Genomic DNA, 72,089 nt, shown 5'->3' with positions numbered 1-72,089 from the left:
TACATCACCTGCATACCCAAGGGCGTGGTGGGTGTTGCCCTTTATTTAATATTGTGGAACTGTTTGAAAACATTCCTTGGAAAAAAAGACCAGGTGGCCACTTTCAGCAATATTACAATTTTGACGGGGAAATTAGTTAATTTCAACTAAAATGCTACTTTGTTTAAAATGTGCCACTTTAACTACACCTGCCGTCCTCGGTGGCAAAGGAGGCATGCCAAGCTTTAAACTCCCCTTCATCTTACCCACAATTGCGGGAACTTAATGTATTTTGTGCTCTCCAAAATGCTGGCAAAAATGATTTAAAAAAAGAAAAAAGTAATAGAAGGTTTTTTTCCGTTACCCCCAAACCTGGCACAATACTGAGAAGGACGATCATTTCTATGCCCCCAGAATGAGGGGGTATATTTTTAGCTGCCTCAACCCGTCAATGTCCACAAGATGCTATGATCCACAGAGATGCTAGAAACCAATATTTCCTAATGGAACATTATTTAATGGATGCAAACTATAATGCCTATTATGAGTTTCCCCATTACAACGGGTACAAGATACATATTCTGGTGCTTTCCACAACAAAACCTGCAAAGCCAGGTATTTACTGGGCAATTGCCATCCGGTAAGCAGGGGGGAAGCTTCAGTGGACATGTTTGGGGTTCAACAACCCCAAAATAAAGGCATTCATGGCTTGGCAGTTGGGTCTGGGGGTCCTGAGTCGGGCCTGCTGTGTATGTATAGGTTTTTCACATGGTTTTCATTTCACTAAGAGGTTTTAACTCCTGCATTTTTTGGATGAGGAACTTAAATATAGACAGTGACCACTTTATTAACAAAGTAGTTGAAATGCACTCCTATGAGTATTCTTTGAAATAATGCATACTACTTTATAGAGTTCACAAAAACTGGCAGTAGTAGGCTATCAAAGTTGTGTCAGTGTCAGGCTCCAGGCACACTACTGGCAATCAAACACCCAAAACATGATGGGACAAATGTTTATAAATAATATAACCATTGACAACATTTTTCACCCACTGTGCCATTCTAGACAGAGGGCCTGATTAAGGGTTTGGTCGACAGAGCAAAAGCAAACACAGTGATGGAGGAGTTTATGTCAGCCACCATGACTTTATTCCACCCGTAAAATTTAGTAATGGCCGCTGGCCAAATGGAGATCTCTAAACCGGCTTCATGTGGGTTCCTGTCAATGTAGAAAAGTTTGACAGACTGCTCCGTCAAACATGAAGGCCGGCAGTCAAACTTTTCCAAAGTGTTTTATTTTTTAAAAACAAACACCTAAAGTGGAAGTTTATTTTTGAAAGATGAATAACTAATGCCCCCACACCACGGGAGGACACTCCTCAGCACCAGGATATACTTGGCAGTAAAGGACAGGTAAAAAACAGCTATCCACTCTAAATAGTACAGGAAGTCGGGTGGCTTTCCTCCAGCGGCCCTTACTCCCTATTTAAAGCCCACTCTGAACGCTTGGTGCTCTCGGACACAAACCCAATGGAATAATGAGATCATTACAATAATGGTGAGTATAAATAATGAACTGGGTCAATCCAACCTAAATGAAGAACCTCCCTAACATTTTTATGATTCTCCTTCTAGCCACAAGAGTAGCAGGAGGATTTTCAATAGGGTAGACTCCTGCCCCTGCAGGATTCTGCCACCAAATCTTTTCACCTTGGGTGCTCAGGTGGTCAATAGTTTTGCAGTGGCTGATCTCAGGGGCCTTTGATGGTTGGTAGGGGAGGGAGAGTTTACTCAAACAGCCAGGACTGCTGGCATGAAGGGAATTACACATTCATGCAATTGTAGGGAGGCTGTTCCTGAAGTAGGACATGTAAGGGAAAGGAAGGTTGGAAAGTCAGTTGGTTCTAGGGTGTCTTCCTCTTCGGAAAAAAAAGTCCTCATACACCCAAATTGATGTCATGCTTCTTCATTGGGCTTTTGCTCCTCATGGGGCCGGCTAGAGGGCTCTTTTTCAGAGATCTTCCCTTTTTGCCGTTTTGATGAGTGCAGGAATGTGAAAGTAGGGTAGTGTGTGAGATAGTGGGTTAAAACTACATAAGGTGTACTCGTTGCTCTTTAATTGGTGGCACCCTTGGTAGGGATAAAAACAGTGATGTGAGTACTATAACAAGGTAACTTATGAACCATTATAGTCCCACATTGTTTGATACTGGGGTTTCTTTAAATTTAGGTCAACATGTTTCAAATATTTCTGGTCCCTACAGGATCCAATGGCGCTTCTTCAGGACCATATTATAAAACCTTTGCCCTACACTCCAGGGGGATATGCTTCAAAGGATTAGGAAAACTAGTTCTGGATTCACTATACCTATGTGTATGCTGAATCTGACTCTTTCAATTTAACCCATCTGATGTATTGTAATTGCCCCTGAGATCGAGGCAGAGGACCTTGTCCTAGCTGCGGTATTTCGTCCTACGCGGATACGCGTACAGGACCTACCTGCTCTGCCTGTCTATAGGTACTTACACATTGTCTTACAGTGAAATCATTCTTTAATCAGGAACCAATTAAGGTTTATTTACCAGAATATCGACAATTTAATATCAACCTGGCATAATTTCAAAAAGAAAACATTGACTACCACAATAATGTGAAGGTAAGTTTATATAGGTCTACAGGTTGGTATAATATAAGTTTGATTTTCTTAACTACACACATATGTACCTTTACCTTTGGCACTTTTTATATAGCACAACCTTGGCCTAAGTTCATTGAAATGAAATGATAATTGTTCTTATATAGCGCACTACTGCCCAAAGGCCTCTAGGCGCTTTTGTTGCAGAAGGAAAAGAGACGGATGAGCGAAAGATTGATGACAGGAGATCCTGACATGTGGAGAAGGAGGAAAAAACCTCTTGATTAAAAAGCCATGTTTTCACGGCTTTCCTGCAAGCACGACAATCTGTAAATTTCTTCAGATATAGAGGAAGTGAGTTCCATCTCTTGACTGTACTGTAGACAAAACTTCTACCACCCCAATGAGTTATCTTGGCAGTGGTGACAAGCACATTGAGGGCTAATGAGGAACGCATGTTTCCGGACGGGCGGTACCAACTGAATTTCTGTATCAGATATTCAGGGCCAAGGCCATTCAGTGCTTCTAAAGTGATGCAAAGTGCCTTGAAATCAACTTGCTTGTGAATAGGTAACCAGTGGAGCTGAGCCAAAGCTTGATGCCTACGGATCCTAAGTATCAAGCGTCCAGATGTATTCTGCGGACTTGTAATTTATTCTGGAGTCTCTTCTGTAGATTAACATCTAGTGCATCACAGTAATCAACTTTCGACAGCACAGGTGCGGTAACCATCAGTTAGTTTCTGCATATATTGTGGAGCTACGACGCTTGCCTCAACCTACATCTGCTGAAAGAAGGGTCAACAACTCGCCGCCCTTTTCACACACCGTAGCAACTCCCTCCTCTAGAACTAGCAAGAACAACAACAACAACGCCCACCTATCAACACCCAACTTCAGTTCCCCCGCCCTATCAAGATTCTCCCAAAACACAGCCTTTCGCCACAAAGTTATCCTAGAAATCAGAAACATCCTTCATCTCGCTGAAAACTCCATCTCTACACTTAAACATCTTAAAAAATCCCTAGCAACAGTTGAGAAGGGGATAAAAACTATCGCCCTACCCCTAACGGATGATGGTGCTTTCAATCTCCACTGGGATAACCCCCTGGACAAGCAGGTTAACGCCCTCAAAACCTTCCTAGCAGACCATTCCCTGTCCCAAGTTATTTCTATGCCGACTCACTCTAAGGGGGCCACTCTTGATTGGATCATATCTAAACAAAATACTATTGATTCACTCTCGGTTATTCCCTGTGACAGGTCAGACCATCAAATTATCACCTTCCAAATTCCATCCGCTTACAAGAAAACTTTCTCGCAATAAAGCAAGCAAAAACACTGGTTAAGAGTCACAAAAAACATGGATTGGAACAGCCTGGCCTCTCACTGTGAGAAGGCTCTCACTCCCCCCAATAACATGTCAGACGTCAACGACCTCACAGCTCACTACAACTCCTCAATGACCAAAGTCCCACAGTGTTTGATACTGGGGTTTCTTTAAATTTAGGTCAACATGTTTCAAATATTTCTGGTCCCTACGGGATCCAATGGCGCTTCTTCAGGACCATATTATAAAACCTTTGCCCTACACTCCAGGGGGATTTGCTTCTAAGGATTAGGAAAACTAGTTATGGATTCACTATACCTATGTGTATGCTGAATCTTACTCTTTTAATTTAACCCATCTGATGTATTGTAATTGCCCCTTAGATCGAGGCAGAGGACCATGTCCTAGCTGTGATATTTCGTCTTACGCAGATTCGCATACAGGACCTACCTGCTCTGCCTGTCTATAGGTACTTACACATTGTCTTACAGTGAAATCATCCTTTAATCAGGAGCAAATGAAGGTTCATTTACCAGAATATCAACAATTTAATATCAACCTGGCATAATTTCAAAGCTAAAATATTGACTACCACAATAATGTGAAGGTAAGTTTAAAAAGGTCTACAGGTTGGTATAATATAAGTTTGATATTCTTAACTACACATATATGTACCTTGGCTTTTAGCACTTTTTATATAGCACAATCTTGGCCTAAGTTCATTGAAATTAAATGAAAATTGTTCTTATGTAGCGCACTACTGCCTCTAGGCACTTTTGTTGCAGAAGGAAAAAAGATAGACGAGTGAAAGATTGATGACAGGGGGTCCTGACATGTGGAGAAGGAGGAAAAAACTATTGATTAAAAAGCCATGTTTTCAGGGTTTCCTGAAAGTACGACAATCTGATCATTTCTTCAGATATAGAGGAAGCGAGTTCCATCTCTTGACTGTACTGTAGACAAAACTTCTACCACCCCAATGAGTTATCTTGGAAGTGGTGACCAGCACATTGAGGGTTGAAGAGGAATGCATGATTCTGGACGGGCGGTACCAACTGAATTTCTGTGTCAGATATTCAGGGCCAAGGCCATTCAGTGCTTCTAAAGTGATGCAAAGTGCCTTGAAATCAACTCGCTTGTGACTAGGTAACCACTGGAGCTGAGCTAAGGCTTGAGAGATGGAATGATGCCTAGGGAGTCTAAGTATCAAGCGCCCTGCGGCATTCTGCGGACTTGTCAATTATTTTGGAGTCTCTTCTGTAGATTAACATGTAGTGCATCACAGAAATCAAGTTTCGACAGCAAAAGTGTGGTAACTATCAGTTTCTGGATATCCTGTGGAATGAATGGAAAAATCTTCCTCAAAATTTGGAGAACCAGAAAAGATTAGGAAGTCACTGCATTGATATTTTTATCAAATGACAGTTTGTCGTTGAAAATAATGCCCAGGACTTTGGCTTTGAAAACTGGTGTGGGTAGTGCTCCAAGTTCCTGTGGCCACCAAGTGAGGCACCAGAAAGGTGTGTTGTTTCCCAGCAGGAGCACCTCAGTTTTAAACAGTTGTTGAACTTTGGAGCACTTTACATGAGAACCAGATTATGTTACACAAGGTCAGCTTTTTTTTAATTTATTTTTTTACTTCTTTGGCATTGGAAGATTAAGCAGTCTGTCCAGAATCACAGGAAGCTGAGCTCGAAGCTGGTTCCCCAGCACCAAAGTCAGCAGCTCTGGCCATTAAGCTACATATTCTCCAATTGTCATAGCACATCTTTAGTTAAGGTTCAGTAACAGTTTTCTTTGAAATGGCAATATATGTTTTCTTATTAACTTCCATTCCGTTCCACACATTCTGTTACACAAAGGTTTACCAAAAACTACATTCAGTTTTAGCATTTGTTGGCAAGGTTTGAACAGATCTGTTAAGCGAGGGCCAAAAAAACGGGGAGTCTAAAAAGTTCTTATATGGTTCTTTGCCCCTCAATTCAGAGGGAAACTGCTGAATGGAAGGGAACGCAAAAAGGTAATTTGCTCTTTACAGTAAAGGTGAAGAGCCATTTGACATTGATGAAAAGACAATTAGAAACTACCAAAAGTACTTCTTTGATAGCATGCAACAAAAAAAATGCAACTAAGTGGCTTTGACATTGTTAATGTTCAAACAAAAGTTGGAAAAAACAAAAGACAACAAATGAAGTGCATATTTAGACTAACAAAAAAATACAAAAATGATCAATTAAAAAAACCTTTAAAAAACATTTTCCATTAAAAAATCTGAAAAAACACAAAACAAATTAAAAACGTACATGGCTCAAGACCATACTCAGCAAGGCCTCCTGAGAAGGTTGGGGTGCAAGGCCTGGCTTCTCCATTGGTGGCCAACTCCAGCTATGTACGGCCAAAGGTCATGCTCAGTAGGGCCTGCCCGTCCACTGAGGGTTAGGTACAAGTCTTTCTTTACTGGTGACAAGACCCTGCAACAACCCCTACTGCATAGAGCCACAGGTCATTCGCATCAGAGGCTGGCCACGTGTGGAGGGTTGGGTGCAGGGCCTAGCCAGAGGCTTATCCATGCTACCAACCCCCACTGCTCAAGACCAAAATCCATGTGCATCAGGAGTTGATCTTAACCATAACTTGCTATTGGACTGGTCAGTCTTGGCAAGGCAGGTCTGGCCAACACTGACCAACGAACAAAAATCAACAGGCTCTAGATACATTAACGTTCACTCACTGCAGTGGTTTTCAATTTTAATTCATAGCCATAGCTACATTTTGTAGAACTTTACCTCAAAAACCTGCTTTCTTTGGGTTGGTGCAAATCCGTACAATTTAAAAAGTTGCAGTGCTGGCTTTAACATGTATCGCTGCTGCATAATTTGAGCAAATGTGCAAGTCCTGGAATTAATTAAAAAAGACATCTCAGAGAACAAGGAAGCCTTTTCTTCCTTTTCCCTTTCACTACCGCTGTGCCAATCTGGGAACTACAGTATCAATGGATCTGATTGGCTGTTGCAAGAATAACCCAGCCTGATTTCTGCGACTGCCAACACCTAAAATGGCAAAACACACAAGATGATAGACGGAATGTTGCACAATGGCAAAACATTCACTGCCAGTCACAGATCTGAGTTTAATCCATCGTTATTTTGCTCACCAAGCCACCCCAGTTCAGACATGGCCATATGCAAATCAGTCTTGATCCTGTGCCTCATGGGAACAGTTCAGCCCGAACTGCCATGCCATGTTTATTTGGAACTTTGCTTTATTTTAAACCTGCACTTTACCTCACTCACTACACTCGCTGAAGAGCTGGTGTGTCTACCTCATTGCTGGCCCCCCCGCAGCCGATTTAGGTGCTGCCATGGGGCATTAACATCATAATAGCCGCCATCTTAGGGAATTCGACGGGTAGCGGTGCAGCAACCTGTTCCCTCCCGCCCTCAGACGCACATAAAAAGGGCATCATCCAACGCGCTGCATAATGCTTCATACTTCCTTCCTGAGGCGGAAAGCCGGGAATTGAAGAGAACGTTTTTAAAACTTTGTAATTGTGGCATTTTGATTTATTTGGAACTTTGCTTTATTTTAAACCTGCACTTTACCTCACTCACTGCACTCGCTGAAGAGATGGTGTGTCTACCTCATTGCTGGCCCCCCCGCAGCCGATACAGGTGCTGCCACGGGGTATTGACATCATAATAGCCGCCATCTTGGGGGAATTTGACGGGTAGCGGTGCAGCAACCTGTTCCCTCCCACCCTCATCCGCTTTAAATGGCCATGTCCATCCGGCCGCGCAGCGGACGAGCGCAGCGGGCGTGCCAAAGGCAAGCCCGTCCGCGACCTTTCCGCGGACAGGGCCAGAGATGCTGCAGGTTTTGGCCCCTTAGACACCATTTCGTATAACAAGCAGAAACTGCTTTCCCTCAGACCAAAGGAGTGTTCCTACCTTCTCTCTATTCCCCTTGATCTACCTGCCAAGTCTTACCCTTGCAAAGCATGTGGCCCTAGACAGAAGCGAAGCACCCCAGCGCATCAATGCCCACTTTTAAAGTCCCCTTCCTCGACACAGATTAACCAAAAGACCCTAACCCTTCAGGCAGGACTTATTAACTGTCGTTCCCTTGTGAAACACTCCCTGGACATTTTTCAGACCCTTAATGATAAAAAATGGGACCTACTCTTTTTAACGGAAACTTGGTTAGGAGACGAAACCAACCCTGCACTGTGTTTAGCCATTCCAACAGGCTATAATATCCTATGTGCCAACCGGCAAAGTGACAAACACGGTGGAGGAGTCGCCATCATTTATATATCTCATTGGACGATTTCGTCCTTCCCCTATGATCAAATTGAATGCATTGAAGCACTGCCCTTTTGTATAAAACTAACTCCCAATATCTCGTGCTCTGGCCTGCTGGTATACCGGCCACCAAAATCCAGCACGTCATACCCATCCCGCCTCCTAGATTTCGTGCTTCAAGCCAATGCCCGCTATGAAAATTTCACTCTGCTCGGAGATTTTAATCTCCACGTGGAGGATACATCTGATTTGTCTAGCAATAACTTTATATCGACCCTGACCGATTGTGGATTGAATCAGCTGATCACCCTCCCCACACATAAGGCTGGACACACGTTGGACTTTATTTGCTCAAACCTCTCGGATATTACAATCAGTGAGCCTAGCCCGGTGATCTGGTCTGATCACTATTTTATTCCTATTTCGGTCATCATGCATCAACTAGATGGACCAAGGATACTGGCCAAGGAGTTTGGTAGAAATTGGAGCAAGATCTCCCTGGATTGTGTAATTGATCACCTTCCCTCTGCTGCCCCCCCAGGAGCCTTAGATTTGGACACACGATTGGCCAATCCTAACTACTGGGTATCTTCTGCTATTGATTCCATCGCCCCTCTTCGGCCTATAAAGACTTATTGTTCAGCTCCCGCCGCGCGCCGGGGTATTCCGATGAACTGCGCAAATGTAAATCTGCCTGTAAGCTTCTTGAACGCTGTTGGAGACAGTCCTACTCCACTGACAGCAAATACAAATACAGAGCCGCTATTAAAGATTATCGGAAAATGATCATAAGTCACAAACGATGTTACGTTGCGGAGAAGATCAACAAGGCGCATGGCTCCGCAAGGGAGATCTTCAACACGGTCAAAACTTTTACAGACCCCCAGGCCCTTAATCGCCAATTCCCAGTGTCGCAGTCTCTCTGCACACGTCTTTCTGATTACTTTGAGGAGAAAATAGTAACTATCTATGATTCCTTCCCTACTTCCGAAAGTCATGATACTAGGGAAAACTCATCAGTCCATCATGTTCCATCGCCAGTCTTCTCAAAATTTGAGGAGATCACTGAAGACCGCTCTCTTCAAGAACTCCTCAAGTGCAAGTCAGGATCACCTAATGACCCCTGGCCGGCCAAGCAATATAAAGTTCTTGCACCATTCCTAAATATCCATCCTAATGGCACCTGGAATGACTCCCTATGTACCGGAGTATACCCAGAATCTTGGAAACACTCCTCATTGGTTCCCATCTTGAAAAAGGCCAATGCCGACCCCGAAAACCTGGCTAACTATAGGCCTATTTCCTTACTTTCTGCCCCGGCCAAGATTCTTGAAAAACTGGCGCACCAGCAACTCGCCGGATTTATAGAATCTAACGACCTATTCCACGATTCCCAACACGGGTTTCGATCCGGTCATAGTACTGAGTCGGCCCTGATAGAAATGGCCGACTCAGTACGTTGGACGCTGGACAGGGGTTCGAGAGCGGTGTTGGTGCTGCTGGATCTTTCCGCAGCATTCGACACCGTCTCTCACCCTGTCCTGCTCAATCGCCTCCGATCACTAGGCATCCAGGGTATGGCACTCAACTGGATTTCTTCTTTTCTGTCCAATCGCACACAACAAGTGTTTACTCCACCTTACACCTCCACTAGCCGCCCGCTCAAATGGGGGTGCCCCAGGGCTCCTCATTGAGTCCTCTTTTATTTAATGTTTATTTTTCTCCCCTTGCTGAGTTAATCTCCCAGACAGGAATTAAGATGACATCTTACGCAGACGACATTCAGCTTCTGTTCTCATACGACAATTCCACTCTGACCACATTTGATCCTTTGAAAAACTGTCTCCGAGACATAGCTCGGTGGATGGATAATAACTTCCTGAGATTGAATGCAGGAAAGACCGAGGTTCTTTTTTTTCATCAATCCTCCCCTCTGGACTCGAACCTCTGGTGGCCGGCGGATCTGAGCCTTGCCACCACTCCTAGGGAATCAGTAAGAAACCTTGGGGTCAGATGGGACACTAGTCTCTCTTTCCACAGCCAAGTTCACTCAGTCTCCGCCGCCTGTTTTTCTAAAATCAGGATGATCAAAAAATTCATTAACTATTTACCTAGCAATACTAGAAAAACAATAGTCCAGGCATTATTCACATCTCATCTGGACTATGCCAATGGTCTTTACCTTGGATTAACCACAAGCCTGTGCCAATAGTTCAAAATGCCTCTGTTCGGCTAGTTTGTGGCATCTCTCTCCGAGAACATATAACACATTATCGTCGTAAGTTACACTGGTTGCCTGTCCACAAAAGGGCCGAGTTCAAAGCTCTGACTTTGACCTATCGGGCCACAAAAGGACATGGATCTGTCTATCTATTATTATGTCTCTGTTCCTACAGCAACGTCAGAAATCTCCGTTCTAATTCCAAATTTTACTGGTCTCTCCCAGATTTAAAAAAGCTCGTTCTGGGGGCAGAACTTTACAAGTGTGTGCCTCCTCTCAGTGGAACAAACTTCCCATTTCCCTGCATAAGATCCAGGAAGAACTTCCGTTCCGCAAAGCGCTCAAAACGTTTCTCTTCTGCTAACTGCGTCCCCTGACAGGATTTAGTACTTTGAGCACAAGCGCCGGGACACCCCGTTGGGGTAGCTGCGCGCTATATAAAAGACACAAATAAATAAATAAATAAATGTCTTTCCTGGACCGGAATCAAGCATCCTAGGACCGGTTTCTGGCTATCAGCCGTCTTCAGAAAGGATAGCTTGACTCCAGTGGCTTAGTGAGCAAGGGACCCATGTCTGGGCATACCCTTCCCACATAGGGTGAACAGCAAAACACACAAGATGATGGACGGAATGTTGCACAATGGCAAAACATTCACCCCCAGTCACAGATCTGGGTTTAATCCATCGTTATTTTGCTCACCAAGCCACCCCAGTTCAGACATGGCCATATGCAAATCAGTCTTGACCCTGTGCCTCATGGGAACACTTCAGCCCAAACTGCCAAGCCATGCCTTTCCTGGACCGTAATCAAGCATCCTAGGACCGGTTTCTGTCTATCAGCCGTTTTCAGCCAGGATAGCTTGACTCCAGTGGCTTAGTGAGCAAGGGATCCACGGATGTATGACGTTACAACGCATACTTTTACCACGCATACCTTTACAACGCGGTTTTTACCACGCATACCATTACAACGCATAGCGCTTAGAGGTGCTGGATAGTGGTAAGTATAATTTTCTATTCCAACTCCAGTCCCCGTGGACACTAGGGAAGGTGTTGGATAGAAAATTAAACGTATTCCCTATCCTAGAGCGCCCCCCCAGCGCAATGCGTTGTAATGGTATGCGTGGTAATGCCTGCGTTGTAATGGTAGTGCGTTGTAAAAATTTCGTTGTAAACGTTACATACCGGGACCCACATCTGGGCACACCATTCCCACATAGGGTGAACAGCAAAACACACAAGATGATGGACGGAATGTTGCACAATGGCAAAACATTCACCCCCACTCACAGATCTGGGTTTAATCCATCGTTATTTTGCTCACCAAGCCACCCCAGTTCAGACATGGCCATATGCAAATCAGTCATGACCCTGTGCCTCATGGCAACAGTTCAGCCCGAACTGCCAAGCCATGTCTTTCCTGGACTGGAATCAAGCATCCTAGGACCGGTTTCTGGCTATCAGCCGTCTTCAGCCAGGATAGCTTGACTCCAGTGGCTTAGTGAGCAAGGGACCCACGTCTGGGCATACCCTTCCCACATAGGGTGAACAGCAAAACACACAAGATGATGGACGGAATGTTGCACAATGGCAAAACATACACCCGCAGTCACAGATCTGGGTTTAATCCATCGTTATTTTGCTCACCAAGCCGCCCCAGTTCAGACATGGCCATATGCATATCAGTCTTGACCCTGTGCCTCATGGGAACAGTTCAGCCCGAACTGCCAAGCCATGCCTTTCCTGGACCGTAATCAAGCATCCTAGGACCGGTTTCTGTCTATCAGCCGTCTTCAGCCAGGATAGCTTGACTCCAGTGGCTTAGTGAGCAAGGGACCCACATCTGGGCATACCCTTCCCACATAGGGTGAACAGCAAAACACACAAGATGATGGACGGAATGTTGCACAATGGCAAAACATTCACCCCCAGTCACAGATCTGGGTTTAATCCATCGTTATTTTGCTCACCAAGCCACCCCAGTTCAGACATGGCCATATGCAAATCAGTCATGACCCTGTGCCTCATGGCAACAGTTCAGCCCGAACTGCCAAGCCATGTCTTTCCTGGACTGGAATCAAGCATCCTAGGACCGGTTTCTGGCTATCAGCCGTCTTCAGCCAGGATAGCTTGACTCCAGTGGCTAAGTGAGCAAAGGACCCACGTCTGGGCATACCCTTCCCACATAGGGTGAACAGCAAAACACACAAGATGATGGACGGAATGTTGCACAATGGCAAAACATTCACCCGCAGTCTCAGATCTGGGTTTAATCCATCGTTATTTTGCTCACCAAGCCACCCCAGTTCAGACATGGCCATATGCAAATCAGTCTTGACCCTGTGCCTCATGGGAACAGTTCAGCCCGAATTGCCAAGCCATGTCTTTCCTGGACCGTAATCAAGCATCCTAGGACCGGTTTCTGGCTATCAGGCGTCTTCAGCCAGGATAGCTTGACTCCAGTGGCTTAGTGAGCAAGGGACCCACGTCTGGGCATACCCTTCCCACATAGGGTGAACAGCAAAACACACAAGATGATGGACGGAATGTTGCACAATGGCAAAACATTCACCCCCAGTCACAGATCTGGGTTTAATCTATTGTTATTTTGCTCACCAAGCCACCCCAGTTCAGACATGGCCATATGCAAATCCGTCTTGACCCTGTGCCTCATGGGAACAGTTCAGCCCGAACTGCCAAGCCATGTCTTTCCTGGACCGGAATCAAGCATCCTAGGACCGGTTTCTGGCTATCAGCCGTCTTCAGCCAGGATAGCTTGACTCCAGTGATTTAGTGAGCAAGGGACCCACGTCTGGGCATACCCTTCCCACATAGGGTAAACAGCAAAACACACAAGATGATGGACGGAATGTTGCACAATGGCAAAACATTCACCCCCAGTCACAGATCTGGGTTTAATCCATCGTTATTTTGCTCACCAAGCCACCCCAGTTCAGACATGGCCATATGGCGCCGGGACCACAGTACTCTGCCGCCTTTTTAGGTGTTGAGGTTCGCAAATTAGAAATCAGGCTTGTGATTTGAGATAAGCTTCATGCTATGAAGTTTGTTTTGGATTCATGTGCTAGGCGCAAGGCCTGACCACAGGTCATGTGCGAGGGGGACTGGCTGTTAATGGTGATTTGGGTGGAGGGCCTAGTAGCAAGTCTAGTTCTGTGGCCAGCCCTGCTATGCATAGCCAAAGACCTTGGTCAGCGAGGTTTAGACACCTGTCAGCAGACAGACACATGGCCTGCAGTAAACTCCAGCTGTACAAGTTCAATGGCCGTGCACAGCAGCGTTGGAAATATATACATCATAAAAAATGTATTAAAATTTTCTTAAAAGCAACAGTTAAAAAAACTAATTATGGTTCTGGCTTAAACTCATGAAACACTTTAGTTCACCATTTGATGTTTCCAATGCAAACAACACATGCCATTATCCGCACTACCCCTATGCTCAAAACACCAGTTTGGCAATGGCACAGAAACAAAAAATAGCCATCAAGAAAGCACCAGGGTGGGTGGCACAAATTATAACTTATCTCTGGGCTTGACCTCAGGCAATCTGGAAGATCCACAATGGAAGACTATGCTGAGAATTTAACCAGGGGAAGGCCCTGGAGGGCAGTATGCTATTTTTTCTTTACTTATTAAATAAATAACCCATTCACAAAAACAAATTATTCACTAACAAGAATATACGTACGGTATACAATTACATAAGGATGGGTGAAGTTTAAGAAACATTCTTAATACACACACTATAGACAGAGGGAAGTGTGTGAGAATGGGAAAGAACTACATGTAAACATGCATACAATAATTAAATAAAACTACTCCTATGGGTCTTCAAGACAATTCAACAAAGTTACAAACAGTACTATTTTCAAATGTAATTTTCCCCTCCACAGAACATCAGAAAATTACTGAGAACTTTACATGGTGAGGAATGTTTTCTTCATTGGAATACCCATGCAATAACCACCAGATACATACATACAAACATACTCTCATCGAATATTCATGTTTTTGTTGATGTATATGGACTGCACTTGGTCTTTAATGTTTTAAAATTTCGGAGTTTCCATGTCATTACAATGTATACGGTAAAGTGCCCCTTATTGTACACAGCTGGGACGTGACAGATCATTGGGAAGAAGAATGAACGCAGAGGCCATGAATTATTGTATGCTTGTTTATGGGCACACCCAGAATATAAAGCATGTTTGGTATACTGCAAATCCATTAAAACAACCCTACGTGTTTGTGGGTGGGTTATTTTTTTCCATTAAACTGCTTTATAATCAGCAGCATTCTGAATTGTGGGCTGTAGTATCCGCCCTGACATTTATATAGCTTTTGTAGTCATTTAAGTGCCTTGATGATAAGGGAAGAGGGCTGGTCCACATATGCTGCTTTACGACAATCATCACCAGGGCCTTTTCGCCATATGGCTAAGTGAGCCCTCGTATTTATGTTGATTTGAATTCTATCAATGAATTATATTCATCGTTATAGTAATGATCTCATCATTATTCCATTGGGCGCGATTCCAAGAGCGCCAAGACGTCATGGTGGGTTTTAAATGGGGAATCATAAAAATAGTGCATGTGGTTTTCAGTACTGCTCTCAGGACAGTTATTTGGTGAAGCGCCTAGAAGCGCCGAAATTGTGAACACGATCACAGTCTGGTCAATCTCTGGATGTGTCTTTTTTCAGCTTCTCCAGGCGACATACAAGCATTATAAGACAGAAGAGTTTAATATTTCTGTATGGCCTTTTATTGAGTCCATCAAACAGATTTTGCAAAGCTGCTTTTGACAACCCTCTTTCCCCCGCACGCAGACTCCCTTTCGCTCTTCAGTGACCCGTGAATGCAAAGGAGGCATTTAGACCTAATGAGCACTTAAGTGATTGTCTCTCTGGCTGCAGGGAGCGCACCCACCACCTGCTTTTACTTGTCTTGTTTTGTTTTCAGACCATTAATTACTGAGCAGAGTCGAGTCCTAATGAGGCAATTTCGAGTTCCTGCTTTTCATGCTTCTTAAAATAATTAAAGAGCCAGTATAACAAACTCAAAAAAATAATCCGAATTAATTTTAAAGACCTTAGCAAGCATGTGCTTTATGTTTTTGGCTTTTAGATTTTCGCTTTGAGTTAAATCTTCTGACAGACGACATAGAATATTTGGTGCAGCAAACAGTAGTCAGAGAAGCTTGGGGTCCAGTATTTTATTGGCACTCACTTGGACTATATCCTGCACTTAAAACAGATTTTAATAAGAAACGTGTTGAATAAACTTTTTTAAGGCACTGAATCATTTCTATCAGATACTCTCAATTTTGGGCAGGCAAGGTAACCTACGGAATGATGTGAGTTAAAGTTACTTGTCGAGGATCATCAGACATTTTCGTCAAGTGGGGAAGTCAGCATTGGCAGTCATGTTTTCTGGTTCACAAGTCTGTTACTAAGCTACAAGCCCTCCCCTAACTCGTTGCTCCCTGTCAGGCCTTCGGCAGGTCCTGGGACATCCAGTGGCTATGTGGCACATTTTTAGTGAGTGACCTTTCTTCACCACTGATGTTCCTGGCCTTGAGTGATAATGCAGTGCTCACTGCATGTGAAGTATTCCTATTTCATTCTTAGCTGCCCAAGTGTGCAAATGATTAAGTGGTCGGAAACTCACAGCTTATTTAGGAGGCGATAGCAGTTTAACACTGAGATACAGAATGACACCAATTAATAATAGGGAACTCTCCCGCCAGAGCTATAGCTTAAAAAACCTCAGGCATTTTTATAGCACAGTAGACTCCATGAAAGCAAACATGAGAAAACACAAAAGATTAAAAGGTCCTAGCACTTTTTCTGGTGAAGAAATGAGATGAGCCGTGAGATGCGGACCCACATGTATAAACATCTAAGTGCTATACATCGGTTAACACTAGAGTCTATGCAAAATTCTATCCTATGTAGAGGGATCCTAAAGACTTCTGCAGCCCTGGAATCCGTTTGGTTATGTCCATGTTTTTACAGATTGCACAGTTCCCACACTTTAGTGGATGGAGTTTAGTGCCATGCAGGGACTAAAAGGGATCACCCAATGCTATGGATAGGCTTGCCGTATGTCCTAGCGTCCCCTTTCTTGGGGCCTTCAAACGGAGAGGTCACAAGATCTCAGACAATACTGTGATTACTGTACCAAAACCAGCCAGTCCCCTTACCAAAGTGAACCGAGGACACCAGACTACTGGAGAGAGGTTATCAATTGCGACAGAGAAAGCTCGACATCATCACCAGTCCATGCAAAGTCCAGTCCATAGAGGCCTCCAGACAAAGGGGGTTGTAACCGTGGGATATCCAATACAGTTCATGGAACCAGATGCAGCTAATTAAATACATCAGCTTCAGAGATCAAAATGTATGGAAAACTATTTGGGAATGTTTATAATTTAAGTCAGCTTCAGGCAGCAAAATCAGAGTTCCTTCCTCAACAAGGCCATGGGGCAGCAGCAATGCTCCCTCTATTTTCAACTCTGTGTACAAAAATGAAGGGTCTCTGTGTACAGCAGCCAAGGCTATATCCACCAACTCACCATGCAATTGAGTACTTTTCTCAGATGCATAACAATTAAAAGGGATTTTTGGTAACAATGCCATGTTTCCATCCTGGGTGTTGCGTGGAACGCCCACCACATCACCCACCCTTTTCACGCTAAGTTATGGTGAAAGGGTGCCTTATGTACAAGGCAGCATTAAGCCACATTAAGTGGCTTAACGCTGCCTTGTACGTAAAGCAAGGCCTCTATCGCCACGGGAACGTCACAAAAAGTGACGTTCCCGTGGCGATAGGGGCTTGTACATGTGCCCCAAAGTTTCACTAAAATAAAGAAATAGAAACATTTTTCAAAGAGCATTTATTTTTAATCATCTGAAATAATTCATTATTGATTTAGGATGTGATGATTTTATAATCCTATTTTTGTGTTGTGCTTTAAAATCTGTGCTTCCAGGTAAAGGATAAAAGTGGCATTGGTGAATACGGTCATAACAGCCACAACAAACGGGTGGATTTATTAATGTCTTCTGCACTGTTACCTTCCATTAGGTAAGAGATCAGTGATATTTAATAGTAAACTCAGGTGCTTTGAATGACATTGCTTAGAGTTGCACACAAAGATTAGGACTGTAAGATTGCAGTAAGATATCTTTAGCTCAGAGACAGACAGGCAGGCAACAGAACCACCAGTGCTTTAAGCGGGTTGAAAACAAGGGGCCTCATTTATGAAAAGTGATGCATTGCTGCGTGAAAACAGCGATGCGTCACTTTTCACTGCGCCCTTCTTGCATCACCAATGATGCGTCATATTTACAGTATGACGCATCATGGCGCAAGGAGTTACAGATACGTCAGTATTTCTGACGTATCTGTATGGCGCAAAAGTGGCGCATTGCTGGAGTGTGTCACAAAAGTGACGCAACTCCAGCAATGTGTCCTTTCACATTGGGCAAACCCCAGGTGAAAGGGCCTGCGTCAGTCTTACGTCTGCTGTGAGGCAGGCGTAAGAAATTGACGCATTTGTGTCCTAGAATTGGCGCAGTGAAATCACATAGATTTCACTGCGTCACTTCTACGACCCTTTCTTGCGTCAATACGCCCCCTTGCATACATTCTACCTGGTGCAGGTATAATGTGGCGCAGGGGTTTAGAAAGTGACGCATCTACCTAGACGCATCACTTTGTAAATATGGCGCAACAAGGCGCATTTTTTACGCCACTGGTGCGTCACAAAAAGTGACGCACCAGCGGCGTAAAATGGACGCATAGCCTCATAAATGAGGCCCAGGGTGTGTGGGAGGGGAAGGTCTGTAAAAGGCGTGTTACCAAAGAGGCATAGCTAGGAATCCTGTCCAAGACGAATGGCCTCTGTAATTAAGAGTGTGGGTTAAACCATGTAAGGTAAAACCTTGTGCTTCAAACAGTGTGCCACCTGACCAATATTTGGGTGCCACTCTGATTTTTCTGTCATTGTATCCAGACATATCACCCAACAACTTTTACCTAGAGCAAGTCAGAACTATTGTCAATTTTTACTAGCCTCCTATGATAAATAAGTAACAACAATGATTTTGGTTTTTATAATTACAAATGAAAGTATTTTAATTTAGAATATAGTACACTGAACGAAACATAACTAAAGTCTGGGGGAGAGGTAGTGGTCTTCCAAGTGTCTTTTTCATTTCTGTTCTCCCCTTCATGTCGCTTTCCTCTGTAGTCTCCCAGTCTGATAGCCTTTCACATAAAAAAGGAAATTACAACAGGCACTTATGCAATCATTGCCATGTGCACCCTGCAGAGGGGCCAAGAATGGGATGATCATGTAATGTGAACACCATGACCCACTGAGAACTCACACTGCATTAAGCCTTAACTCCAAACCTCTCAATCATGCCCAGTCATGAACATCCATCCACCCACAATTTGAGTACACCCAGACTCGTAGAAGGGACTCAGTGCACAGTGTACACTATACAAGAGCTGTATGTTGCATTAAAAAAGTACACAAAAACATCTAGAAATGCAGGTAGTCTAGGGATAGCAAGATGAAGTAAACAATGTGAAATGTAAACATTAAATCGTCGCTGATGCCCTGTGAACCACCCATGTCTTACAGTGTTATAAAACGTTTTGGAGGGAAATCACAGACACAGTACTACTTGTCTCTGTGTCAATTATTCGAATCAGCATCATGCATTATGCAAGTTGGACTCTTGCTCCCCCACTGGCTATTTTATCAGAAGAGGAAATCAAAGTTATATTTAAAAAACAGTCCATTCTTTTCACGCTCATGGACTTTGCACACTGTCTGTCTTGTTTCAAGAAGTGTTTTGTGAAAGAGCATTGCTTTAATAATAATCACACTCATTTCTCTTTCTGAGGAAAGCTCTTTTTCAGCAAAGGGCCGCAACACATTTGTCTCATGAAATACACATGCATTTATGAGGTTGAGCTGTTTTGCGGCTACCTGGGGACTCTTTCCAGTAGAACCAGTCACAGGACGGTAGAATCATGGGGTCAAAAGGTGCAGCAGCACGCCACAATTTATACTGCACTAAACAAAGAGAAAGGATTTCTTAAAGTGTGGTCCTGGTCACTGCACATGAAATAAAAAGGAAATCTGTTTGCTGCCCTTAGCCCGAGCTCCGGACACTCTGCTGAGTAGCCGTGCAGGGTTGCCATGGTGGTCGTATGGTGGGGGCATCAGGAGGCATGGCAGGCTCCCCTTTTGTGCTGGGGCCAGGTGGGGCTGGGATGTGATTCAGCCCCTGCTCTGTGCATCCTCCTTTTTAGGTCTCGGCTAAGCACGCGGAAGCGCGTTCTCACCGAGAACCTTTTGTTGCCGTGCGCCTCTGCACTCACTACTCTGCACTCACTACTCTGCACTCACTACTCACTACTATGCACTCAATACTCAGCACTCACTACTCACTACTCTGCACACTCACTCTGCACTCACTACTCACTACTCTGCACTCACTACTCTGCACTCACTACTCACTACTCTGCACTCACTACTCACTACTCTGCACTCACTACTCACTACTCTGCACACTCACTCTGCACTCACTACTCACTACTCTGCACACTCACTCTGCACTCACTACTCTGCACACTCACTCTGCACTCACTACTCTGCACTCTGAACACTCACTCTGCACTCACTACTCTGCACTCACTACTCACTACTTTGCACTCACTGCACACTCACAGCAGCATTGAAAAACAAGGGTTTGCCATTATTGAAATAGTTCACTGCAATAACCTACTTTTCTTAGCCTTTGACATGTACTTTACTAAGAACCGGCACGTTAATAAATATATAAATACGTGCGACGGCAATAAGGCAGCATTGAAAAACAAATAACTCTTACTGCCCCCGGAATTCCGCCGCGGCCGCAACGGAAGTCAGGCAAGGTCGCCTGTGACGGGGGCGGGGCAGCGTCCGGACCGGAAGAGGAAGCAGGTTGGAGGAAATGCGTCGAGCGGCCCGGGGCTCCTGTGAGCGGTGGAGAGCCCCGGGGCCGACAACAGGATGTTGCGCACGTGTTGCGGGGCTCCCTTGACCAAGAGGGAGCCCCGAGAAAGGAGCCGCAGCGTCAACTCTGCGGAGGGGGCACGAGGCACATGCCCGCTGCCTGCCCGGCCGTGCTGAGAGCGGAGTCCCCCAGATTGCCACAGTAAGTTGAAAAGGAGGGGTGGGGGGGCGGTGCACTCGTGTGTGTGTGCGCGCATGTGTGTATGCGTGGGGGGGTTCTGTATGGAGGTGCGTGCGTGTGCGCTTGTGTGTGTGTTTCTGTGTATGCGCATGCGTGTGTTGTGTGGGAGCTTCGCGCAGCGCTCGTACTTGTGCGCGTGCCAGTTTCGAATCATTACAACGACTTGCGCTGGGGGGCGCTCTAGGCTAGGGAATAGTTAATTTACTATCCAAAACCTTTCCTACTATCCACGGGGACTAGAGTTGGAATAGTAAATTAAACTATTCACTATCCAGCACCCCCCAACGCAAGTCGTTGTAACGACTTGCGTTGTGAAAGTTGCGTGGTAAAGGCATGCGTTGTAAAAGCATGCATGGTAATGACATACATCCGTCATGTGTGCATGATTTCAACTGTTGTACGCCCAGTACAACCATGTACAACCCCTGAAAGGCATTCCGGGGGACTGAGGTACAAGGGGAAAGCACTAGTGTTTCTCTAATGCCTACATAAAAATTCCCCAAGAAGTCAAAAAGGGCTGTTGCTTCCTCTTAGAGTCTCCTATAGTCCTAGGTTTTCAGTACCAAGACACATATACTTTGGGTGTGTTCGAAGGGTTGCAATCCTTTCATTGGCTCAGGTCATTCTTTTTTGGTTCTTAGGCTGGGGCAGCACTAAATGATTTGCACAACTATGCAATTTCTGGTCAGGCTCCTTTCTTCAAATCATGCAGATCTCAACCATCAGTGCCTAATCCTTGTGCATAAGTTTATGACAGCTCATCTCCTCTCTGATAGCTCTCTTTCTTTTTATCATCCTGTAGGTGAAAGCAGCAGTGCTTCTATGGGTCCTAAACTTCCTCCCAGCTTTATGAGGACCACCAACACACAGGTAATCTGGTATGTTGTCCTCCTTTCAGCCGGTGATGCCAATCTTCAGTATGAAGTCAGTACACGGTACTGATTCTAGAAGGCCGTCACTTCGGAGCCCATAAGACGGTACACTACTGTCAAATCCAAAGTCCTCAGTTAATAAGACATCCCACGCTGGAGGAGGGGAAAAGCAACAATAGGTCACTGGTGTGGATTTGGAAATCCCAATCCAGGTATCCCTAGTGGGATTAGCATTTGCTACACAAAACAAGGCGTTGTTGTGCCTAGGCTGCCCAATCAGTCGCAGATGGATGATTATGGCTGGGCCATACTCTGCACAAAGTGTGGATTGAAGCCTAGAAGCTAATGTTAGGCTTCAGGGACCATTGCCCCAGAGCTTGCTCCCGCAGAATGGTCTAAATTGTAACCTTCTTGTACGTTGTGTCTTCACAAGACATGGTTCCCATACATACCCATGTAAGACAGCCACACAATACACATTCAAGGGGAAGCAAAGTATCCTAATTACAGGAGATACTTTTTCCAGGGGCAGGTCATTCTTTACATGTGTGCTATATACTGATGTTGTCGTCCGTCTCATTTAGAATGCTGCTGTTCGAATTCTTCTCAGGACAGCTCCTGGTGAGTTTTGCAAATTCTAGCCTGTACTGGTTGGACCTTAAGCAGTCACCAAGGATAACTGTGTGCTGCTCTTGTTTTCCATTATTTGGATACATGTTGAAGAATTCAATTAGAATTGACTCCATTATTCACTTCTGCGCAACATGACAACAAGGATCGTTCGATAGGCTGCTCATGAGTACCGCAACTTTCTAGTACTATTTCTGGTCGTCTCTCACAGCTTCAACAGCCTATGTGAGCATTTGCTATTCTGAATACACCACTTTGTCTTCCACTTTCCATCCGGATTGGCAAGTCAGGGATATACAGTTAGGGAATCACAGGGATTCTCTTCAGTTTCTGTTAATCCTCTGCACTCCTGCACCACCGCTTACTTTGCAGGTGACCCTGTACAAGCGTGAATGCCTCACAAGTGCTCTGGAGCTGAGCTGCAGAGCACCAATTAACACAGCTGCTGACAAATCTCTTGGCGTGTAAAGTATACCTCTGCCCTTAATTGAGTTCCAGAAGTAGCCTCGGGAAAAGTTGGGGACGGATTTCATTGGGTCTGTGTATAGTTTGCGTAAAAATTTAAGATACATTCTATTGATTTTTGATTATCACTCTAAGTAGGTAGAAATGTAAGGAGCCCTCGACTGGTGTTGTTAATGAATACATCAGAATTGTATTTTAGAGAGAGGGGATACCTACATTTTCAGAAACGGATCATGGCCTTCAATTCAAGTCTCAGGCCATGGAGTCCTTCCTGGTTTTGTATGGTATCAAACATTTGTCTGTGCCTTTGGGTGAATCCCACATGTGATGGCATGGTGGAAAGAGTGGACCAGACGTTGAAAGACTTTATTCAGTTAGCTGTAGCTTCAGGTTCAAACATTATTAAGAACGTGTCTAAAAGATTGTAGGGTTGTCATAATAGTCCCCATTCCACTATGGGGGTCTCCCATTTATTTTGTTGCCAAGTGGCATTGTTGTCCACTATCTGAATAAATGTTGAAGAATTCAACTTGATTGACTCCATTATCCACTGTGTCACAGCAATGTGCACACTAACAAATCTGTCAGTCTTCCTGTAACTTGCAAGGGTGTAGTAGACACCCTTCACTAAGAAAATGAGTATACAGGTTTCATTTTTATGAACATTTGTTATCGACTCCTGGAGTTTTCTTTATTGTGCTAATTTAATTACAGAAAAGGTGGCCAGTCTGGAGTAATTTGACTAGGATGTGCCACTTAGATGCACACCAAAGGTTCAGTAAAGGCATATTTGATGTTTTGGCATAGATGGGTAAGTGTGATGTCTGTAATAAGGGAGAAAGTGACTAACTTGCCAAGGGGGGAGTGCTATATACTAATTAATCATCATTCCCATCCAAGAAGACGCCGCTGAACTGTGATCAAGAAAGAATGAGCTGATAGGAAAACATAGAACTTACAAGTGGGCAGAAAGTTAGGCCTTATTCAAGCAATTCTTTTGACTGGACTACAGAAGGAACATGGCAAGCAGGTGGCTATTGTCTGTGTGCTCTGTTACCTAACCCTCTATTGGTAGCCTGGTGGAGGATAGGACAGTCAAATAAAACTGGTCATATACTGCCAAAAAACGAACATGATAAAGACAATGACCTCAAAAAGTTTGGTTAGCTATTACAAACAAAACGCTTCTCACCTGAGTCCATAACACATTTTCATTGTCTGACAATGGGAATGCTGTTTGCCAGCCACTCAATGGCTCCCCCCTCCCGCTGCAGCGCCGCCAGCGCTTGAGTGCCCCTGTTGCCTGCTGCTCCTTGGTGCTCTTTTCCCTTCGGTTCCCCGCTCCCCGCTGCAGTTCCCGCCGCTGCCGCCCCTGCGGCCCCGCCCCCCGCGCCCATTCACACGCCCCCGCCACCCGCCTCCCGCCTCCCAGCTGCTCCTCCCTCCCACCTCCCCATAAAATGGCGGACGCTGCACGGATGCGCAGCTGAAGGTGCGCCTAAGGAAAGCTCGTCTGTGCCTGTCCACGCCTGGACCGCGCCCGGTGCCAGAACCCCTGGCCACCGCACCAGCCGTGATGACCGCCTCCGATACGACGACAGCACCCTCATCGCTCTCAACCCAAGACGAACCGCCACCTGCTGCCGGGCCACCCTAAAATGCACCCACGGTCCATTCGCCTGCCAGAACTGCAGCTTCTCCTGCATCGAAGACGCAGTGAAACTCGCCACAACAAAAAACAACCAGCTCCGCTGCATCCTGATTAACACCCGCTCTGCACACAAACACGCCGTCGAGCTCTGGGACCTACTCGACACCGCATCTCCAGACGTCGCCTTCCTGACCGAGAGCCTAGATGAACGAAGCCTCCTCCCCAGACATCACAACAGCCATCCCCGACGGATACAAGATCGCCCGCAGAGAACGCACCAACGGAGTCGGAGGAGGAATCGCCATCGTCCACAAGCCCCCCCCCCTCAGGGTCTCAACTAACCCCGACGACACTCTCAGCACTGCCGAACACATGCACTTCCAGATCCACATGGACCCCAAGACCACCCTAAGAGGCACCCTCATCTACAGACCACCCGGACCCGACCACAATTCTGCGACACCATCGCCGACTTCATCAGCACGCGCGCACTGACCTCCACCAACTACATCCTCCTCGGAGACCTGAACTTCCATCTCGAGAACAACAATGACAGCAACTCCTCCACCTTGATAGACAACCTCGCCAACCTCGGACTGGAACAGCTCGTCACGTCGCCGACCCACATTGCCGACATACGCTCTACGCCATCTTCTCCTCAACCCCACACGTCTCCTTCAGCCACGTCTCCGAACCCACCTGGACCAACCACCACTGCATCCACTTCACCTTCCGCAAACCAGTCGCACATCACCGCACCCTACAGATCCCCCGTCGCTGTTGAGGCAGAATCACCGGAGTAGAACTACAGACAAACCTCGCACTCAACCCACCGACCAACCCCTCCAACCCAGACGATGGCACGAGCACCCTCAGACGATGGATGGACGACTGCGCCAACACCCTCAAAGACACCAGCAAGAGAGCCAAGTGGTTCACCCCGGAACTCCTAGCGTCCAAGCGCACCTGCCGGAAGTTGGAGAACATATGGCATAGAGAGCAGTCGCTCGGCAGCCGCGCAGCCCTCAAAGACGCCATCCGCAACCACCACCACCTTATCAGGACCGCCAAGAGGACCTCCTTCAATGACCGCCTCAGCAACAATGCACACAACAGCAAGGAGCTCTTCAACGTCGTGAAGGAACTCTCCAACCACAGCTCCAAAGGCAACGACATCCCGCTGTAGCAAGCCCTGTGCGACTCCCTCGCCACCTTCTTCCACCGCAAGATCGTTGACATCCACAACAGCTTCACCCCCCGGATGACTCCTACAGGCCCCAACACGCAGGAACCACCCCAGCCCACCGTCTATGACCCCCTGACTACCTGGGCCAACGTGAGCATTGAAGACACAATCAAGACCATGGGCACAATCCACTCCGGCTTACCGTCCGACCCTTTTCCACACCACATCGTCAACAAAGCGGCAGCTCCATCGCACCCCACCTACGCAACATCATCAATCTCTCCTTCGAGACCGCGACCTTCCCTGAGAGCTGGAAACACGCCGAGATCAACGTCCTACTGAAGAAACCCAAGGCGGACCCAAGCGAACTGAAAAACTTCCGGCCCATCTCCCTGCTCACCCGCTACCTCGAAGACAACAGCATTCTGGACCCCTCCCAGTCAGGTTTCTGCAGCAACCACAGCACAGAGACCGCCCTCATCGCCGCCACAGACGACATCAGGGCCCTGTTGGACAACGGCGAGATGGTGGCCCTCATCCTTCTGGACCTCTCTACCGCCTTCGACACCGTCTGCCACAGCACACTACGCACACGACTCCACGATGCAGGGATCTGAGACAAGGCCCTGGACTGGACCTCCTCCTTCCTCTCCGGCAGAACCCAGAGAGTCCGCCTCCCCCAGTTCCGATCCGAAGCCTCCAAGATCATCTGCGGAGTCCCGCTGGGATCCTCCCTCAGCCCGACGCTGTTCAACATCTACATGGCGCCTCTCGCATGCATCACCCGACAGCACGACCTCAACATTATCTCCTACGCCAACGACATGCAACTGATCCTCTCCCTCATCAAGGACCCCCTCACCGCCCAATCCAACCTCCCCCAGGGACTGAAGGCCGTCGCCGAATGTATGGAGCATAGCCGCCTCAAACTGAACGCAGACAAAACGGAGATTCTCATCCTCGGGCCCAACCCCTCAGCATGGGACGACTCCTGGTGGCCCGCATCACTAGGGACACCCCCCGCACCCACCACCCACGCACGCAATCTGGGAGTCATCCTCGACTCGAAACTCACCATGACCAAACAAGTCAACGCTGTCTCCTCGACTTGTTTCAACACCCTCCGCATGCTCCACAAGATCTACAGATGGATCCCGACAGACACAAGGAAAACAGTCACCCAGGCCCTAGTCAGCAGCAGACTCGACTACGGAAACGCCCTCTACGCTGGAGCCCCGACCAAGCTCATCAACAGGCTGCAAAGAATCCAGAATGCCTCTGCACGCCTGATCCTCGATGTCCCGCGCCGTGACCACATCACCCCCCACCTGAGGAACCTGCACTGGTTCCCTGTCGACAAAAGAATCTCATTCAAGCTCCTGTTCCACGCACACAAGGCACTCCACAAGACCAGACCAGCCTATCTCAACAGCCGACTCTCCTGCTGCGTACCCAACAGGAAACTCTGCTCCGCAGACCTCTCCCTGGCTACCATCCCACGCATCCGTAAAACCACAGCCGGAGGCAAATCCTTCTCCCACCGCGCCGCCAAGACCTGGAACACCCTCCCCCTCATCCTACGACAAACCGAAGACCTTCTATCCTTCAGAGATAACTCAAGACCTGGCTGTTCGACCAGGAGCAACAGCACCCCCTTCCTCCCCTCCCTTCAGCGCCTTCAAACCCTCGCGGGTATGTAGTGCGCTCTACAAATTTTTTGATTGATTGATTGTTGGTAACATCAGTTTTGGAATAAATGGGTATGGCTTAACAAGGCATTCATTTTCACCAATGCCATGGCTGAGCCTCAATCACTTTAGCCAAACCAGTAGCAACCTGCGTTGTAGTCACAGAACTGATGTAATCAGACCCAGATTATGTCCAGTCGTGTTTCACCAACATTAGCATTGCAAAATATTGCTACACTAAGCAAATTATCTTCTGCACTCAGGAGCACCAGAAAATACCTCGACTTGTCAAAGTTTTATAAGCACTCACATGAATGTATCTTAATAACACCTCAGAAAAGCAAGAAATACAATCACTGCGGTAGCTAAATCACTCTCCGGCCATATGCCTACTTCTAATTACCATACTGTCAGTTGTCACCACAGCTGGGGATCACACTAGAAAGGGAATGATTAATAAAATGACATAATGTTGGCTGTAGTGATTTCATAGAAATCAGTTGCATTGTTAGTATTATTGAGTTAGGTTCAACTTCATCTGTCATGATGGCTCAGTGCAGCTACTAATACAATTTTGAGGACAATTTACCTCATAGCATTAACTATTTCAAGCATTGACAGTGTCTCGATCTAATGTGACCATCTTCGAAGTAGTTTGCTTTAGAGAACAATATACTGTGTGTCTGATATTGCCTTATATCAGCAAAATCTGATTTCAGACCTCTGTACCAAACTCAACCTTCAAGATGCTTGGAGATGGCAGAATCCAGACTCTAAAACTATACATTTTACTCTCCCCCATAATTACTACTCAATAATTAATTACATCCTTGTATTAGGTGACTATGTCCATACAATAAACCAAACATCAATAGAGCTAAGGCTAATTTCTGATCACTCCAGTATTAATGTATCACTAATTGGATTCTACCCCAAAACAGAGGACAAGCTATCCTGCCCTGACAACAGTGAGTCACTAAGTCTAGCCATTTTAAACTAACAGAGATCTATGACTATTTCCTGCTACCAGATGGAGAGCTAAAAAAGTAACTATCAGAAGAGAGCTAATAAGTATCAGAACTAAAACAAAAAAATCTTCTTAAAATTAGAGAGAGTAATCACAAATCTAGAAACTCAACATGTAGAACTAAAGATGCCTTTATTCCAAGCTTACTCATGAATAAAAAAATAAGAGTACAACAAAATACTCAACTCTAGGGCAGGTATTTGGATCAACACACAAAAAAAGCATTAAACTATGCTAAGTCAACAGAGTGGGCAAGATGTTAACATCATACTTGAAATTTAAACAAACTAAACAAAACTATTCTCTAAACATTACAAAGAAATCTTGCACACAAACCTAAAACAATTGCTGATATCTTTAAGGAATTCTGTGAGGAGATTTACTCTAACACTAGGAGTATCACTCCAAAAGATTGCAAACAACACTTGAGCAATCTATAACTCGCCAATATATCAAACAATGACAAACTTGCACTAAATTCCCCATCAAAAAAGTGGTCAGCAATCGAGGCAAAAGTCTTAAGAAGGGCTGATCTTCCTAAATTGACCATTGAATTCCTTGACTTTAAGCCTCGAATTAATTATGAGCCATACTGGGAATAAGGAACCGTATTTAGAGATAGGAAGTTGTATTTTCAATTTAGAGTGTGTACCCTCCCGCTGAGAGCTTTTACAACGAGTTGGTCTGATGGGGCTATTGATACATGTCCTTAATGTTCTTTCGCAGTTGAGAATGTTGTGCACCTCTTTTTGCGCTGCTTATATTTGACCGTCAAGTTTTGGTTAGCTCCCACCTTCAGGCATTTTCACCAGCGCAGCCACTTAGCTGCACTTCGTATTTTGAGGTCGGACTGTAGCTTACCCCTTGCTAGACCTGTTGCCAAGTTCATTGGGGCCATGTGAACGCTGCGCAGAAAGCTTTTACCTCCTGCCTAACTTTCTGAAGACACTCATTCTACTGTGTTTGCATTTAGATCTATTGTATTAGTTCTTGACATCTACTTTTACATGTTGATTATTTCTCGTTATATTTTACACTTTTATTATCTACTGGAGTTATTATATGGCAAACTGCATTGTGTTTTAATGCTGTTTATCTTTTTGTATACTGATTATGAATTCCTGTGTTTTGCACGCATACTTTTATGGCCCTGGTAGCTGCAATAAAGTTATTTGATTTGAATTTAAATAAATGTAGCACAAAGTTGAAAATATTAAGTTTCCCTTTGTTTGTTTTGCACCATCCACAAACTCGAGGCGCTTCAGCTCAGAATAAAAAACCTGAGAATGCCCGTGCATGATGTAACTCTTTACTAAAGTGAATCACTAAAAGACAATGCTGGGGCAGCAAGAAGGATTTCCAAGTATTGTACAGGAGCAGTCTTGTGCTCTGAGTGCTCCTGCATGGGAATGACTGAAGGCCAGACCCTCCGGAATTCCAAGGCAGGCTAATCATCATTGGCTCCCTGATACAATAATCAAGGGCTTTCCTCTAAAGAATGAGGCAAGCTTTTAACTGTGGGAAAAAGCAATGACTGCCTATTTCAGGAGCACATTAAACACAATAGTTAGGAATCCATTGGCCCTGTCCTCAATATTACTCACCAATTACAGATGTATACGAATGCCCATTTTTCAACCAATGCACACTGTACAGCACCTTGAGATGATTTACTTTATATACAGCACATTTAATTAATTTTAATTTCATTTCAGATATGTTTCCTAAGAATCAGCAGAATCTATGTTTCAGTCTCCCTTCCATCAGGCCATTGAGGATGTGAACCTGTGAGAATTGGTGGATATGGACAAGTCTTTTGATTCCAACCAATTCTATTGAGTTTTAGAACATAACAAAGGCATGCACAATACACTTCCGACATGGAGTACATCACCAGGGTGGGGAACAGTGGAACAACAATAGCCTTGCGGCATGAAATCCTCATGCATATGTAAAAAAAGTTGTGGACTAGGGATGCAGGAATGCAAGAGTATTGTAAAGCAAAACATCAGCATCAACATCACAAGGTGAACAGGAAGATCTCCCCTAACGGGGCAATTGGTCTGGTATCCCCACCAAAAATGTACAATGTCAAAGTAAAAAAAAAAAAAAAAAAAATTAAGAAAGCACTGATAAAACCAACATGTAAAAGCAACTAGGAGAAAAGAAAAGACAACAGAGTAAGGAAAGCAATGGGTCGAGGAGGGAAAAGGGGGAGATAAAAGGGGAATATATTGTATAATGTTGGGGGGAATATATTGTATAATGTTGGCAGCCCCGTCAGAACCACTAGCTAGACAGTACCGGCGAATAGGTAATGTTACAACGCATGCGATACATCGCATGCCATTATAACGTGGTCATTACAACGACCACTTTGTTACATTGCATACTATTGCAACGCAAGTCATTACAATGACTTGCTGTAGGAGGAGTGCTGGATTTTGGACTAGTATAATTTACTATTCCTTCTCCAGTCTGTGCAACAGTAGGGAAGGTGTTGGATTTTAAATCCAACACCTTCTGACCCCTACAGCAAGTCGATATAATGACTTGCGTTGTAATAGTATGCCATGTTACAATGAGGTCGCTGTAATGACCCCGTTGTAATGGCATGAGATGTTTTGCATGCGTTGTAAACGATGTTTCCCCCCTACCGGCAGTATCGGGTATCCATCATAAGATTTATGAGTGCCCTGTATGACCCGCACGGCAACACAACCTCTACTGGGGTTTGGCTTTCTGTATGACCATATCAAAAGAGTCCCATTAGTGTCTTTCACTTGATGCATTGTGTAATCTCTTGTGCCTTATGTTGTGCAATTCTAATGGAGCATAACATGTTTCACCACTTTTTAAAGGAGATCGCACACGTTGATTTCCCCTCCAGTAAGGGTTTCTTGCTCAGGGAGAAACAAGGGGGATGGTTTAGCTGGGACTACTAAGACTACTGTAAAGAAGTAGGTCATGAACGTTTTTAAAATATCTTGAATCATAAGTTGTATTCTGCTGTAAAAAACGGATGAGTCATTTACAGGTAAAACATGTGTGCCATGGAGCCCACAATCTCCCCACACCACCAGCAGGTGTACGGTTTAGCAAGGCCTAATTTGTAGAGCCTGGTCAGTGACCAGTTGCTTTTATGTATGGACCAAAACCTGGATTGAGCTATGGCCAGGGTAATTTTTGCGACAAAAGGAAAGCGCCATCTTTTTTCTTCATTTTGCATCTGTAAAGGAGGTTAACCTTTTTTTTTTTTTGACCATTCAGTAGGAAATACTTGGAGGGCCTGAGCAATTTGTAAAGACGTAATGCTGAGTGTCCCAACTTTCTAAACTGACAAAGCAACCAAGGAAGATCAGGAGTATGGGGCTGCCATAGTTCCTGATTATTCTCTTTAGTTTCAGGAAGTTCTAGAATTCAGTGTCAGAGACATCATATTTTGTGTGAAGAACAGAGAAAGGTATGGGGTTATGAAGTGTTCCAAGATCCCCTACAGTGGCGTAACGAAACTTGAGGGGCACCCCCTGCAACCGACATGGAGGGGGCCCCCGCCCATCCTCCGTGCCAGTCTAGAGCGCTCAGGCCAGCGACCTGCCATACTGCAGGGGATGCGGGTCGATTGTTACGCCACTGTCACCAATCCAGCCGTTGTAAGTAACACTGGATGGTGGAGTTAAAGGTTGGGCTTAGTCTGCCAGCAGGCTATCATAGGTTGTGGTTCATTCATTACAGGGTCCCTGCCATCAGTACGCCAGGGAAGTTTGCCCAATTTTAGGTGGGTTTCCTGATGCAGACTCCTGTCATGATATACAACATCGGGCCCACTCATTGTTCAGTTTTGACAAAAGTTCATCCACTGCTCCTTCTGGTTTCCGTTTTAAAACATTAGACAAAGCGACAATGGAGTATTTCAAAAGCAGATGTAACTACAAAGGGCACATTTTGATAACACATTTTTATTAGTAGACAATAGCAATCTTAAGAGGCATTGCATAGCTTCATACACACTGTGACCCCAATTCCATCACAGTCTCTCTCTCTCTCTCTCTCTCTCTCTCTCTCTCTCTCTCTCTCAATGAGTCAGTCTCTCTTGCTCAGCCAGTCAGTCTCTCTCTCTCTCTGTCATTCAGTCTCTCTCAGTCAGTCAGTCTGTCAGTCTCTCTCTCTCTCACTGTCAGTCTGTCAGTCATTCGGTCTCTCTCTCTCTGTCAGTCTCTCTATCTCTCTCTCTCTGTCAGTTTCTCAGCCACTCAGTCTCTCCGTCAGTCAGTATTCAGACTCTGAGTCAGTCAGTCTCTACTCTCTCTCCACTCTATCTCTCTCTCTCCATTCTCTCTCTCTCAACTCTGTCCACTCTATCTCCACTGTCTCTCCCTCCACTGTCTCTCTCTCCACTGTCTCTCTCTCCACTGTCTCTCCACTCTCTCACTCTCTCTACTCTCTCTCCAGTCTCTCTCCAGTCTCTCTCCACTCTCTCTCACTCTCTCTCCAGTCTCTCTCCACTCGCTCTCTCCACTCTCTCTCCACTGTCTCTCTCTCCCCTGTCTCTCTCTCTACTGTCTCTCTCTCCACTGCCTCTCACTCTCTCTACTCTCCCTCCACTCTACCTCCACTGTCTCTCTCCCTTCTCTCTCTCTAATCTCCCTTCTCTCTCTCTACTCTCTCTCTACTCTCTCTACTCTCTCTCCACTCTCTCTACTCTCTCTCCACTCTCTCTCCTCTCTTTCCTCTCTCTCCACTCTCTCTCCACTCTCTCTCCACTCTCTCTCTCCACTCTCTCTCCACTCTCTCTGCTCTCTCTACTCTCTCGACTTTCTCACTCTCTCTCCACTCTCTCTCCACTCTCTCTCTCTCTCTCCACTGTCTCTCTCTCCACTATCTCCCTCTCTCCACTCTCTCTCCACTCTCTCTCTCTCCACTGGCTCTACCTCCACTGTCTCCCTCTCCACTGTCTCTCCACTGTCTCTCACTCTCTCTACTCTCCCTCCTCTCCCTCCACTCTCTCTCCACTCTCTCTCTCCTTTCTCTCTCTCTACTCTCCCTTCTCTCTCTTTATTCTCTCTCCACTCTCTGTACTCTCTCCCCACTCTCTCTACTCTCTCTCCACTCTCTCTACTCTCTTTCTCTCCACTCTCTCTACTCTCTCTCTCCCCACTCTCTCTCTCCACTTTCTATCTCTCCACTCTCTCTCCACTCTCTCCCTCCACTCTCTATCTCTCCACTCTCTTTCTCCACTCTCTCTCTCCACTCTCTCTCTCTATCCTCCCTCTCTCCACTATCTCTCTCTCCACCCTCTCCACTCTCTCTCTCTTCTCTCTCTCCACTCTCTCCATTCTCCCTCTCCTCTCTCTCTCTCTCTCTCTCTCTCTCTCTCTCTCTCTCTCCACCCTCTCTCTCTATCCACTCTCTCTCTCCTATCTCTCCACTCTCTCTCTCTCCACTCTCTCTCTCTCTCTCCACTCTCCACTCACTCTCTCCACTCACTCTCTCCACCCTCTCACCACTCTCTCTCTCTCCACTCTCTCTCTACTCTCTCTCCACTCTTTCTCTCCACTCTCTCTCTCCACTCTCTCTCTCCACTCTCTCTCCCCACTCTCTCTCCACTGTCTCTCTCTCCACTGTCTCTCACTCTCTCTACTCTCTCTCTACTCTCTCTCCACTCTCTCCCCACTGTCTTCCTCCACTCTCCACTCTCCCCACTCCCTCTCCACTCTCTCTCTCCCTTCTCTCTCTCTACTCTCCTTTCTCTCTCTGTACACTCACTCCCCTCTCACTACTCTCTCCACTCTCTCTCCACTCTCTCTACTCTCTCTCTCTACTCTCTATGTCCACTCTCTACTCTCTCTCTCTTCACTCGCTCTCTCTCCACTCTCTCTCTCTCCACTTTCTCTCTCTCTCTCTCTCTCTTCACTGTCTCTCTCCACTGTCTCTCTCTACTCTCTCAAAAACACAGCAGAGGGTCCCTGGAGGACTGACTCATCGGGAGAGGAGGCAGGGAAAACACTGAAACTGAAGACAAAAACCTCTCCTCGGTGTTCACTTATAATTTGGGTAATAAATCCACAATAATATAAATCAACATTGTCCCAAACAGGAGAATTATTTTAGCAAAAACATATGCTTATTTATTCATTATATTCTCATGAGATTTATCATATACAAAAGTATCAAGCATCTACACAATTCATATATACAATATATTGAATTCTATACAACACTATGTACAACAAGCCCCATGCACACAATGGAAAAACCAATTGTCATCAAACATTCTCCAAAAGACAAACTCAGGCATCTAAATCATCCATACAGACCAATCAAGCAATCTCAGGCACCATACATAATGGAAAACAATACCAAAAACAATCAAATATATAACCACACAACAAAACAAGAGACAAGGCGCCGACGCGCGTTTCGGAAAGGACCATGCGTCCACAGTTCCTTCGCCAGGGCGCAAAATGATCTATTTCACTTTTTCTTGGCAGAATCCAATTTGTATAATAGGCGTAGTGGTGCTTCTTCTTTCCAAAATTAATTCAATTAGTCCATCAATACATCATATACAATGGGGCTTTATTATGAAATGTCATAAAGATCATAGAAGTTCTTAATATTTCCAGGATAAATAGCACGATAGTATCAAATTCCAGGCTATATACAAAGGCCTGGACAGCATGATATTCCACACGCAGATCTTGTAAGCAAAACGATGTCCAGACAAGGAGCAAACGTTGCTCTGTGGATGCTCTTAATTAGATTTGACTCGTGGCGCAGATACCGAAGATGCAACCTAATGCGGCTACCGGCTCTTAAGCTTATTCCTGCATATACAAATGGCGGAGACAATACTCCAAATAGAAGGTTTCTGAAATAATTTCGAAGAATCTTCAAACGAACGTGGCAAACACTCGCGTGGTAGACAAACGTCTATTCTCTCTCCACTCTCTCTCTCTCTCCACTCTCTCTCCACTCTCTCTCTCCACTATCTCTCTCTCTCCACTGTCTCTCTCCACTGTCTCTCTCCACTCTCTATCTCCACTCTCTCTCTACTCTCTCTCCACTCTCTCTCTCCACTCTCGCTCTCCACTCTCGCTCTCCACTCTCGCTCTCCACTCTCTCTCCACTGTCTCTCTCTCCTATCTCTCTCTCCACCCTCTTTCTCTACTCTCTCTCTCTAATCTCTCTCTCTCTCTCTCCACTCTCTCTCCTCTCTCTCTCTCTCCACTCTCTCTCTCTCTCTCTCCACTCACTCTCTTGCGCCACTCTCTCTCTTGCTCCACTCTCTCTCACTCCACTCTCTCTCACTCCACTCTCTCTCTCACTCCACTCTCTATCACTCCACTCTCTCTCTCTCTCTCTCTCACTCCACTCTCTCTCACAAAATAGTGTGCCTTGCCATGGGCGTCCGCAGAAATGTTTCAGGGGGGCACATTTTCTACTTCATCACCATCCCCCTTGCACTATCCTCCCCTCTGCCTTGCACCCTTTTCGCTCTCTCCCTTGCAACCTTCTCCCACTCCCCCTTGCACCCTTCTCCCCCTCCGCCTTGCATCCTTTTCTACCTTGCACCCTTCTCCCCTCTACCTTGCAGACTTCTACCCTCTGCCTTGCACCCTTCTCCCCTCTGCCTTGCTCCCTTCTCCCCTCTGCCTTGCACCCTTCACCTCTCTGCCTTGCACCCTTCTCCTCTCTACCTTGCACCCTTCTCCCCTCTGCCTTGCATCCTTCTCCCCACTGCCTTGCACCCTTCTCCTCTCTACCTTGCACCCTTCTCCCCTCCGCCTTGCACCCATCTCCTCTCCGCCTTCCACCCATCTCCTCTCCGTCTTGCACCCTTCTCCTCTCTACCTTGCAGCCTTCTCTCTACCTTGCACCCTTCTCCCCTCTACCTTGCACCCTTCTCCCCTCTGCCTTGCACCCTTCTCCTCTCTGCCTTGCACCCTTCTCCTCTCTTACTTGCACCCTTCTCCCCTCTGCCTTGCACCCTTCTCCTCTCCGCCTTGCACCCATCTCCTCTGTGCCTTGCACCCTTCTCCTCTCTACCTTGCACCCTTCTCCTCTCTACCTTGCACCCTTCTCCCCTCTGCCTTGCACCCTTCTAGACCCCCCCTTGCCCCCCTGCGGATGCCCACATGGTGCTTCTAACAAGAGTGCTTACCTGAGGGCACCATTTTGCTGCCTCATCCATTCTCATATGAGCTTTGCCCTGGAGAATGCTCTCTCTGGGGGCTCCCACTCCCACCCTTGTCAGGGTCCCGAGCAGTGCTCTGTGCTGCCTCCTGCTCTCTCTGGGGCCCCCACCCCCGTCCTTGTCAGGGTCTCGAGCAGTGCTCTGTGCTGCCTCCTCTCTCTCTCTGGAGCCCCCAGGCCCTCCGTCCTTGTCAGGGTCCTGAGCAGTGCTCTGTGCTGCCTCCTCTCTTTTTGGGGCCCCCTGCCCCCGTCCTTGTCAGGGTCCCGAGCCGTGCTCTGTGCTGCCTCCTCTCTCTCTGGGGCCCCCAGCCCCCGTCCGAGTAAGAGTCCTGAGCAGTACTCTCTGCTGCCTCCTGCTCTCTCTCTGCCCTACCCCTTCTTGTCAGGGTCCCGAGCAGTGCTCTGTGCTGCCTCCTGCTCTCTGGGACCCCCAGCCCCCCCTCTCCTTGTCAGGGTCCCTGCTTTGTGCTGTCTCCTGCTCTCTGGGGCCCCCAGCCCCCCTCTCCTTGTCAGGGCCCCTGCTCTGTGCTGCCTCCTGCTCTCTAGGGCCCCCAGCCCCCCTCCTCTCTCCTTGTCAGGGTCCCTGCTCTGTGCTGCCTCCTGCTCTCTGGGGCACCCAGCCCCCCCCTCTCCTTATCAGGGTCCCTACTCTGTGCTGTCTCCTGCTCTCTGGGGTCCCCAGCCCCCCTCTCCTTGTCAGGGTCCCTGCTCTGTGCTGCCTCCTGCTCTCTGGGGCCCCCAGCCCCCCCCTCTCCTTGTCAGGGTCCCTGCTGTGTGCTGCCTCCTGCTCTCTGGGGCCCCCAGCACCCCCCTCTCCTTGTCAGGGTCCCTGCTCTGTGCTGCCTCCTGCTCTCTGGGGCCCACACCCCTGTCCTCTTTCCGGGCCTGGCACCTCTGACTGAAGAGAAACAATGTATGTTGATACTTTGTTTCTCTTCAGTCAGAGGGAGGGGCAAGGGGCTCCGAGCAGGCTGCAGACAGACTGCACCTGCTTCAGATGCAGAGGAGAGAGGCTTGCTTCTGCTCAAGCCTCTCTCACAGCTCTCAGAAGAGCTGAGGGGGGGCGGGCCCCCTTAATTAACTGAGGAGAGTGGGGCCCCCCTGCACCGCGGGGCCTGCGGGGGCGTTTGTTACGCCCCTGATCCCCTACAGTGTTTATGACCTTGTCTGCCCATAGTTCCCAGAATATCATTTTCCCATCTATCTTAATCTTATGGTTGTGCCATAAGGAGGCCTGCACTGAGTCAGTCATTAGCTTACCCATTAGTTTAGCTATCCACAATAATGCAGAAATTGTACCTATGATTATGGGCTTCATTTTCAAAATACTCCCAGAAATCTTGGCCCTCTTGCCTTTCCATAGGAACTCAGAGACGCATTTGTCCACAGTTTTAAAAAAGGATAGTGAGAGTGATGTAGTGAGCATACCCGAGAGAAAGTTAACCAATGGGGCTATCATTATTTTGACCATTTCCGTCTAACCACACCAAGTAATGTGTTTGGGAGACTATGTATTCAATAAGTTTTTAACTATGGTCAACATTTTGCTTTCACTGATGGCCACATAGATATTCAGATGTTTACCAAACCAAATAAATACAACATATTTGAGGGCGTCTCGCTGACACTTTAGACCCAAATTGACAATTACCGATGTAGTACAGTGGATTTTTGTGGAAAAACCTTGGCCTTGTTTCTGCTAAGGGAGTACCTTGAGACTGAAGAGAATCTCTCTATCTCATGCATAATGTGAGGAATGGCCAGATCGGCATCTTCAGTGAAAAATAGAACATTATCGGCATAGGCAGCTATACCAACTGCCTACCAGAACTGTAGGGGAAACCCTTGATGTTACAATTGCATCTGAAAGACGATAGCAGTGGCTCAATAAGTAGCAAGAATAGAAGTGTAGATAGAGGACAACCCTTCTCAATCAATCAAGAAATTTGTATAGCGCGCTACTCACCCGGAGGGTCTCAAGGCGCTTTGGGGGGGGGTCCGCTACTGCTCGAACAGCCAGGTCTTGAGTTGCTTCCTGAAGGAGAGGTGGTCTTGGGTAAGACGGAGGTGGATGGGGAGGGAATTCCAGGTCTTGGCTGCCAGGTAGGAGAAGGATCTTCCTCCCATGGTGGCTTAACGAATGCGTGGAATGGCGGCGAGGGCGTGGCTGGTCGATCGTAGTTGGCGGGTGGGAGTGTAGAAGGTCAGGCGGCTGTTGATGTACCACGGGCCTAGGTCGTGGAGGGCTTTGTGTGCGTGGGTGAGGAGGAGGAACGTGATTCTTTTGCCGACGGGGAGCCAGTGCAGGTCTTTCAGGTGTCCGGAGATGTGGTTGTGACGGGGGATGTCCAGGATGAGTCGTGCGAAGGCGTTCTGGATGCGTTGGAGTCTTTTCTGCAGTTTGGCCGTGGTTCCGGTGTAGAGGGTGTTTCCGTAATCCAGTCTGCTGGTGACAAGTGCCTGGGTGACCGTCTTCCTGGTATTGGTGTGGATCAATCGGAAGATCTTACGGAGCATGCGTAGGATGTTGAAACACGATGACGAGATGGCGTTGACTTGTCTGGTCATCGATAGGGAGGAGTCCAGGATGAAGCCCAGGTTGCGAGCGTGGTCCGTTGGTTTGGGTGCGCTGCATAGGGCCGGGGGTCACCAGGAGTCGTCCCAGGCGGACGGTGATGATCCAAGGATGAGGACTTCCGTCTTGTCTGAGTTCAGTTTCAAGCGGCTGTTCTTCATCCACTCGGCTACTTCTTTCATCCCTTCGTGTAGGTTGGTTCTGGCGGTGTCGGGGTCGTTGGTGAGGGAGAGGATCAGCTGGGTGTCATCGGCATAGGAGATGATGTTGAGGCTGTGATGGCGTGCGATGGCTGCGAGGGGTCTCATGTACACGTTGAAGAGGGTGGGGCTGAGTGATGATCCTTGCGGTACGCCGCAGATGACTTCGGTAGCCTCGGATCTGAACGGGGGGAGGCGGACTCTCTGGGTTCTTCCGGCGAGGAACGAGATGATCCACTCCAGTGCCTTCTCTTGGATTATGACGTTGCTGAGGTGTTGTATTAGGGTGCGGTGGCTGACAGTATCGAACGCTGCGGAGAGGTCCAGGAGGATGAGGGCCGCTGTTTCCCCGTTGTCGAGCAGGGTTTGGATGTCGTCAGTGGCTGCGATGAGGGCGGTTTCGGTGCTGTGGTTGGCTCGGAAGCCGGACTGCGAGTGGTCAAGGGATCCATTCGTCTCGAGGAAGGCGGCAAGCTGTCTGTTGACGGTCTTCTCGATGACTTTGGCTGGAAAGGGGAGGAGGGAGATGGGGCGGTAATTCTTGAGGTCCGTGGTGTCTGCCGATGGTTTCTTCAGGAGGGCGCTGAGCTCGGCATGCTTCCAGCTCTCCGGGAAGGTGGCGGTGTTGAAGGAGCAGTTGATGATGTCCCGGAGTTGGGGGGCGATGATGGAGTCGGCCTTGTTGAAGACGTGGTGGGGGCATGGGTCGGTTGGCGATCCGGAGTGGATGGTGTTCATCGTGTGGATGGTGTCTTCTGTGCTGACTGGGGTCCAGGCGCGGAGGGTGGTGGTGGGGGGCGTTGGTGGTATGGTTGGGTCCGTGGGCTGTTCGCCGAAGCTGTTGTGTATGTCTGCGATCTTGCTGTGGAAGAACGAGGCGAGTGAGTCGCAGAGGTCTTGTGAGGGAGTGATGTCGTTGTTTACGGCGCTGGGGTTGGAGAGCTCTTTGACGATGCTGAAGAGCTCCTTGCTGTTGTATGCGTTGTTGTCTAGTCGTTCCTTGAATGCTGACTTCTTGGTGGTGTGGATCAGCTGGTGGTGTTTGCGGGTGGCGTGCTTGAGGGCGGTCATGTTGTCTGCGGTTGGGTTCTTTCGCCAGGCTTTCTCGAGGGTGCGGCAGTTCTTCTTGGAGTTCTTGAGTTCGTTGTTGAACCATGGGGCTTTCTTGCTTCCGGTCCTGCTGGGATGGGTTTTCAGGGGTGCGAGGTCGTCGGCGCAGTTGGTGATCCACTGTGCGAGGTTGAGGGCTGCTTGGTTGGGGTCCGTTGATCTGGTGGGAGGGTTCTGGTTTAGTGATGTGGTAAGCTGGTCGGTGGTGATCTTGTTCCAGTTCCTGCGGGGAACCTGTTGTGGGAGGTGGTGAGTCGTGGTCTTTCTGAAGCTGAAGTGGACGCAGCTGTGGTCTGTCCAGTGGAGTCCGGTGGAGTGGCTGAAGGAGATGTGCTTGCTGGAGGAGAAGATTGGGTCAAGCGTGTGTCCGGCGTAGTGGGTGGGGGTGTTCACCAGTTGCTTGAGTCCGAGGTTGGCGAGGTTGTCCAGCAGGTTGGTGGTGTTGTTGTCGTTGTTGTTCTCAAGGTGGAAGTTGAGGTTCCCTAGGAGGATGTAGTCAGCGGAGGGGAGGGCGTGTGGGCTGATGAAGTCTGCGATGTCTTCGCTGAATTGTGTGCGGGGTCCTGGGTGTCTGTAGAGGAGGGTGCCTCTGAGTGTGGTTTTGGGGTCGGTGTGTATCTGGAAGTGAAGGTGTTCAGCTGTTGTGAGGGTGTCGTCGGAGTTGGTCTTGATGCGGATGGTTTTCTTGTGGAAGATGGCGATGCCTCCTCCAGTCTGGTTGACGCGGTCCCTCCGGATGATCTTGTAGCCGTCCGGGATGGCTATGGCGATGTCGGGTGCTGAGGAGGCGTTCATCCAGGTCTCCGTGAGGAAGGCAATGTCCGGAGAAGTGGTGTCAAGCAGGTTTCATAGTTCCACGGCGTGCCTGTGGACGGAGCGGGTGTTGAGCAGGATGCACTTCAGGTGGTTGCTGTTGGCGCTCGGCTTGGCGGGTGCGAGTGAGTTGCAGGTCCGGATGCAGGAGAACTTCCAGGATTGGCAGGTGAAGGGTCCGTGGGTGCGTCCTGGAGTGGCTCGGTGGCAGCCGGGGTGGCGGCCGGTGTTGAGTGCGCTGAGGGTGGCTGCGTCGTACGTCCGGTGGGTGGGATGGCATCAGCGGGGGCCAGGGGGTCTGGCGCTGGGCGCGGTCCAGGCACGGAAGGGCGTAGACGGGCATGCCTTTGGCACACCCGTTGCGCATACGCGTGGACTCCGCCATAAATGGTGGCGTGGGAGGGGCGGAGCGAGGGAGGAGCAGCTGGGAGGCAGAGCGGGGAGGCGAGTGGGGAGGGGAGCGGAGCGTTGATGCTGGAGGGAACGGGGGTGGGGCCGCGGGGGAGCAGCGGCAGGGAGCGGGGTGGAGGGCAACAAGATGGTGAGGACACAAAAACAATTACTGGCACAGAAACAGAAACGGGCAAAACGAGATCAGGGCACAACCGGGCGGACACAATGCGGGGAGAAAAACAGATTACTGGCACAAAACGGGATCAGGGCACAACAGGGCCGACACAATGCGGGGAGAAAAAACAGATTACTGGCACAAAACGAAAAATGACAACAGGGCAGGTACTATACTGTAGGCAGGCGAGATCAGGGCACAGCAGAGGCACAATGGGCAGCGGCGTAGACCGGGCACGCCAGGGATGGGCCACGCGGCGGGTGGAGCGACCGGCTCTGACCAGGTCAGGTCAGGTCACAGCTCCCCGCCTCGCAGACCCAGCCCTATGAGTCCAGTGGGAGGGAGGAGCAGCTGGGAGGCGGGAGCGGGGTGGCGAGTGGGGAGGGGAGCGGAGCGCTGATGCTGGAGGGAACGGGGTGGGGCCGCCGGGGACCAGCGGCAGGGAGCGGTGTGGAGGGCAACAAGATGGCGAGGACACAAAAATAATTACTGGCACAGAAACGGGCAAAACGAGATCAGGGCACAACCGGGCGGACACAATGCGGGGAGAAAAACAGATTACTTGCACAAAACGGGATCAGGGCACAACAGGGCAGACACAATGCGGGGAGAAAAAACAGATTACTGGCACAAAACAAAAAACGACAACAGGGCAGGTACTATACTGTAGGCAGGCGAGATCAGGGCACAGCAGAGGCACAACGAGCAGCGGCGGAGACCGGGCACGCCAGGGATGGGCCACGCGGCGGGTGGAGAGACCGGCTCTGACCAGGTCAGGTCAGGTCACAGCTCCCCGCCTCGCGGACCCAGCCCTATGAGTCCAGTGGGAGGGAGGAGCAGCTGGGAGGCGGGAGCGGGGTGACGATTGGGGAGGGGAGCGGAGCGCTGATGCTGGAGAGAACGGGGGTGGGGCCGCGGGGGAGCAGCGGCAGGGAGCGGGGTGGAGGGCAACAAGATGGCGAGGACACAGAAACAATTACTAGCACAGAAACAGAAACGGGCAAAACGAGATCAGGGCACAACCGGGCGGACACAATGCGGGGAGAAAAAACAGATTACTGGCACAAAACGAAAAACGACAACAGGGCAGGAACTATACTGTAGGCAGGCGAGATCAGGGCACAGCAGAGGCACAACGGGCAGCGGCGGAGACCGGGCACGCCAGGGATGGGCCACGCGGCGGGTGGAGCGACCGGCTCTGACCAGGTCAGGTCAGGTCTGGGTTCCCTGGGCAAATGAGAAGGGTTTGGAAAGGTGGCCATTAAACCTGACTCGAAATCCGCTTCTAGTAGTGTGTAGAAATGTCCAAGAGACCTTATCAAAGGCCTTTTCTGTCTCAAGGGCCAAAGCAGCCATTGGAGACTCAATGCTGTTAGCCTTATCAAGTGCGTAGCAGAATAGTCTCATGTCAGCTGCCGGTATACCCTTTAGGAAACCAGTCTGAGAGAGTGTGATAAGTTTTAGTATAACTTTCTCTAGTATGCGCGTGAGGATTTTGCCATACATTTTACAATTAAAGTTAATTAATGATATGGGCCTAAAGTTCCTAACATCTAAGTCGTCCTTCCCCTTCTTCAGAATTCCCACTATTGTAGCCTCCGCTGCGGAGCCTGAAATACATCCAGAGTCAGGGTATTGTCAGAAGATGGGCTCTAAGGTTTCATAAAATTTGGACGAATATCATTTGGGTCCTAAGGCCTGACTGGCTCTTATGCTGTGAATGGCTTTCAAAACTTCAAAACATCTTCTTTCTCTTTGGGTGCATTTAGAGAAAGCTTGTCCTGTTGGGACACGTGCGGAAGAGCACATGAGTTTAAATATTCATTGCACTTATTTGAGAACAAGGCTTTGGCTTTAAGTTTATGACCAAATATATCTGGCTTGAAGATCAACAAATTGAAAGTATCTGGATCCGTTAATGATCAAAATGTAATGTCCAGTCTGCCGGGGTGATCGTCAGAGACACGGGCAATGTCTCCTCATTGAGTTCCACAGGCAAGGGGGTCAACTCCACTCTAAAAAAGACATATTCCGATCTGTGCTTTGCATTAAAAACTGCTGTATATGCATCCTTCAACTCATAATTCCTCACAAGAGGTTTTGGGGCAGTGGGACCAGTAATAGTGAATGCTGTAACTTTACTGTGTACTTGGATGTCATGAAGAAGTAATTAGCATTTCTACTGGATCTTCAACGTGATTACAGCTGCAGCATTAGTCATATGGGTATCTGAAGCTGGTATTTATTGCATATTGAGATCATGACAAAGGTATGTGAGGTATTGGCCATTCAAAATAAAACCCACCTTTGTGTTATACCCTCCTTCTGCTATACTGGCATTGGTAAATCAAATACCAGACTCTATGGACTTTTCGGAGCTGTGCCGGACTAGTACTGGAAGCAGTAGGCCCTAATTCAGCACAGCAGATGGGATGTTTAAGATCAGTACCTCCCAGTGGAGGGTGGTATAGGCATTTCCCAGATCTGGTATGAATATTTTTTGCAGAAAGTGCTAAATTTAGTCCTAACAGATATAGCAAATGTTCACGAGTCTACACAGGCTCACCTGGAAGCGGGCAAGTTAACTCAATCTTTGGCTCAGGAACGAATTAAAAAGAACACTTCCCCAGACGAAAAATGACAAACCTAGGAATCTCATGGAAGAACGGGGAAAAGCAGCAGGACGAGGTAGGAAAGTGCAGAATCCTACGAGATTCGACACATCCACCCAGATAACAATTTAATTTTCAAGATGGAGAGATTAAAGAGAATACTTCCAGCATTCGACGCAGGGGTTTTCTATGCAGACTGGACATGCACGATGCCTACCCGAAGTACCTGCATACCCATCCCACAAGAGGTTCTTGTATTTTACCATGCAGAGAACACACTAGTCTGCAGCACTACCGTCTGTTATATTTGTAGAGATCTTGATGCGACTGATGAGCTTGTCTTATGACAGAGAAGTCTTTCTCTCCTCTTATGTTATTAAGTAGGCACTTCAGATATGCTTATGTGACTAAACATCCACAGATATGGCAGTAAGTGCATAGTCCTCCAAAAGCATGGCATGAGCATGATCCTCAACTTGGGCAAATGTCACCTGCATCCCCAGTCCAGGACTCTATATTCACTCATGACATGTCTAGGGTGGATGCCAGACTAGTGCATTTTAGGAAGGTGAAAGCCTCCAGACACATGAATGAGGTGGTGCTCCAGGACTCTGCCAAATCTTTACTAGTGGTTAATATCTCAACGCGACATGGCAGACTGCTTAACAGTGGTCAGTGGGCAATGCTTCATTTCAGGCTAGCAGTGTCTCTTATTTTACGGTACTGGGATTGCAGTTCAGGAACCCACAAAAAATGTATTTGTGTTTCACACTTCTTGAGGAAAGGGACCAAGGTTTTCAAAACCATCTCCTATTTCTATATTTTATTCCGATTTTAATCATTTTTCACATGCAGAACTGAATTGCTGCTTCTGTGAACTCCAACAAGCAGTAAAAATCAGTAGCAGTGAAATTCTCTATTTGAGCGAAAGGACAATAAACCTGCAGTCAACTCAAGAACTACATGGGGTAGATTGGCCTTGGGACTCAGATCACTTTATCTAACCTAACCAGTGCTAAAGTGCCTGTGCTCTCTCCCTAAAACATGGTAACATTGGTTTAAACCCAATTGGCATATTTAATTGACTTGTTTAATTGATTAATAAGTCCCTAGTAATGTCACTCCATGTTCCCAGGGCCAGTAAATTAACGTTTACTAGTGGGCCTGCAGCACTGATTGTGCCACCCACTTAACTAGCCCTTTAAACATGTCGTAGGCCTGCCTTGCAGAGCCTGTATGTGCAGTTTACACTGCCATTTCGGCATAGCAAAATAAACCTTTTCCCAGGCAAAAGCCTTTCTTTTTTATACATATAATTCACCCCTAAGGTAGGGCTTAGACGGCCTAAATGGCAGGGTGCAATGTTTTTAAAAAATAAGAGATATTTTTAAGTTTTACATATCCTGGTAATGAAAAACTCTCAAATTCGTTTTTCAGTATTGCATGGCCTATTTCTCCCATAGGAGTGGAGTCACAATTTAAAATCCTAACTTATGGTGAAGTCAGATTTTAAATTGCAATTCTCAAAAAGTCACTTTTAAAAAGTTGGCATTTTGTTGCCTTAGCCATTTGGTGCCTGCAGCCTGTTTCTGGTAACACGACTGGATGTATTTGGCAGTAGAGCTTTCTATATTGCTCCTAGAAAGCCACACACAATAGGAGTTTAGGTGTGGCTTTTAGGCCCATAACTGGCAGAATGGTAGGGAAGGACTGGGCCAAACCTCACTTACAATTGAATAGGCTGTGTCCTGTCTTCATACAAAGGGCCTAACAACCCTGCATTATCACTTCAGCCAGCTTGGTACCAAGGCAGGTGAGATAGGGAATTCCATGAACGTCAAAGACACTGTTCAGAACCTTCTCCCACCTTCCAGAGCCAGTGCACCAGTGGAAAAAAGAAGGACCTCAGACACCAACACCTCAGTACACTTAAATACACTGAACCTGTGATACTCTGCCAGGAAGGACTGCTGTGCTGCTGAAATGACTGTCACTCTGATGACAACCAATCTGAAGGATCTTCTGCCCTGTTGTGCTGACCTGCTGTCCTCTTGCCTAGGGAGGAAGAACTGGACTTGCAACCCATCTTGAACCCAAAACCCCAGGGTGACTCAAAGGGCAAGTCTGTTGGCCTCCTGATCTGAGTCTCTGTGACGTAACAGGCTCCCCTACAGCTCCAGGACCTATCTACAGTGAGTTCCTGACCCCCAAGTGGTGCTCATCAGGTCCTGGACCCTTGGTGTGGCTCTTAAATCAAACCTTTGGGCTCTTCATAACCGTGAACAGACCCCTTCGCACCCGAACCATGCCGCTCACAGCAAAAATCAGTGAGGGCCGCCAGCAGCTTATCTCTTCATATTGCAAGCATTGATCACCTTGGAGTACCGCCAACGCGAGGCTCCAGCCCACCCATCCACGACACCTGGCCTGCTCCTCGTGCCACGCCGACCACCACCAGTGACGCTCTCTTTGCTCCTAACGGCCATCTCCAATGCGAACAGGACTCTAGGGATAAAACGTAAGAAGGTAAACCTACAGCAGGACTAATCTAGGACTGAATCCGACCCGCGCTCTTTTGCGGTGACCCTGATCATATGACTTTGACATGGTCCTGCTAATCAGATAGCCGCGGTTGGTGCTTTATGCTTTAGACCCTAAATTGCAGCATATTCTTAAAAATTATTAACTCTGGTTCTATGGACTGCCTTTTTTTCCGTTTTGGTCTTGTTTTCTTTATTAAACTAAGCTCTTGTTTTCTACCCTGGTGTAGGAATTTTTAGTATGGTGTTTTCACTGTTTTACTGTTTGAAGTGTTGCACAAATACTTTACACGTTACCTCTAAGTTAAGCCTGCTTTGTGCTAAGCTGCCAAGGGCATGAGCACAGGTTAATTTGGGGTTTGCTTGTGCCTTACTGTGACTAGGATTGCTGATGCTGCTTGAGCAGGACCCACACCCCAGTCAACCAGTAACCCAATTTCTAGCACTAAGCATTCCTCCATAAACATTTTTCAAACAATTTCCAAGCTTGAAAAATGTTGTAGGCAAAAATCACAGCAAACACATTTTCAGTGGGAGATTTCTCTTTTAAAAATAATTGCATGAAAATTCTTGAGTAAATGAATTAGAGTTTTTCACCTGCAGCCAAAGACTTTTGAAGTGGACAAAACACTGTGCAACATTTGCAAACCTCACAAAACTTTGTGTGGCAGAATTTTAATTTTGTTCACCTCATACTAAAGTATTTGTAGACTAAATACAAATAGCTTGAACAATATCCTAAGCTAAATGGGTTGCATATCAAAATATTGATTGACATAAATTCTTCCTGCCAAAGTATTGTGTACTGAATGTTGAAACCACAACATTGTGATAGAGAATATACATAGATAAGAACAGTTTAAGATTCATAACTCCACGTTTATGTACCGTCAAGATATTATGTATCATCAAAGTATACAGATAAAACGGGGAAGGTATAGTAATTAGTAAACCTATACATATTATACATGCATACCTTCACAATATTGTGGCAGTTGATAGTTGAAACTTGATATCGATATTGTGGTAGAATACCCACTTGATGGTAAACCTGTGCAGAAATAATGATTTCAGAAACAAAGTTGCTCTTCATGGGACAAAAGATAAAGCAGTATTAAACAAGTGCAACAAGATTTCCAGTGAAGGTTTTATTCTTTTTCTGGGTTTTTCCTCCTAGCTGGAACACTCTTAAGGAGACACTTGACACATCTCACATACATGATTCTGTGCAGGGTTGCACCAAGACTACTGGGAGGAGTTGTTCTTTCCATGTGCAATCAAGAAAAGAACTCAACAGACATTCTCAGCTTCCAGTCCAGGTGAGCAGAGGAGTGAGTAGATCTGATCAGAGAATGGATCAATAAATCCAATGTAACTGAGTTGACTGATCTGTCCAACCAGATTTTGACATCATCAGCAGTGGATGAAGTACAGCCAATAAATGGGAAAAAAACTTATTGCATAGATTCAAAACTTCCTGCCAATCATTTTCAAGTTTTGAATGTATTCTCCCTCTAACAGACTCACAATGCAGGCACTTCTCAAACCCTGACAAGAGCTTTGTTTTGGCTTGATAATAGTGCTTCCTGGTTCATAGCACTGTATCCAGCCCCATGAAAATGGCAGCAATCATTCTCCTTTTCCTCCACTGAAACTCTATCACTGGACCTTTGTTCAAACCACAGACCAATTCCCAATCTGCCATTTTCTTCTCTGCTGTTATAATGCACTGCTGGTAATTTCATTAAATACTCTGTGCAGTTGAATATTCTAGACACGCTTTAGCCTGTTACCTGGTAAGCTAACATAGTTAGCAATGTTCAATATTTTAGATAACTTTCACAGACCAGATGCAAACACGTTGTCTGCAGCATATAACACTCTTAAGCAATTCATCTTCCTGCCTGGATTGAAAAGACTGGTTTTAGAAACACAGCACTGGCTATCATTCAGTCTGTCTTTTATAGCACATCCTAGGGCATGTCTCTTCTACCCTGCTACTCAGATTTCTTTGAGATTGTGGGTAGTTTTGCACAAGGGTCACCTTGGCAAGGGCTTTCACTTTTGCACTCTTGTCTTCCTCATCTGTTACTATATAGAATAAGCTGATGACTCCAAATTGTTCTATAATTGAAGACCCTTAAATCCAGCAATGTCACCCATTCAACTGCCGACTGATCTGTTGCCTTGGACAGTTGGATAAGCCTAAAAGTCCTTAAGCTTAATTTATCTAAAATATTATGCATCTTCACTGGGAGCATCCTAGCCTCAATCTATTATTTATTTACTTCCACACTGGGAACTTGTACTGAGACTGTTTCAAAAAGTTGTTTGTTTGTTTTGACTCTTCTATAACACTAGCTCTGTTGATGGGCAGATGGTAAAGACTGTCTTTTCTCATCTGAAGTCTTGAGGGAACTCTTACTCCTGCAGTAGTATTCCAACCGTTAGAATCATTAACCCTGCTGGTGCCATACGTGTTCGGGATGGCCTATAGGGCCACCGGGCAGTGCCCAGGGAGCTAGCCCAAAAGGTCAATGTGTGGGCCAGTTTTGTGGGTATTTGAGGGCCTCTTTTTTGGTCTACAGGACTAATTTTACTGTTGATTTTTCCGATATTAAAACAAATATTGCCTGGATCAAGCTCAAATCCGAACAGACTACCATAATTTACAAGAAAGCTATTTCGCATTTCTTTACAATATCAAAACTGTTCTGACTTCCAAATCTAGGACACTTTCTTAGCTATCTGATTTGCAAATGGGAGCCCCTTTTATCTTGGTGCCAGAGATATTTTCTGGTCCTGCCTTACACTGATACTATAGAGGCATTTTTTTCAATAACATATGTTTATTGGTTTTTAACAGGATAGACACACTAGACAAATATACTGCTGAAATCGCAGCATAGTAAGCGTACGATTAACTGAGCCATTGACATTAAGCTTGCAGCATGTACTGAACATATTCCCTTCCTCTCCCACAGACCCACCAAACCCCACCTAACGCTAGCCATCTCATGTCACCCGCCCCTTGTGCCCCCATCTCAGCCCTTAGTCGAGAATGTCCCAATTTCCTCATCCATGGATGTGCAGGGGTTTGAAGCCCCTCAGGGCTGTGCCCGGGATGCGAAGAGAATCAGGGGTTACCTATTTTACTTAATAGAGAGGAAGGGTTATAGGCCAGATGGTCGTTCATGGGAACCCACCGCCAATATCTACACCCTTGCCTTTTACGACGCTTTCATGCTCGCTATCCCACCAAGCCCTGCTCTGCAAGTCACTGTTAGTGGGGGAGTGTTGGGAGTCCTGGCATTGGGAACCCTGGCAGACATGCCCTGCAGCATGCCCTAGGCTTGTCTCCCTCTTGTGTAATTTGCTCCCTGAGATACGTTTCCGTCAACCACTTCTCATTGCCCCGGCCCACCCTTCTACCGTCAAAAAAGTACAGAGCTTTCTAGGGTTCACTCATTTTTATAGACTATTCATCACCCATTTTTCTGAAATTGTCACCCCCATTACCAGGCTCTTGAAGAAGAAAGCACCTTTCCACTGGTCTGAAGATGCTGATCACCTCAGCCCCGGTGCTTAAACACTCTGGGGCATTTTTATGAGTTTGTCACGCAGTGCAGCACAGCAAATCACCTTGATTGGCTGCACTGCATGACAGGAAAAGGGCTGGAATATGCCACATTTAAAAGAATACCTTTCATTCCTGCCTTTTCCCCTGCGCTGGTGCCGTTCTGGCTGCCTAGCACCAACGCAGGCAACTTTGCACCATGGTACAAGGCTGCCTGCCTTGTAAAGTGGATTGTTTTTGTGCAGAAAGGGGCACCTTCCTGCACAAAACAACCCCCAGGGCCATTTTCCTCTTTCTATGTGTGCTGCAGAAATAAAGATATTTCTCCTTGTTATGCCCCACCTGGGGAGGAGTAGGTTTTTGGTGCATTCCCAGGCCTGCCACTTGCAGTAAATCTAGGAATGCATTAAAATCCATAGGTGTTGCGGAGGGAGTCCCTTCTTAGGTATGACCACAATCTCTGCCAAACAAAGGTCGGGGATAGAGATTCCGACTCCTGCGCCTGTTGGAATGCCTTACAAAGAAGGTCCATGAGAAGACCCTAAATGACTTGAAGAATTCCACTGGAAAGCCGTTGGGGCCTGGGGTTTTGCCAGACTAGAGCGGAGAAAGAGCTTCCCCCAGCTCTTCACATGTGAAGTCCCTGTCCAGAGAATCCCTCTTGGGGTCAGAGGGGTGGAGTGCATGGGTATGGCATTCACGAATTCCTGAAAGGCCTCGGGATCCACCTCCAGGGGCAGGGCATATAGTGCGTCATAATAAGTGGCAAAGCATTGTGCAATGGCTGCGTCACCCACCCGCCTGGCCCCATCTTCGTCTGTCATGTAAGCGATGGGTGCATGGCCCGACACATTGGTGCAAAGCCAATGGACAGTCTTGCTAGTTCTGTCTCTCCATTGATATATAAAACTGTGAGTTGCATGCCGAGCCTTCTGGGCTTCACCAAGGAGTAATTGTTTGAGTACCCCTTGTTGATGGAGGGAATCTTACTGTGCCGGGAAGGAGCCCGTCACAACATAGGCAGATGCTCCAGGTCTATCATTTCCTGCCTGTGTTTACTGCACTGTGCTGATGTGACCAATGATTACCCCCCATAATGGTGGCCTTCAGAGCCTCCCGGAGCAGCACCAGTGAGTCGGCCGTGCCATTGCTGATCTTAAAGTACTCCTGTATGACTTTGTGTACATGTGCCTTTGTCTCAGGGTCCTGTAGCCACCGTGCATAAGGCATCATCCCAGCTGTGAGGGCCGCGGGATGATTTGCAACCTTATTTCCAAAGGAGAGTGACTGGAATGACCGTGAACATGTATGTGTTCGCATCATTGCCACCGGGAGAGCAGGACTCCAACCCCTAGCTATCCTTGCGGCTGTCACTCCGCCAACTTTGCCTGCGCGCCAGGAGGTGCTTCTTTAGCAGCTCAGGGCTCCCGCAGCTCGGGAGCCCGCCATCGCCACTGGGGGAGCAGGACTCCAACCCTCAGCTATCCTTGCGGCTGTCACACTGCCAACCTTGCCTGTGTGTTGGAACATATTATAGCTAATTTGCCTGATACCTTGAGAGCCCCCTGTTACTGTTACATCCACTCAGATCCTGCTGTTGGCTGGCTGTTTTACCTTCCCATAGTGATTTTTATTATTCTCCACCACCATATTGACTGGAAACTGACTTTGTGGAACTTGTGGAGTGAGGGTGCGGTTACCACGGGGGCACTCACTGAGTTACTGTCTTGTTTCATCGCGAGCCCCTTTGGGCGGGTATAGAGGGAAAGTGCCTTACCTTCTTTTTTTGCTACGCTTGTTTTGCCCCTAGTTGCAATAAGTAGTTGCAATCTCTGGAGGCCACTTGTTTTGGTAGCCGGGGGCTTTATTTGTACCTTTTATTTTGGGGAAAACAGATTTTATTTGATAGATTGCACATATATCGCGACCCCCTGCATGTCGGAGGTAGCCGCCAAGCAATACAAAGCATCATTGTCATAGCAATCTGTACATCATTTTATACGGCAACAATATCTATCTGAACACAGTGAAATTCCCCCCTTCCCACCCCTCACCCCCAAACCCCCCCTTCCCTGGAACCCCCCTGGTCACACAACCCCTTACCCCTTGGTCAACTATTGGTGTCTCAGGCCAGTATCATCTATACATCCGCAGTTATGGCTCAGCACACATTCCCCACTGTAACCACTCGCTCTACCGGAGGGTCCAGCCACAAGCCCCTGTAGTCGGCCCACCTCTTCCAAAACCGATAGTGTTTACCTAGGCAGCCCCGGGCCTCAAAAATAGGCCGCTCCAAACCCATGTAGAAGTCCAACCCCTTCTTCCACACCGGAACAGAAGGAGCTCGGGGATCCTTCCATGCTTTTACAATATCCCTCTTAGCGAGGGTCAAGCCTAAGACCAATAAATGCCTCTTGTACCTATTCCCCCCAACCCACTCCATCACATGTAGCAAACCCAGTCATGCCGTACGCGGGAGTTCCCACCCCAGAACCTCTGCCAGGCAACCCCACACTCCTCTCCAGAATCTATCCAGTGAGGTGCAGTCCCACACCATGTGCAGCAGTGTCCCCACCTCCCCACCACATCTCAGACAGTTTGGGCTCGCAATAAGACCTGCCTTCCACAACCGCTCCCTAGTATAATAAATTCTGTGGAGATATTTAAATTGAATAAGCCTCAATCTCATTGCTATCACCGCACCTCTAGGGGCCTCCAGTGCCTCCCGCCAATCCTCCTCCTCTAATGCCCCAACATCCCCTTCCCACGACTCCCTAAGCTTCTGTAGTGTCGAGGAGCAATGTGTGGTAAGAGTCTGGTAGATGCGTGATAGCTTTTTTTCACCTAAGTCTCCCATGAAGACCTTGGCCTCCACGGGACTAAACTCTGGGAGGAAATCCAAACCCACCAGACTCGGTGTAATACCGTGACGGAATTGCAAATATTGGAAAAATTGGGACCGGGGCATACCGTATTCCGTTTGGAGGTCCTGAAAGGATTTAAGCGTAGTACCCGACATGATATTCCCTAACCTCGAGATCCCGATGTCGTCCCAACCCCTGAACCCCCAAAGGGACTCCAGAGCCGGAAAGCGTCCATTCTGCCACAATGGGGTTTCCGCAGTCAGTTTGCCCCACCATCCCATACGACGCAATGTCTGCTTCCAAACCTGGAATACCTGCTGAGTTCCCGGCGGCAGCCCCCTACGAAGGTGTGCCGCATATAGTATCTGATGTAAAGAGTTGTTCCCCATCAGATGGCGTTCCAGGGCGTATTCTGGGTCACCCCTGTCCCCGTACCACCAGTCATTTAGAACAAGGAGATGAGAGGCCTGATAGTATGACAGGACACCCGTGGAAGCTAGACCCCTACAGTACGTTGAAAGAAAACATGTCCGCAACGCCACCCGCACCACCCCTCCCTCCCAAAAGAATTGTCCCAGTGCTGAATTAACTTGGCGAAACCACTGGGGAGATATAGGATAGGGATGATTCTGTAGTTGGTTGAGTAATCAGGGGAGTGCCACCATTTTAAAAATGGCAGACTTGCCGTACATAGTGAGAGGCATACGGGACCAAGTCTTCATGTCAGTTCGGACCCTATCCCAGACCGGTACCATATTGCACTCCCAGGAGACAGCAGGGACCTCGGACAGAAACACTCCCAGATATTTGATACCTCCAACCGCCACCTGCAGCGCCGAAGCCCTGTCGCACACTCCGGCCCGGTCCCCCAGCATCCACACCGTCGATTTACGAGGATTTAGGTACAGGCCAGAGGTCTCACCGAAGATCTGCATTATTTCAAGAATACGAGGCCCCAACCTATTTAGGTTAGTAAGAAAGAACAAGACGTCATCTGCATATAGGGCTATTCTGTCAGCTGGACCCAACTCCCACTCAAAGCCGCTAAGCTGTGCGTCCATGCGGACCCAGGCCGCCAGCGGCTCCATTGCCAAAGCAATTAGATACGGTGAGAGGGGACAGCCCTCCCTGGTTCCCCGCCTGAGTGCAAATTTAGTAGAAATGGCACCCGCCACTCTCACTGAAGCCGTCAGATCTGTGTATAGCAGCCGTAGGTAGGACAGGAAACGAGGCCCCAAGTTTAGCCGGGGCAGCAGCGCAAATAAATAGACCCAACTTAGGGAGTCGAAGGCCCTATCAATATCGGCTAGGAGAAGAGCCACCTGCACCCCGAGGCCCCGAACCGCCGCCACCGCCACATGCGCCCTACGGATGTTATGACTAGTGGCCCTATGAGGCATGAACCCAGCCTGGTCAGGGTGGACGAGGCCCGCAATATGGGGCAAAAGACGATTGGCCAGCGCTTTGGCCAAAATGTTTGCCTCAACATTTAATAGGAAGATCGGCCAATACGAAGCATGTTGGTCTGGCTGCCTGCCCGGTTTCTGGAACACCACTATTTCTGCATGCCTCCAATCTGCAGGGAGGCAGCCACGGTCCCGTGCCTCCTCCAATGCTGCATTGTAATGCACGCCCAATTGAGTGCGGTATTTCTTGAAGAACTCGCTGGGAAACCCATTTGGTCCTGGAGCTTTCCCGGTATTCAGTTCACCTAAGGCCTTCCCCAGCTCCTCCATTGTCAGTGGAAGCTGGAGATCCTCCCTGACCTCGTCCATCACCGCCCGAGGCGGCAGGTCCGCTATAAACTTTTCTACAATCTCTGCTGGGAGGCACTCATTCAGGGCATATTGATCCGCACAGAAGGACGCGAAGCTTTCGGCCAGCAACCTTGGGTCCATAAGTGAGCCTCCAGCGGCATCCAGAAGCCCCGGCAAAGTCTGAGCCTAGAATGTGCCCTGACAAAGCCAATGCAGCATTGTTCCAGACTTGTCCCCCCACTGATAAATTCTACTGCGCGTCGCCAGCCAAACCTGGTGAGCCTCGTCTAGGAGCAGCGACGAATAGGATTGCTGAGCTAGAAGAAGTTGTGCCACCATCTGACTCTCTCCCCCCGCACTACAGCGCCGCTCCAGGGACTCTACCTCTGCCTCGACGAGCTGCAAGTCCACCCTATGCTGTCGGCGCACAGCCGCACACCACGCAATGTCCACTCCCCGCAGTGTGGCCTCCCACACAGTCCCAGCCGTCGGCACCGATCCAACGTTATCAGTCAAAAAGTGGGTAATGGCCTCCCCCATGTGTTTCTGATAATCCTCCTTGTGCAGGTGCCAGGTGGACAGGCGCCACCCAAACGGCTGCCTCGCCCTACCCAGCTGGAACTCTATACACACCGGCGAATGGTCGGATAGTCCCCGTGGCAAAATGGCCGCCGAACCTACCCTGCCAATAACTGTTCGAGGGACAAAAATATAATCCAACCTGGAGAAGGAGTTATGGACTGCTGAATCATAAGTGTAATCCAGCTGAGTCGCGTGCAGATACCTCCACGTGTCTATCCAATCTAAGTTGGTGACCATACCCCCCAGCCTAGTAGCTACTGCAGGCCCCCGACCTCCCCCCGGCCTGCACCTATCCACCAGTCTTCTCCCACCACTGCCAATGACTCGGGAATGTCGGCCCAAAGTGTGAACAACTTTTCTATCAAGGACCATTGCAGAGGGGGTGGGGCATACACGCTGCCAAACACAAAGGTCTCCTCCCCAATCGTACCTCTAATAAATATGTATCTGCCCTGTGGATCTGCCCACTGGGTGAGGTGGACGTACATGAGCCTGCGATGCACTAATATGGCCACCCCCCGGGAGCCTCTAGTAAATCCTGCATGAAAGACTTGCTGATAGCCAAAGTGCTGTAAACAAAGGGTTTTGTTACCCATCAGATGAGTTTTCTGCAGCAATAAAATATCCGCGCGCTCTCGCTTGGCCTGTCGCAACACAGCGCCCCTCTTAATTTGATCCAGCATACCCCTCACATTACAGCTGAGGATGCGAAGGGAAGCCCGACACCACTCACATTAGCTTCTGCACCCCCCATCAATGAACCACAAAGGGAAATGCCCTCGCACTGAGCACCACACACGAATGCATAACAACTAAGGAGACGCTTCTAGTGTCGTGTTACCCCCCCAACCCACCCCGCCTCGTGCACTAACAAACTGCCCCCCGTCAACTCCCGGTTCCCAACCCCATACCTCAAGAACATTGAAGTACCTATCGTGGCGTAGGTAGCCCGGTGTCCAAAACAGAGGACCCAGGCCCAGCCCCACCAATGGATCCCCCCCTCACAACCCATCCTCTAACCTCCCCCTCAACAAAACCCAACCAGGGGTAGAGCCCGCCCCCCTATTCCCTCCCAACCCCCATACCACAGATAATACTTCACCACATACTTTCACAGACCGTCCTGGCCAGGTACTCCACTATAGCAACAACAGTCTGGCCCCGGCTGAAGGAGCCAGAGCAGTGCAATACCCCAGCATAGCCGTGTTCTCTGTACCCACTGGACCGGTAGTCAGGGTGCAACTATAGGAGGATCTGCAGCACTCTTAGAGCCCCCCTCCGCCCCCCTTGAGTCTGAGCATTTCTGGGACCTGGAGCGCCAGTTCCCCCTATTCCTCGACCCTCGGGCCGTCCCGGACTGTTCTCCACTTTGCGAGGCGTCGGAGTCTAGGCCCGGCGGGGTATGGGCCTGCAACTTCACTGTCTCGTCGGTCCATTGGAAAACCTCTTCAGGAGAATCAAAGAAGTGTGTGCGAGACTGGAATACCACTCTCAGACGGGCCAGATACAGGAGAGCGTACGGAAGCTTGAGGTCCCGCAGCCGAGCCTTGGCCGCCATAAATGATTGGTGCTGCAGTTGCACCATCCTTGTAGATCAGGAAAGATATGTATCTGCTGGTTCTCATAAAGGAGAGGTTCCTTTGCCCGTGCCTGTTGTAAGATAGTGTCCCGGTCATGATAATTCAATAATTTGGCAATCACCGGCCTGGGGCGGGACCCAACCGGCGGCTTCTGGACCAGGGCCCTGTGCGCCCGGTCAATGATAAAGCAAGTTGAGAGGGAGTCCGGAGGGAGCCAGCTCGTCAGTCATTGCGTCAAAAATGTCTCCATATTGCCCTTCTCGCAACCCTCTGGGAGCCCCACAAAGCGCAGGTTGTTCTGTCGGGCCCGGCCTTCCGCATCCTCAGCCCAAAGCGCCAGATTCTTTTGCACACTCTCCATGTTGGCGACTTTACGCTTCAGGGTCGTCACATCGTCCTCTACCCCCGATATCCTTGTTTCGGCTTCCGTGATGCGGGCTACTGCGTTGCGCAGATCTTGACGCAGCAGGGTAACGTCCGCCCCCACAGCCCCAATTTTGGCATTGAGCACGTCCTGGGATTGATTTATAGCAGCCAGCAGTGCTGCATTATCAGGACCAGGGCTTGGGGGTCCCCCCGCTGCCCCGGCCCCTCCATTTGGCTCCGTATACTTGTCTATGGGCCCATGCTTCGTGGTACTCCCTCTGCTCCCACAACGTGTCATCTCGGCCGGCACCTTGGGGCACTCACCAGCGCAAACGGTCTGTCGACCAGGGCCCACACTGCTCGCCTACGGACGGGTTGGATCGTAGGATCACCCCACTGTAGCCGGTTCCAGGTCCCTCCCCAACACCAGAGGCCAACACTCCAAGCCCCACTGCTCCACTGGCAGGGCTGCCACTATTGTCATGGGCCCCTCTCAGGAGCCGACTGTCTCCGAAGCAGGTGTGCCAGGCCCAGCCACCAAACACTCAAACCTGGCCCTCACCGCAGGCCTCTGCCCTCAGGATCTCTCCGCCTCCGGTCAACAAGTTATCATTCGGGGGGGGGGCCCCACCGCCACCACCTCCAAATGCCACACTCCACGGGCAACAAATCACGTGCCGAATGTCCAGTACTGTAGGCGCTGCTCCAGGCACAACCATTCCAGGGCCCCCAAGTCCTCCACCAACTATGAGGGCACCCCCCAATTCTGGCACACCGTCGGCCCGCAGATCACCCCCAACTGCGCACTGCAAGGGTGTCCAGTGCCTCCCCCGAACTCTCGGGTCCCAGCACGGTACCTGAGCACGAGGGCTGACCTGCCCCCCGAGCCCTCACGAAGTATCGCCTCACCAGGATACCGCCTCGGGAGTCACCAAACTGTGGGTCCCGGCTTCGCGGCTTCCTCCGGCCGTGCGATCGTCGGGCCCCAAACGATGAGCTGGAAGGATCCGGCCACCACACGACTGCCCACGCGCCTCCAGTCGCCACCAGGGGAGGCCTCAGGACTCTGCTCGTATGGGCCGGGGCGCCAGCCCGTCCGCCGTGACCCCTCCTCCGGCTGCCGCCTCTCGTGCACCGCGGCCGGGGACCCGAAAATCGAGGTCCCGGCTGCCGCAAGACAGACCAGGCCTCAGTACGAAGCTCCTCGCCACTGGCCGTCCAGCCTCTCCCGAAGTCCGCGGGATCGCACCGGAGCTTTACCAGCGGTCCGTACACCAGCACCCCTCCTCTAAACTGCACAGCGGCGTGGGGGAGCAGCATAATTGGAAGGATTTGTGGCAGGCGGGACGGAGCTATTCTAAGCTGCATCCGCCATGTTAACCGGCTAGGCAACACCCCCTTATTTGTACCTTTGAACCGTTTACCCTGACCCCCGACATTTGACTGCGGAGTGGGATGGGGCTTGGTAGGGCCCACAGTTAGATCTTCCGCCAGTTAGATGGACAAAAAGAGGAAGCATTGTGTTGGCTGTTACACTGCAGCATGACTTGAGAGCCACCAACGGGAGAACAAACTCAGATCAGAATGGGGACCTAACCTTTAACAGACCTGGTTACGCAAGCCTATTGCCTGGTTGCCCTTAGACTTTGGCTTTTGGTTTACAATATGGCAGTTGCCAATAAATCAGATACTAACCAGAACAACCTGATTCTTTCTTTAATAAACCAGGGTGATAATGAATCCGATATTAGGGGTAGGACGGACCTGAGTGAATTGTCTATTACGAACAACTTGAGAACGATCAGATGGGACTGGGTGGAGGAACATCTGGAGGCCCTGGAAGTAGGTAAAGGTAAAATACGTCTGGAGGTGGAAGAGATGTCTAAACTCTCTAAAGAAAAAGTAGCAGAAAAATTGATCACCCAGCATCAAAACCTATTTAATGAGATTAGGAATCTGTTGGGTAAACCATGTAGGGTGCAGAAATCTGAGCATGATAAGATACAGCCAAAGCAAGAATCACAGGCAGTTTGGTATAATTAGGACTGTAGTAAAGCCAAGGCCAATCTTGTAGGGCCTGTAAAATCTACTGTTCACTCTGATCTGTTGGCTTGTAGAAAAAGATATATAGGAAACCAATAGAGACAGCCAAGAAAATGGCAAAGCTCCCTCTGGCCATCTTTACAAAAGGCATTAAGATTTAGGGATTTAAGTCTTTCTGTAAACACGCGGCTTATTGGCTTAATGGTAGAAAGACTAAATTTGAGTCCACAGTCCAACAAGAAGAGTAGGTGACCCACTTTGGGGGTCTCTATGCAGCAGGTAGTAATGAGGTTGAGGGCCCAATTGAACCGTGGGGGGGGGGGGGTTGTGCGGTGCTAAGGAGGACTTGGAATTCTCTTTGGAAGAAACTCTGGTGGCAATTCGTTCCACGATTCTGGCTAGAGCCCCCGGTCCTGACTGAATTCCAAGTGATTTGTATAGAGAGGACTTAATTGTTTGGGCTCCCTATATTAACAGGTTAACAAACACCATCTTATTGGGCATGAACATTCCCTCCTCGTGGAATATAAAGGAAATAATCCCTATCTATTAGAAGGGAGATAGAGCAAACCTGGCCAGCTATAGACCTATAAAATATTCTACAAGCAGGTGTTGTCTATGGTTCAGGATTGGCTCCCAGAGCACCATGTCCTGAGTGATTTCCAAGCAGGATTTTGAGCTAATATTAGCACATTGGACCAGATGTTTTGCTTTTTGTGTATTTACTGGAGGGAGGTTAGTATTAGAGGGGGTAAGTTATATGTTGGCGATGTATCAACATTTTTCTTGTACTTTTAATGTCTTAAATAGGTTTGGACTAAGATCTGCACGCTATTGTACCATTTAATATAATTTTTGTACTGTAAGTGAACTTTGTGATTTTAAAGTCGAAATAAAGTAGCAATTGATTGAATTGAAATGTTGCTTTTGTGGTCCTTTGCACTGGGTTTGATCTAGTACAGCGAGCTAAGTTATGGAGAGTGATGGCAGAGATGGGCCAACACCATAGTCTGCTAGAACTTTTTATTCAATTGCATTCACTAAATACAGCCCATGTTAGGTGGGGGAAAACCCACCAACTCACTCACTCACTCTATTAAACGTGGACTGAGACATGGATACATCTTAGCGGGATGTATGACGTTACAACGCACACTTTTACAACACATACCTTCACAATGCATTTTTTACAACGCAACATCCATTAAAACGCATTCCATTACAACTCATGCCATTACAACGAAATTTTAAAAACTACATTTACAACGCATTCCATTACAACGCACAATACCTTTACAACGCATACCATTACACCGCATAACATTACATTGCATGTTTTGGTAAGTATTGGATAGTGTAGAGGTAAAATTACTATTCTAACTCAAGGGGGTGCAACAGTAGGGTAAGTGTTGGATAGTGTAGGGGTAAAATTACTATTCTAACTCCAGGGGGTGCAACAGTAGGGTAAGTGTTGGATGGTAATGTTATGCGTTGTAATGGTATGCGTTGTAATGACTGAGTTGTAATGACATGCGTTGTAGTGGTGTGCGTTGTAGTGTCATGCGTTGTAATGGTTGCATTGTAATTGCATGCGTTGTAATGGATGTTGCGTTGTAAAAGTTTTGTTGTGATGGTCGTGCGTTGTAAAAGTTGCGTTGTAAAGGTTGTTTCCCATCTTAGCGCCCACCCTATTTTCTCTTTTTATAAACGGGGTGGTAGACTACCTAGATAGGGATGGATTTGATGCCCCGTAAGTAGGTGAGAGAAGAATACCTGCATTACTTTTTGCGGACGATACCCTATTAATCTCCAAATACCCTCAATGACTCCAACAACTGTTGAATGATTGTATTAGGTCTTGTAAGGAGCAGCGCCTGGTATTGAACGAGGTCACAACGAAATACATGATCTTCTCTAAAGGGAATACTAAATCACTTAAAAGAACTATGTACGAAGGAAGTAGCCCCCTAGAACAAGTATTTGCCTTTGACTATCTGGGCATCCGTCTAACATCTAACCTAAATTGGGCCCCCCATATTGAAAAAGTTCAATTGTCGCTAATTCAGTAGACCGCTCATATAAGTAAAATTCATAAAAATACAGTGTCCAGGAAAGTGGCCCCAGTACTGGAAATCTATAGTATGAAAGCATTGGGGGGGCTCTTTATGGGGCTGAACTGTGGGGCATTGGGAACACAAATTCTCTTACTCCGATAGAAAAACGCTTTTTAAGATTAGTTTTACATCTACCCATTAGCACCCCCCTGGCTCCTATGTTTTTGGATTTGGGATACAATCAACTGGCACATAAGCTAGAATACAAGCTGCTTATGTTTTGGCACTGTTTGTGGTCTGTTAAAGAGCTAGCCACTTACCGAGTGGTGACGATGGATCTCCTGAAGCAACCTCAGGTAAATTCCATCCCATGGTTTAGTTCCCTGAAAAATCTACATAGAAGACTTGGGATAGAGGAGTACTGGTTCACTCCTGAAAGACCATCCCTTATACCAAAGTGCACGGTTAAAAAGATGTATTGGAAAATCATAATGGAGAAGGAGATGTTTTGGCCTGCTCCGATCAGCTCGGAAGATTCTGCCTCTCCTTCCAGTAGCTGCCAGGAGGTTACTTATCCAGGGGCTTATCATCTCGCGGCTGGATTACAGTAACGCATTGTTCCTGGGTGCGCCAGAGTCTACCCTGAACAAACTGCAGCAAGTGCAGAACGCGGCCGCTAGGCTCCTGACGGGCCTTCCTAGGCATCAGTCGGCTCGCCCTGCGCGGGAGGCGCTGCACTGGCTCCCTGTCAGGGAAAGGGTGAAATTTAAGTCACTCTGCATCGCCCACAAAATTTTGCATGGGGCAGGCCCACCCATTCTGGGAGATATGGTTCAGCCTTATAAGGCCTCCCGCTCGCTCCGTTCCGACGATTTACATCTGTTGCAGGTTCGGAGGGTGAGGAAGGCAAGAACCGGTGGCAGAAGGTTCTCTATAAATGTAGCCACCTTGTGGAATTCCCTCCCTTTGCACCTGCGAGCGGAAGCGAGTCTTCTACGGTTCCGTAAACTTTTAAAAACGTTTTTATTTTCTGTCTAGTGCCTGCACCTTTGTGGTAACGTTTCTGTCTGGTTGAGCGCGGGGATGCCCAAGGGTAACCAGGCGCTATATAAAATTCATTAATAATAATAATAATAATAAGATGGCTAGATCAGTGGGTACACTGACCCAGGATTTTATGAGTTTTAAATTTGTCCCATTTTATGAGGCAACCATAGATGAAATTGGCACGTAAATTATTTATACAATTTCAATATAAAAATCTTCCCCCTAAAGTGTTTAGTAAAAAGTGTTGTAGCAAGGCTCCCTCAGAGGATCAGTGTCCAGCGTGTAAGGCTAGTTCTGAATCATTAGTCCACTTGTTATTCTTTTACCCCATTATAGAAGCTTGAGGGTCAAGTGGATTGTTCCATTTTGTAAACGAATCGGACCTGGGCATTGCCTCGAGGTTTTGAGAATTTTAGTAACTGACACCCGCAGAGTGCTAGTCTTTAGTTTGGCCAGATTTTGGTAAGCACTATGGATCAAACTTTTTAACTGTATCTTTTGTATCTCTTTTAAATCACATTTATGAAAGTTTTGTCCACTCTTGATCAATACGTTTTATCCTTACACTGTTTTAATTAGTGTTATTCTATTTACTTGTAAATGTATTTTTATTGTTATATTGTCTTAGCCTGTGCTGTACCACGTACGATGTAAGATGTCCTGTCCAGTTCCCAGTCCACTACCCGATTGAAATCCCCCACCAGGACCCAGTGTCCTGTGGAAAACTGTGCTGCCAAAGCCCCCAGGGTTTTCAGGAAGCCTTGTGTCAGCGGTGGAGGTGCATAAACGCTGGCCAGTGCACTGGGGTGCCCATGAAAAAGACCAGATATCGCTGTGAAATAGCCATGGGTATCATGCCAAACCTTGTGAACCATGAGTTTATGTAACAGAATGGCCGTCCCTTGTGACCCTCAAATAAACCCAGCTTGATATGACTGCATGTTTCCCATTCAAGCAACTATTGCCCACCAAGTGGGTTTCTTGCAGAAGGAGCATGTCTGCAGAGTATATCTTGGCCTGTTTCAGCACTGCCCCTCACTTAGCAGGGTCTAGAATGCCATTAACATTCCATGTCAGGAGATGGACCACGCCCTGTGTCTCCATATTAGCTTGGTCAGCCATGAGACATGATAGTGTAATTGTGGGGATGTATGAAGAGAGGCTTTATTGTCCGAGTGTCAACCTCAGGCAAGTGTGGTGTAGTCTGGTGTAAGTAAAAATAAGTAAACGAACTAAACAATAACAACAATAATAACCCCATCATTCTCCCCACCCCATACCTCGGAATCATGAAGTATCTGTTGTGAAATAAACTAGGAGATGTCACTAACAAGTGAAGTATTGCATTGTTAATTCGGTCGGACACCCCTATGATTGGTGTTCCTGTCGTAATTTTTATACTGTGCCATGTTTTTTAATGTATTATTTAACTTTAATTGTAGTTTTTACTATTGTGTTATTTAGTTTTAATTATTATTGATTCACCGCAGGTGTCTTGTTTTTGTATTAATTATATGTTCATTTTTTATTAAAATTTGATGATTTTAGATCAGTTTTTTCAGCTATTCAACTGTCCTTGTCTTGGGTCGTTCACTTGTTTATTTTATTTAAAAGCCTTGACTGCCTAGGAAATTTTGCACACAGACTAACAAGTGAACCACATCCCAACGATGCTCCTCATCACCATTCCCTAAAGCAAACCTAAAAGCACAACCCAAAGTGAAAAACAAAGAGAAAAAAATAAAGAGCTCAGGGGGTCCACGTGATCCTCACTGAGCCATCCACTTCCTGGCAAAGAAGTTTGGGCCATTGGACATCGGGGCACAAAGTGGCATCAAGAAGTCAGGTCCCTAAGCACCCGCGGAGAAGGAGACACCCGGCTGCATAGTAGGGCTGGGTCCAGAGACCTCGAGTGGTGGGGTTCCGGCATGCCTGGTGAATCAGTAGATGAGTGGCGCCGTTACCGCATCCATCAGGACCAGTGCTGCTGCTCTCCTTACCTCTGGTCCCGGTCTGGTCCGTACCAATGAGCAGATTAGGGGGCACCTCCCGCTGGAAGGAGGATCACTCCTCCAGCCAGGTCTAGGCCGCCTCCGGCATGTCAAAGAAAAATGTTTCGTCCTGGAAGATGACCTTCAAATGTGCCAGAAAAAGTAGCATATACTGGATTTTACAGGCACGCAGTTTGCGTCTGACCTCCAGAAAAGAACGTTGCTACTGCTGGACCCTAAAATTATAATCAGGATTATTAAATTAACCGAGCAGAGGCACAGGTCTGGGTTTCCTGCAGCCAAGAGGCTTGGAGGATTCTATCCTGGTCTGCAAAATTGAAGATGTGAGTGATGATGGACCGGAGTGGAGCACCCAGCGGAGGTCTCTGTGCCAGGGATCTGTGTACTCTCTCTATTGTGAAGCACAGCAACAGCTTTCCCTTGGGTATCCATGAGGTCATTCAGTTGGTAACGTACTGGGTTGGGGATTACCCCTCTACACCTCTGAGATCCCCACAATTCTGATATTATTGCACCTGGAGCAACCCTCCGCGTCCACCGCCCTCAACTCAAGCTGTTACACTGTTTTTTGGAGACCTGAGACACCATAGTCTGATGGGAATGGAGGTTATAATCAGTGGTTGAGATACGATCCTTGGCCTCTACCACTCTCGCCGTTGTTTTGCGCAGGCCTTTCTGCAACACCGATATGTCAACCTTTAATTCTCCCATTTTTCCGCCCATTGGGGAACGCAGGCCCTGGATAATTTGCTAAATCAAGGCCGAGGGACTGAAGAAGCCACCACAGGCGACAACAGGGGATCTCTCTCAACTGCCCCTGCTGGCCGAGTAAACTTGTCTATTCGGCCCTGTGATGTTTGGGCCAATGGTTGTTTGTCCTTCCCTATATTCTCTTCTGTCCCTCAAGAAATCTCAAAACAGCAGGCCCCGGATTCTGCGTGCCACACCGGGGTCCAGAAGCCAAAACCATGCGGCCCCTCACACAAGGGCACCAGCAGCAACAGCAGTGGATAACCCCCTTGACACCAGCATGGCCGCCGAGAGAGGCAGGAGGGAGAATATCTGTGAGGGGCCTCCCAATTGGAGCCAGAGGACAATGATATGGCCTTCTACAACCTCCTCCAGGCCCCCCACGGTGTGGCACCTGGAGGCATCTCCCTGTAGACCATGAAGAAAGAGAAAACATGGGGAGGGGAAAGAGGCAACCAGTCTGCCTGTTTCCAAGCACTCCAGAGCCCCAAGAGCCCAGCCTCCCGATTGGAGTTAAGGGGCGAATCCCACCGGTCAGGCGACACCATGCCACACACTTAGGAGCTCCCACAAGGTGACACAGATGGCCTCCAAAACCACCCGATCAACAGCACCCAGTACCTCTGTGGGCCTCCCGGGTTAGGCCTCCGGAATGGAGAAGTGGGCCGATGCCGACCAGCGCCAGATAGCATCAGGAGGCCCCAGATACGCTGCTACCACTCTAATCTCCTCAGCCCCCCAGGGAGCTTCTGGAGATCACTCTGTGCAGGCCTCTGCCCCCAAAGACTCTACCCAGACTGGGCTGAAAACGGATTACTGCAGGCTGCCGGCAGAGCTCATAAACAAGCACCCGCCATGCTCAGTGTCCAGACCACGCTCCCTGATACCATACAGGCTTGATTATGCCGAAGCCATTCACTTGCATCATCCAGACTACATATCACAAGCACTGCCAACCTTTAAACGCTGCAGCTCATCTATTACCAAGAATTTGCAAACATGGAATATCAAATTGTGGAAAAACTCTTCAATATTGCACCACGTTGTATGACATAAAAGACAATTAAAAAAATATTCTGGAGCTTACATACAGGGCAAATGCCTGGTTTACCAAAATGTACTGGTAGTTCTAGATTTCAAAGGAAAAAAAACCTAGTGTTATTAATATTTTTTAGACCCGGAGGAAGGGCATTTTCCACACAGTGCCAAACGGTGAAGTGTTCCTTTCCAAATGTTTCTTAATTCTTAACTGAGGAATACCTTGCGGTATTAGCATTATTTGTAAAGCAAACAATACTTCTTTGCTGCAAAAAGGCCCTGAGTATACTATGTTTAGCGAATGCCGATATAACTGTGACCTGAATACAGTAGAAACTAACATTGCTTCCTCCTCATTCTAAGCAACACACCTGTTGAATGACCGACTGACAGAATTTAGGTGAATAGTAAATTATGTAAATGTAGTTGAGCTTATATAGCGCACAGCTACCCGCAGTGGGTTTCCTGGCACTTGCTTAGGGAACCCTTCCTGGTATTCCCCTGTGAGATAGCAGGGTATCCACAAGGTGAAAGTCAGGCATCCCGCCGCAAGGGGCCATTGTGGAGATTAAGCAAGCTATTGCCCAGAGTGTGAACCCGTGAGTCGAGGAGGCATGGGGCGAGAATTATCGAGTCCATGGAATTTTTAGCCCAAGACCCCACCGAGGCAGGGAATTGAACCCTGGTCCAGGACCGATCTCAGCTTCCAGGTCTGCTGCCTCTAACCCCTGAGCCACACTTCTCCACTATATTATAATTTGTTTTGCAGACATGATATTCGAAAATTTGGTGCCTAATACCTTACGCCTCTCTACTCTAAAACTCTAGCGCCATGAGGCCAGTATATCGATGAGGAGCTTTATAAGTAGAAGCAAATACCAAAAAAATAGTTTATTTAAAAAAAAGGACTAAAAACAATTATGAAAAAAATACCAGTCGTTGGCTCTTGTCATAAAATGTATAAATCGACCCAGCGCTTCTAGTGTGACTTGTTCGACAGGAAACATTTACAAATCTCAGGAGAATGAATGTAAATATAACTGTTTTCTTTGCATGTTTTCTGTTAAAAGTCAAGTCACACACAGATCAGCTGACCAGCAGCAAACATGTCCCAGAACGTGAATTAGCAAGCCGTTGGTTTCCATTGTTTTGAAATGTCTGACCAACTTCCTTCTGGCTGCCTACAGGAAACAATCCATTTGTTACATTTAAAAAAAATAATTTGTTTCGTTTGAGAGTTGTGACCCAGTTTAGGTAGAGCAAAGGAGATGGATGTGTCTTGAGTTCTAAGTACAGCCAAAGGAATTGTATCTTTGGACTTGTTACAGTTATCAGGATGGATATTCGTTTTTGGGGATTTTATTTTGGGTAGGACCTCAAAAGATGTAAATATGTAGCTAAAAAACTAAAAGAGAACTGTAATGCCCTAATAGCCGATGCTTTGCAGTGTAACTGCTGTTCAGTTTTCCATTTTCCTGGGCCACTGGAATGACACGATTATGCACTTTCCTATGCAATAATGGATTCGCCACGTTATGCACCATAAACTGTGAAATTTGCAGAATTCAACAACAGAAAAATTCTCTTAACTGAATTTGACCAAAATTTGCTTCACACTGCACACCAGAACATTGCAGAGGATAATTGGATGACACTCAAACCTTCATTGCGATAGTCAGCCATGAAAGTGTACCAATTACTCGATATTTTGTGAATATTCCCAGATGCTGGACTGAGAGAAATGTATTTTGCCTGCAGCAGGAAACACAACTCTAATCTACAAACATGTAATCGTGACAGTGGAAATAAATGAATTCTTATTGGTCATGAGAATGTGTTGATTCACCATTTGTGCAAATTCATGTTTACATTAGGTACACTTCTCAGAGCAGCATGTATTTCAAGATGGCATTCAGGGTTTAGAAGACCCACACACATTTTTTACCTCCTTTTACCATCTGAAGGCTTGAATGTTGGTGATGCATGTCAAGAAAATGTTGTACTGGAGAGATTTTGTTTTTTAAAGAAAACAGTGCTTCCAGAAACGGTACTTTACAATCATAGAGTACAACAGAAACTTAACACCAGTTTTAAAACAGGACTGAGAAGAAAACAGAGGCACACCTTTTACTACAGGAAGTCTAAGGAGCTGATTACATGTGTTCCAGAGGCTCGGAGATCATTATCACACCTGACACAATTCAATGCCCCATATTTCAGAATCATTTAGGCACAATAATTATTGCCTATGATGAGTTTAGATCCTCAAAATGGGGCATAACGTACATATGTTGGTGCTTTGTGTACCAAAATATGAATGCACTGGTATTTACTGAGCATTTTCCCATAGTAAATATCAGCAGATTTGATCTGTCAATGTGTACGTAGTGAGAAATAAAAAATGTCTAGTGAATTTGTATAGTTTTCTTTCCTAAGAAACCTATGCATTTTCTGAGACCATGGTATTCTTTTGGCCGCAATGCATGTCTAAATGTCAAAATAGCTGGATTTAGAATCCACAGAATGTGCTGAATAATTTGCCTTTAAATGCATTTTAAGCACCACTACTTGTCTTTCCTTAGGTATACGTTGCCTTTTCTTCGCCCCATAATATAGTCAACCATTTCATATCATGTGTTCATAATTCATGTGTCAAAATGCACTAGTCTAATAATATAAATGTTTCATTTCCATTCCATTTAACGATTTTGTCAAAGTTCTTGTGGAAAAGTAAATTTTGCCATGTTATATGTGCCTACGTGTTCCCCATCCTATGCTATATGTGCATGATTAGATATGCATGTATCCCCCTATGATCGATTAAAGACGCAATTACAGTTGTGTCCAACTCTAGTATGTCAGTTTCCAGTTCTCGTGAAAGCAACGAGTATTAGGCCTATGTTGCCATGTTTTACAGTGTACACGTTAATTCATTGAATTGTCCCCGTTTCTAGGCCTCAAAAGGGCCCGGACGCCAGATTCAAGCTCCAGTCCTCTGAACCCGCTCCGAGGAGCGATACAGCCCCCACCTGCATCCCTGACCCTTCACTTACTTCCTGCCTCACGGTGCCCGGCCCGGCCTGGCTCTGCCTGCCTGTCTGCCAAGAGTATGTTATGCTTCTAGTTATCAGTCCAGCCCTCCTTCTCTGCATTCCTAAGCTACTGAATCGCATCAACAGCTTCAGCTATAGTCTAGTCTTTATGTCTCCATGCAAGAGAATTACTGTATTAATATTCATAGAATATTCCTAGCACACGCATTACACGAAGAATATATGCATGCACCAGCCTTAGAGTCAAGTAGCCTCTGCCCTGATAGCTTTTAGTTTCTATCAACATGCACTCCAAACACAAGATACCAGATATGCCATAGGTACATGTCGTCCTGACACCGTAGACTTTAGTCTCCTCTTCTAGTGCAGAAGTCATAGCCCCCAGTTCTCCCTGGTAACACGTCATTGCCCGTTTGCGCGCACCACTAGGTTAAAGGTCCCAGCTGCTCTCAGGTAGCCCCCTCCATGTTTCCGCCCACTCATGACATTTCTGTGACGTTTCATACCACATGTCTATGTATACGCCCTGTACACGCCTTCTTGTTACACCCATTTTGTTCTTATCTTTCGCGACTGCTACGAGTTACGCCTACTGCTACGCCTATTGTATGTAATGTAATGTATTATACTATATATATGCTGCACTGTCGATGAGGCATTGCAGCTGCCATCCATTCCATTTCCGTGCAGGCTATCCCGTTCCTGTCCCTTCCCTTATGCCTGATTAAAGCCTGTTAGACTCAGATACCTCGAATCCTGTCTCTTATTTATTGAGCTATCTGTTTTATTCAATGTATTCAAAAATAGTACCGGTAATTAATTATTTATTTACCACATAATGGCGCCCGAATAGGGACTTGCCCTTTCCCCACGCGCCGGCGAAGCCACGCAGGCCCCCTGACCCTCTGCAGCCGTGACGGAACCATACCGTGCACGTGCAGATATTTCTGCTTCAAGTATCCCTCAGGCCCACGGAGGAGACGGAGACTGCGGTCCAGCATCCAGACGAGGCGGTGAGGAATGCGGCGAGTCCCGACCACAGCCCAAGCCGAGAGTACAAGGTCTGAGGTATCCGGAGGCCCACCTGTAACTGAAGTCCGAAGTTCGTAGTCCGACGTCGTAGCAGTCCAGTCCAGTCCGAGGCCTTCCGTTCTTGCTGCCCGGTGAGTACCGTTGCTGGGGTAGTATCTAGACAGGGTCAATTATTTTGTCTCTGGTCCGATGGGTTTGGGTACACAGATCCAGTCCGAAGTATTCACCTAGGTGGATACGGGTCCGACGTGTCTCTTTATGGGACCGGTATGTTCTGTACTGTTTTAGCAGTGCATCCAGTAATTCTAGTAAGTCTGTTCTCGAGAAATTCATGTGTTCTGTTTTCAATGTACCAGGTAATATTCTGTTCGAACTGTTATTAATGTTATTTAATGTGTTTTCAATGTCGTGGTATGAGTGATTTGTTTTGCTATTCATTACTGTGTTTATCGTGTATTGTATTGTGTTTGGATTCAAGTCTAGAATGCCTCTGTTTTCCAAGTTACGTCAGATAGGAACCCGGAAAGGGTTACTCGAAAAATCAGTTCCTGTCCCGCCTAGGGACAGTCCAGGACATTTTATGTATCATAAGCATGGCTTAAGTGCCATATTGTATTTAGATTTATGGGTCGACTATACCAAGGATCTAGAAGAGAAATATAGATGGCCTGTATCAGGTACATGGGATGCCGAGTGCATCATGCGAGTAGAAGAGGCATTATGGAAAAAGAAAGCCCGACAGTCCCAGAAATATGCCATCGAGTTATGGCGCAAAGAATCTCATAGAAGAACCGAAAAAGAAATCAGAAAAACAGAGTTAAGTAGGGAATCCTCAGAGAGAGCCCAAGAAAGGGAACTTCTAGAAGAAGGTGAACGAGTTAGAGCAGAACAATCAGACAGACAGAGAAATGCTCTTATAAGGGGCATGTATCCTCTTCTTGCCGAGGGCTTGCCGAAGGCAACCCCGGAAGCATCCAGTAATTTTCCGCCACCATTAGTCCCGACTAAGCTACGTCATAAACCGACCGCAGCTGAAATTTTTCTTTCGTCCTATTTGGACGATACAGTTCCAGAATATGCAAATCATATTCCGCCTGTTCAACCTCAGCACCCTGTTAATAATGTAATCCCTGTTCCTCCAGCCACTGGTCCCGGGGACCAAGTTAATGTACCCCCGGCCCAGCCTACAGTAAATGCACCTGTTTTACCAGTCACGTTACCAGCACCCGCACGTCCGGTATTACCTGACGACTCTAGCCCAGGAGGGGCGGCGGGAGGCGCTCCTACCACCCCGCCTCAAACGAAACGAATGACGCTGAGAGAAGCAGCGTTACAACGTACACCGAAAGTCTCTACTTACGCAGCCCTCAAGAAATACCTTACTGATTGCATATATGATTCAGTACCAGGTGAAGATTACATGATACTGTATTCAGTACGTTTACGACGAGTT

Source organism: Lissotriton helveticus, chromosome 9 (genome assembly GCF_964261635.1).
Source record: "Lissotriton helveticus chromosome 9, aLisHel1.1, whole genome shotgun sequence".
NCBI classification, from domain to species: Eukaryota; Metazoa; Chordata; class Amphibia; order Caudata; family Salamandridae; genus Lissotriton; species Lissotriton helveticus.
Note: the sequence above shows the minus strand (reverse complement) of the source record.